Source organism: Hyalella azteca, unplaced genomic scaffold (genome assembly GCF_000764305.2).
Source record: "Hyalella azteca isolate HAZT.00-mixed unplaced genomic scaffold, Hazt_2.0.2 contig14865, whole genome shotgun sequence".
Taxonomy (NCBI): Eukaryota; Metazoa; Arthropoda; class Malacostraca; order Amphipoda; family Hyalellidae; genus Hyalella; species Hyalella azteca.
In genome coordinates this window covers 27,877-99,965 of record NW_025944736.1, presented here as the reverse complement: position 1 = coordinate 99,965, position 72,089 = coordinate 27,877, and the positions used below count along the sequence as shown (strand labels likewise).

The 72,089-nt window shown below is 36.4% G+C and overlaps 1 protein-coding gene across 1 annotated transcript; it reads right to left on the bottom strand.

The window, feature by feature from the left end:
* Positions 1 to 28,879: 28,879 nt before the first annotated feature.
* Positions 28,880 to 55,361, bottom strand: LOC108675526. Its single transcript, XM_047884206.1, has 14 exons — positions 55,102 to 55,361; positions 52,262 to 52,442; positions 50,404 to 50,477; positions 49,768 to 49,808; positions 49,140 to 49,284; positions 47,948 to 47,981; positions 47,345 to 47,474; positions 47,099 to 47,262; positions 46,135 to 46,259; positions 37,465 to 38,742; positions 36,902 to 37,015; positions 33,609 to 33,628; positions 33,253 to 33,451; positions 28,880 to 29,397 (listed from the first exon to the last, which is right to left on the bottom strand). The coding sequence occupies exons 1-14, from the start codon at positions 55,359 to 55,361 to the stop codon at positions 28,977 to 28,979; spliced, it is 3,186 nt and encodes a 1,061-aa protein (XP_047740162.1). The 3' UTR covers positions 28,880 to 28,976.
* Positions 55,362 to 72,089: the final 16,728 nt, after the last annotated feature.

Here is a 72,089-nt window from a genome sequence, read left to right as displayed (position 1 = left end):
ATTTAATCTCCAAAAAAAGTCTCGCGTGACATAAGATGGCCTGCTTGCCTTGACAGGCCAATCTGCGCTTTTTTAATTACATCTTGTCCAATCTTGCCTCTTGATTCTTAACAACATTCCTTAAGAAACTCTTGGCACTTCCATAGCTGCTACTCTAACTTATGTCTCGTGTCGCACGATAAAATTTTTAATTTCGCCATGATATGAAAAAGAAGAGCATAGTGATATTTATAAATTGAAAATGTATGAAGAATGTCTTTTGAGATTTCTATGAAGCCATTTTTTATTTTACCCACAGGGCTCGCTTCAAGTTTCAATCCCAGATAAGAATCACTCTCACAATAATTAATACCGTCTCGGTACTGGCTTGATGTCATCGTTTATACATTGAGTTGAGCCGTTGAATCTTTGTGCGACATCATTGAGTTATGCGAACTTTTTTCATAATAAACTTTAAAAATGTCCTTCCAGTTTCTCTTCCCCAAAATACTTTTCTATTCTTCATGCAATAGCAGCATCAAGACGCCATTATCGTTCCACGGGGATGTATTTACATAATTAATAAAACGTTATTTGGAATCACGATCTTGGAATAAATTGCACGACCAGGTCGCGAAAATAAAAACGTCTTTACATCTGTAAACTAGCTAGTTGAAAAGTTAATTTTTTCTAAAGTCACAATTTGTCATCTTGGACTTCATCTCTTATAAGATATCTTGTCCTCGCACATTCAACTGATAACTTCACATTGAAAGTACACTTTTTCCCCTTTTTACTTTTTGTACCATTCGTGCAATTCTACATGTATGAACTTCGGTCATTAGATTTTGTATTTTTTTTTGTTTAATTTTCATATGAACATAAATGTAGTTAATGCCAGGACTCTGCAGGGGAATTTCTAATGATTATTTTTCGGATTGCGATAAAATTGCCACAAAAAATTATTAGAATTTAAAAGTCATTATTTTCCATCGTCCTCATGTGCAAATGTTTAGGAGGAATATGATTTCGTTGATCGACTCGAGTGATAACTTATTCATACCCGTCACTTTTCAACTGAATGTATAAAGAAACGGCCACTATTTTGTGTTGAGCTAAAATGATCAAAATTCAAGTATGAACAAAAGAAATCTTTTATTTGCATCGATCGAATAGGTAAGAACAAGCTGACTTCTGATATCGCTGATTTTCCGAAGAGCCTTTGTGAAGAACCTCGTATCGAGAATCTCCTTAGGGTAGAATAATTTGACACGCGTAGTTTGCCGACGGTTTCTGGCGAAGTCGAAACATTTATTAAAACTAAATGAAATATAACACAATAATTGTACAAACAAGTCAGGTACAACAGCCTAGGGTATAGCGGCTACTTACCAAATTATTGAGGTAAGCTCGGTTGGTCAAACTGCTAAAAGCTTTCATCGTCTAATGATTGCCTACGCCAATCGCAACGCCCTAGTAAACTGGCGTGCTCGAGAATAGGACGAATCTAAAATTTTACAATAAGCGTACATGAGAAAACCCTTCAGAGCCTTGCTAAGAACTTCAGCTTGATCGAGATCGTAAGAGACTGCACGCTCAGGCCTGAAAATTTGGTTCATAGAAGCAGAGACCATGTTAATGTGAGCCTAATTCGAAATATCCTATCATCATTTGAAATCATCAAATGGCTGTTGTTAAATTAGAAATAGCTATGTTGTTTTTATTCAGTGACCGCATAATTATATACATATATACATAATTATCAGAACCTTGAGACTGTTTTCGGAGTAATTTTTGGTGCTTTGATTCTAAATTATTTTGTGATTTTGTAATTATTCCTAACAATTTTGATTTTTGAGTAGTATCCTATTAACTTGATTTTGTACTTATGTCGACGCTAATTTCATCACTCAATACGCCTTTTAACTTGATAATGAATGATAGAAACATTCGCAACGTCGTTAACGAAATAAAAATGTCCATCGGTAACCTGATTTTCGATTTACCAGTTCAAACTAAAAATATTGTTCGATATATTGAAAAAACTAATAAGAAAATTGCGAATAAAACAAATTCTCTGGTCTTCAATGAAACCTGCTTGAAAGAAGAAATTCTGCCAACCTATACTAATTATATATATATGCACAATTTAATGGAAAACTACTATTTTGTAGGAGAGTGATGCGAACTTCAAGTGCAGTTGCAACTGCTCAAAAAATATCAGTGCCATATATTGATTGGATAAATGACACATTATTAGCTTCTCTCAATTTCAAACCAAAACAATGTGGCAAAACACAATAATTCAAACTATAAAAAAGGAAATGAAAATGAAGTGTACTTTCGAGGGAACAAGCACATCCAACAAGTGCAAGTTTAGATTCGCAGGCCGAAGTCATTTCTCATGGTATGAATCAAATGATGGATTTGAACAAATTTAATTTCAAAACTACAACTGACAATTTAATATGATAAATTTGCGTAGGGTTTAATTTACATTGAAATATCCTCTGCGAATCAATATTACGACACCTGCATTGGGGCGATTTCCTTCTTTTTGCGTTCATTGGCATTAACAATGACGTAAAAGATTATTTCATTTGTTTGATCTGTTAGAGCGTATGAACTGTTCGTATGATCTGTTAGAATTTCAAATGATTCCCTAAATCGAGCATTGATACACCTGGCGCACAGGACGAATAAATTTCAAAGTCACACTTACGAGAATCCTAATTTTCAAATAGGTTTAATTCATGAGATACATTTCCTGAATGAATTTGTAACAAAGTTTGTTAAGAGCAAATCCACATTACAATTTAATTTCAAAAGTTCATTTAATCTCAGTATAAGGTAATACTACATATTTCAGGTCACACGCATTCTATGAGAATATTCCTGCATTCAACCTGAATTTATATTGAAACCAATAGAGGCATCTATATATGGTCAAGGCTGATTGATTTCTCAGATTCGACATTGGGCGCAATTTTCCCCGGCGTGCACAATTGCGACGGCAATGCATTCGTTGTTGTCAGAGCGAGCCCTTGTGTCCGAGTAACAAAAGGAAGGCTATTTCTTTTCAAGTGGACTTGCACTCCAGATTCCATGGAGGAGTCGGACATCTCGCTCTCTCGCTCGCGTAACCTGAAACTAGCGCATTTATTGCCTTCCTATAGACGACTGGGACTTCTAAACAAACAGCTCGTATCGACCCTTGCTTCAATTCCATTGCACCAGCTAGATTGGGGAATATTCTGCGTGCAATTGAACACGTGAATTGAGGGAGACGCGACGGGGCAGTGAGCATGCATTCGGTGGAGCTGTTTGAATTAACAGCATCTGAGTTTGTTATTTTTTATTTTAAAGTCGGTGACGGAATGACTGTTTCGAGGTCAACAATCATTGCATCCTCGAATTTTATTGTCGTTTACGTGATTACATGTAATAGGATAGTAAATTCATTGTAACCCGCATGATATATATCTAATGTCCCGAGTCGCTGCTTTCAAGTCCGATCTAGAAATGCGTTCAATTCGTTAAATTTCGGTACTTGTAGTGTTTCCAAATAGACCAACCATTGCAAGATTATTATTCATTAATTATACTGAAGTTGATTGAAATTTTGAAACGTTATTGAGCATAATTTAGAATTTACAATTACCACTCTATAGTGAGTCAACCAATACGGGATTCCTGCAACGAACCAGGCCATTTAGCGCCAGCCCTCGCCAGGTTGAATAGACCTGACCCTTACAAGAGCTTCGACCTCGGGCCGAATAAAATTAGGCCCAGTTCTAATAAAGTTAGGCCTAGGCTGAATAGTTATACCTAGTGCCAAATGAAACTTGGCTTATTCAGTTCTCGCTGGCATATCAGACGTGTGTACCGCGACAGACTAATATTCTCTCCTAGGTTGGCCTCACCATGCGTGATTAGGTGCCCTCAAGAGTGGTTGATGCCTACAAGCATGGTTAAATACGAGCTAGGTATGAGGGATAAGGTTAAATACGAGCTATAGGTAAGGGTATGGCTAATAACAATCTGGACAAGGAAGGTGTATGGCTAAATACGAGCTAGGTAAGGGAGGTGAATGGCTAAATGTCGCCGAATTCGGTTCGCTAGTTAGAATCCAACAGGCTGACCGTGCGTTAAATGTTAATATAGAATTTTCTGATTGGATTTTTCTATTTGCGTAATTCCTGCCCTCTGTTTCATTCGACAGTCAGCAATGAGATTTCCAAAAGACATTTTAAAAAAATTTTCACAAAATTTCGAGCAACCATTTTTTATTCTCAAGTGAATGGGATAGTTTTCAACGCCTTTAATTGAGATTTTATGATGACTAAAGTACTAATATTAAGCATTTAGGATACGATTTAAACTACAAATGTAAAATGCAAATAACTCCAGAAATTATTCATAAGGCTTAATGCTTTCGAAGGAGTGTACATATATAACTGGAATGCTTCATCTATCGCCCTTATGTAGTGTCGGGCACCGCTGGTGCAAGCTTTCTTCCATTGCAGAGCGAGTGATGGTCTCGGTGTGAGCCTCCCTCATGTGGTTCTTTGGACCTCCGGACTGGAGGTGGCATATGAGAGGACGGCTTAACATAGTGTTTGTCAGACCAATATATTTTTTGTCTTGAACACTCTTTTTTTCCGAACATTATTTATAAATAACATTTGCTTTTCCAAGAGTGCTAATTTTTATTCTGTCATTATTTTTCATGGTAAGGTTTTAGATTTTCCTGTTTTTTCAATGCATCAAAAGTTTTATTCAGTCAATTTCCGCTGTCTTTCTGATATTATTTAGCAAGATTGACCATAGAAATGTTCGTCTGTTTTGTAGCCGCAGTTCATCTGATTTTGATAATATAGGTGCGTTCTTGTCGCCTCGGGTTTGGCACAATAGATAATTTCAAATTTTGGAGTTATTTGTTTTCTTTTTGGTAGTTATAAAAAATAACATAAGGAAATTGTTTATATGAAGTACTCTCTACTCTTCAACAAAACTTGCGTCAATGAAACTATGCACGGCCGATTGTCATGATTCGATCTTTCAGATGGAGTTAGGTCACCCTTCGGGTATTAACTACGAAGCCATTTCGTTCAAGAAACTTTTAGGCACCTCGAAAGAAGGAAATACCCTAATTTTCCATATTAAAAAAGAAAATAACTGATCTCGCCAACCTCCATTCCAAAATAACAGAAAGGTCATACGCACTGGAGAAAATTCAGGAAAAAAAACGTAAGCAATTTACTGGGTTTGCGACTATGTTTCTTAGTGAAAAATTCGAAATTTTGCTGTGAAAATTTGAGTGTTTCTTACAAGGAACTATAAATAAAAACGAGGAAAATGAAAGACAATTCGTTTAATATAATTGAATAGTTTAACATAAAGAAAAAATTAGCAATAATTTTTCATTCATCATTTGTCATTAATCATTTGTCACCACAAGAAAAAATGTCTTTCGTTGAAACCGGTGAATTATTATTATATCCGGGTAACGTTTTAGAAATGCGCTTTACAAGCATCTCTGTCTTATAAACAACTTCTGTCACAATACTTGGGTAGGATAAGCATTTAGTTAGATTCATAGGCAAAAGCCTATGCAATTTATTGTTAATCTACAAAGCCTTTACATTTTATAATTAATTAATTATAATTAAAGCCTATACAATTTATAATGAAATCAGTGCTCATATCCTTGATTATAATTATTAAAATGAAAACTTTTGTTATAAATTTTATTTACATGGTTTTTCTGTGTAGATGCTTGTTTTGAAGAATACTTGAGGTCATTCTTTAATTCTAATCACCAATGATATTTGAAAATCAATAAATTAAATATGCCTTCAAATTATTACGTACATTAATTAAATAAATTAAGAATTACATTATTTTTTGCATAAAACTTTTTAAATGAATTAAGTATTTTTCCAAATCGCAAAATATCAGCGCCGAAATGATTTCTTGAACATCGATCTTTCTCTCGTAATTATTTCCAAGCTTTCATCTACTGAATTGCTATCCTTTGAATTTTGCCTTGGGAATGAACGGCTGCGTCTAAGCTAAATTTAATCAATAAGAAAATACTGTCCACTCCAAGTCTTCAAGCATATCAAATTTTTCCGATGAAGCTTCATGATGCCCAATAACTTTGATTCCTAAATTGATCAGACGGAATCGGCCAAATATGGCCTAGTCTCAAGAATTTAGCCAATCAGTAATGGCAGCAAATATTGAGAGATGAATGGTGGTTCAAGAGATGGCTTGATTATGCGCTTTTGTATCAGCAGTACGTATATAGTCTTTGCTTTTACCCATTTGCGATTAATTCTCGGTAGTGCCGATTGATTTCCGGGAAGAGTTTAGTTTGAGCTATTTTGAAATAATTCATTCGGGTATTTATTTTCATGAATGATATATGAAAAAATTGAAATTAAATCCATAAATGAAAAATTGCCATCGATGAAATATATTTTACTGAAAAGAAAGTCACTAATTTTCTGGTACATTTTGGCAGCCTAAATTTATCGAATTCAAAGTAATTAAAGCCAGACGATAATTATACATCAAGACGAATAACACTCGTATTTTTAACATTTCACGTAAAAAATAAAATAAAAACCAATTTCAGTAATTAAGATTGGCATGAAATTTAATGGGTAAACATAGATAAGGGTGCTTTAATCTCATTTCCATAATCATGGCACTACTGGCCGAGCTGTCACGCCAGTCTCTGCCACCAGCGCCATGTCAGCGCCTTTGCCCGAAGAACTTACTACCTTATTCCTCGTACACGCAGACAGACTTAGCATCCAGGGGCCATACTTTCAAAAAAGTGAAGAGATCCTAAGTTCATTAGCCAATCATTGACGGCCTTTCAAGCAAAATCTACCAACCATAGGAAAGATAATACAGCGTATGTACTTACGCTAACTTTGCGAGTTTTGAAAGTATGGCCCAAAAAGGCGTGCGCGGGGTCGTATTACTGCCAGGAGTACGGCACTGATGCTATGCGGCTCTCGGGACAAGCCTCTGGCGCTGGCAGTGCGTGGAGAGCGAGAGCAATGCATGGTGGGCCTGGGATGCTTAATTAACACGGGCTAGACTCTCGAGTCGAGAATTATTGACTTGGATACAATGCGAGTGCAGTTCGTTATAGCAGCGAAATGTATAGAACTGGTCATTTCACTTTTATAAATGAAAGAAAAAATAAGACACCAATTTTTAATTACCACACAGCTGGATGATTTTTGATGTGAGCTCAAAAGGTGAAACAACATATGTTTTAATTTACTAAATTGCTGAACAAGGTGAGAAAATAATAACGAATGGGTGCGAGTTTATTCTATCCCATCCATGCAATATGCCGAAGGTAATCTGTTAAGTTATTGACCCGTCTTGAAAATCCGATAAATTCTGTTAAAATCTGTGTTAAATACCAGTTTTAACAGTGACAAGGTGGAAAAATAATAGTGAACCCATACCAGCGATTTTTCGTTATTGGTTACATAAATTAACCTATGCAACTAATTATGAGGTACATAAAAGTACATCAGGCAAAAATGTTATGATACATTAAGCCATGAATATAGTTAAATATAATTCAATTTATTTGAATATAGTTGAATTTAGTTGAATATGGTTGAATTTAGTTGAATATAGTCGAGATATAATATATATGTAGTTGCTTATAAAACTGAGTACAAGCCACGCACATAAGCAAATTTTGAGTGAAAATAATCACTTGGCTTCCACTTCTGTCTGCTTGAACTGCATCAGGATGATGATATACGTTGCCACGAAACTGCATATCTGTCGGAAAAGAAAAGTGTTACTCCTACACGGTATTTGTCATACCAGCTAATCTAACTACAAGCAATGCAATGTTCTTTGTAAGTAACGCATTACCCAGCAAAGGATTTCGTACCTAATACATGACAATATATCAGAGATGAGTTAACCACGTAAAGCAGCTTCCTCAGAACTTCATGGTTGAGAAACGGTTACCAATAATCGTGACTCAACTTCCATGTTTCATTACACAGAATTAGACACAATTTTTACCTGTTTGTGTATGGGAATTCGATACCTTTGAGCATTTTACAACACTTCTCTTTAATTTTACTTCTTGTTGATTGTTTGTCTGCTACAAATCTTATAATCGATATTCAACACACTTCTACCTCTATCTAGTCGGTTTGAAATTTTACACACTTGCATAATGCCGGAGACAATGCTTGAATCAATTGACAGAATAAATAATTTAAGAAAGCGAAAAAAATAAATATTAGAAAAAAAATAAATTTCTTAATATAAAAAAAAAATAAAAAATTCATTGTACATGTGTAACATCGGAGACACTGCATATTATTCTTCATCTTTTATCAGAAACATGATAACGAATTACTTCTCATTACATGGTTACAAATGCAGGCGGTGACATGGCTTAATCACTATATAAATTGAGCCTTCTCAATTGCTCAGCTTTCAATTAAATTTTAATTCAAGGCGATGAATTATCTCAGTTTATAAAATTTAACATGGCGTTAGGCGCTGGTATGAATTACCGAATGATTTTAAATTTTTAACCTTTCGAAATGCCTTCTATTGTGAATAGCACTTCATCCGTGAGTAGAGTAGCGGTTTCAGAGTATGCAAGTCGTAATTCCCTGTTTACATTACCAATTATATAATTGCTTCAGTAAGCTTTTATTTGGAAACTGGTACAGTAAATATATATATATATAGAAGTCTGAATTCGAATCTTTAATGCATATTATTTCAGGATACTACGTGGATCATAAATTATATTTTCAGGGTGGTACCGTCCATGATTAATTAATAAAGAATATGCATAAAGTAACTCCAAGTTGGAAAATACTTGCATACATTTTACAAGTTTATGGATTCATTTCTCCGCATAATAATGAAATTTATAATTGAAATAAATCAAACCAAGTAAATAGATAACTAACTATCTTTAACGCTCTGCATTAATTTGGAATAAAGTTTTTTTCTTCTAACTGAGAGCATCAAGTTTATACAAAATGAAGTATTTTCAGTGATACTTCTGTTACAATCAAGTCTTTGCACGTGGTAAAGTACCAAATATTAAAAAGCAACATAAATAGGATGGGAGGATGCGAACTGGATCTTATCGCCTAAGAAATAAATGTTCAAAATCAAATTTCTGTACCGAATCCCATCCACAGCAACAAAGCTATCGTATGCTAATTTAAGAAATATTTGATTCCCGCTTCAAATGCTCGAACAGCCCCGATGAATCCAACACGACCGTTCACGATCAACCGGCAAACACTCTGACAAGTCAGTATCACACCAGCTCATACGGGGCAAATGGTGAGACGTTTATAATAAATATTACACGCGTTATTTAAAAATATAACTCAGTACTCACTGAAGTGAGTGACAGAGAGCGCATTTTCTCGTCGCCGAAAACTTGAGGTCACTGACAGACGGACAGACGGACGGACAGACAGACAGACGGACATGGCGAGCACAATAGTGCATTTTTTTCCATAAACGAGAAAATGCGCTAAAAATAGTACAATGTGTACGCATACTAAGCTGACAATGACCAAGACTTACGTCAACTATTCGTGCTCTCTTGAGGCTGAATAATCCACATGCCATAACCAGGAGCCTGTCGCAGCAACTGCTGCAGACGCTGAAGCTGCGCACAGATTAGACACAATAACTTAAGAAGAATGAATCAACATGCCATATCAAATCGATGTCATCAATAAATTTAGTGATGCAGCTTTGAATCTGATTTTGATTAGCGAGCAACATAAATGATCTTTTCTTAGAATTAATCTGTCTACGAGGATAAGTTGGTGAATTATTTGTAATAATGCGAAATTTACGCAAACTTTGAAGGTAAGTAAAAATTGCATGCATTCTACAAATTATACAATAAATTTTTATTCCCCGTGTCAGACTGGTGAAATTTCGTTTATTTTCGTCTTCTTATTTGTATTCCATTCTTTTTTATTCTATGTTATTTTCCTTTTACCAGTCTTGGCGACAATTGCGCAAAAGTTGATCCGTCTCCAAAATTAATGAAAAACCTCAAACAACTGGACCAAGCATTGAAAAATTACTCAGAACACTCATTTCTCAATTTAACCTTTAAAACTATGTTTTGAATTTAGAATATAGCTATTGATATATTGATAACCCAACATTATACATCCACACTAAAAGTTTGAAACTCGAAATTAAAGTAGGAACTTCCCCCATATGAAAATCAGAAAACGAAAAGAATTTGCTGCAACAAAAAAAAAAAAACGTGTCATGAATGGGGTAGAACAAAAGGATCTCACGAACACCCTTTGAGCTCACCCTGTCGCTGTGACGGCGCATTGTGCCGTTATGCGCAAGAAACGTCAATCGCCAGTCGATGTCTTCTACCTACCGAGAGGAGTCCAAAATAATTACAGTTACAAGTAACAATTAATTACAGTTACATTTGTTTAGAAAATTATACCAAATATATGCCAATTCAGTATCGAATTAAATTGAATTATCGATGAAAGTTGGGATTTCAAAAACATTATGTTTCGTACCTTAAAGAAAAACATAGATTTAAAAGTACCGTTACTTTATAATCTATGTTTTTCTTTAAGGTATGAAACATAATGTTCTTGAATTTCTAATTTTCATGTGTGATTCAATTTAATTCAATGCCGATGGAATGTATTGTCCAACTGAATGCTCTTTTGAATCACATCGAGGTTAGTAACTATTTTCAAAATTGGTAATTCTCCTAATCCATTTACTAGGGTCAAATTATAATAATTTTGTAACCATGATATTGAAAAATTGTATAGTAGCATTTTTAATTTCAATTACTTTGCTGGAGAGGTAATCAGTAGAGTTAGTGAAGTACATCACAGGAATGATGGTTGCCACGAAGTTCAGGGCGATGAAATACTTCTGTCCATGTGACAGTATCGGCCATAACAAGGCGTAGAATCCCGATGTGATGAGCCACGTCACAAGGCAGAACATGATGATCACCATGGGTAATTCTGTGTAATCGTTAATTTTGCGCTGGAATTCGAAGACAATCAGAACATTCTCCTCAATTTCATCGTATTGAACTTGTTCTTGAGGCAGGACAAGAGTTGGCAACCGTGCGCTGTAGGATATTCGGGATGAATTGAAAAAATGTGTGCATTTCCCTGGAGACAAATCTTTGTTGAATGAATTTGTGCATTTTTGTTCGATATCTTCAACATTGTGATGGGAAGTCTTGAGTTGTACCACGTGCGCAAGGGACTGGTCTGTTAGACCAATGCATGCGTCTCGGTTGCTCCGTTGTGATTCGTAGACTTGAAATATCGGCTCGAATATTTTATTAAGCTTTCTTGCCATCAGAGCCAGAATATCGCTGTACAGTATACCAATGTACACGAAAATGTAAATACTCGTGACAACTTTGAAGAACAGTGGAATGAGGGCGGTAAAACTGTAATATCGTCGCAAATGCATGTAATACATCGCACATTTCAATGGCGTGATGACCACAACAGAAACTACGATTAATTTGGACAACATTGGTGAGAAGTTCAGATCGTTAAGGTCACTGGCTTGGATGAAGATGGGACAGACGACGTCGCAGCGCCACCAAAGAATCAAGTGTAGCAGCATCACCGACACGGCAGTGACCACGTCGTATATTTTATGGATGACTACTACAGTTTCGAAGCCAATTTCTTGGCCTCTGGGCTGCGAGATTGCAAAGTAAATGTCAGCTCCCATCATGAATAAGGAAAGTAGAGTGAAGAACACACTCCATATACTCCAAAACAATGATTTTTCACCCAAAATGTTGCCTACTGACTTTTTTGCACTTGCATTGCATGGTTTTGTGGTAAAACTATACGGAAAGAATCCAAAAAACCGTGCAACGATGAAAAAAAGTTTGGTGCGTTTCGTAAGATCCATCGTCATAATTTGTGTTGAGCACAATGCTGTGAAATATCGATAATTTTACCCTGCACGACTCAAAACCATTGTCATCCAACACTCAAAAATCTGTAATTTTTTGCATTAAAATCAGTGATGAATGAGAGCCTGCAATCGTTGTGATGTATTCGTGTCAAGGCCCACACGGTCACTACTATAAGCTCTGCACTCTAACCCCACAAAGGCACAAGGACGCAATTGAAGTGATTAGTGATTTATCGCATGAGCTAGAATATTCTAGCATATTCTGTGAATCACAGCAGCGCTTTGTGATAAGTGAGGATATCACCACAAAGAATGTTTGCTTTCCCGTCACTCCAGGAACTTGGAAGAGTTGGTCTGTAATATGTATAGTATGATATTATCGGGAGAAAAAATCTATGTTATTGGTTCTTTCGCTTGAAGTTATCATAGAAATTGTGATGTACATCAAAAGCGAAGGTTGCATGTTATAAGCTTATTGCAAACATTAGCCATTCGCCAGCTGTGCTTGCCGTCTCACACCACATGCGCTTGTGAGATATGACCATTGTTATGCTGGAATGCCTGATGAGGCATTAACAACGTACTCTTTGTTTCTACTGGACAGAACATTTCAACATAAAGAAAAAAAATAAAATTTTGAGCAAAACAATTATTCAGTTTGCAATTTTTTTACTTTGTAATTTCTTTTTGCTGCTCCACACACGATTCCTGTCAAAGATTTTTTTGCTCAGAGATTAATTGTCCGATAATTTTAACTGTTATTATCAGAGCTGAATCGAATACCATTTTTTTAAAACCTTCATATAAAGTTTTCATATAAGAATAAAGACACGAAGAGAAGTTACCGCTGCAATGATCACAAGCAGTGAAGTTTGAAGCTGTGAGTGTTCTGCTTCAATTTTAATGCAGAGTTTCAAGCTGACTGGTCGCTTCATCCACTAGTAACCATTTTAATACATATTTAATTTCCATTGTTACTCAGAAAGTCTCATTTCTTATAAATATTCATCAAAAATTTAAGTAAATTCAATATTTGGCTGATGCAAATGTCTGCTTGACATGTTTAAGCATTATTATCCGTGACCATTTTTTAATTAATTGGAAGAGATAAAGATTATCTGAGAATATAAAATAATTTCAAATCGATATTTGCGGTCTGACACTCAGGAACACAGGCAATTTCGACAAAGAAAAGGAAATTGAAACTAAAAACTCGAAATCCCGTGAACATAACGGAACACGCATAATGTTATGGGTGCAGTTATCTTCATGTAACTACTTTAAAATTACTGTAATTATTATCATAATTTAGTATTTAGTTATAGTTGTATTTACATCATGATATACAATTATACATTATAATGTAAAACTGGTAATCGGAAACACCTCAGCAGAGTTTAATAAATTTTAACTTGTAGGCGTACCAACTTTGCAATGTTTTACGTATTGTATTCAGTCCAATGAGGAAAGAACGACGACGTTCTTGTCGGACTCTGAACTCTTTTGTATTCGGGAAGGTCGAAAGAAACGCTAAAAAATTCCTTTTGGCAACGAGCATTTATTCTGTAATTAGTTCATGTTGTTTTAAACAGGGCTAATCATTGCAGCAAGTAATGTTGAAACATATATTATACTTGTATTTATTATTGCTTGTATTACTCACATAACTTATATACTTATATATCCTTCATTTATTTTTATTGATTTATACATTACAGCTGGTAAACTTCTAATTAATAATACAAATTTAATTAGGAATTACTATTACATAATTACTTTAATTAATTAAGTAACAGTTATAACTACTTGGATTGAGCATAAGTTTACTACTACAATGCTAGCATGACCCGAAATACTTAAATAGATCGCGTATTAAATGGCGAGTGTAACTCTCTTTTAGTCTCGATCAAGCGAAAAACGGGAATGATCGCAGCGGGTGAGAGCGGGTCTTTTCTCAGCAAGACGCAGAAACTAGAACATGTAAATAAATAAGCCACCTACGCCGTATGATGATTTCGAAGGTAACAGTTTACCTATTGTAGCGACTCACTAACACACTTTATATAAGTGCTGGGAGCTCTAGTCTCGCGTACGCGAGTGATGTAGAAACGAGTCACACAGAAATGTAGGGAGTAAGTCAATTGCAGGAAGCTTTTGCAAAAAGGGAGATAAGTTCAAGAAAAACACGCGTACTTTCGTTTACATTCATCCTTGATTTTATTCCATTTTCTCGGACAAGAAAGTGATACTTCATGCCAGGCGGTGGTGTTGCAGATCAAACAACATGAGCCTCTCGATCTTGCAGCATATTAGCTGCATATTGCTCTCCCCAGCTACGTACCTCTTCCAATTTCCGCTGAAACATTATGAGCGAATAAGAGCGATATAGAAAAGTGTAACTCGCAATCGAGAGCATGTGAGGTTATGCGTTAATATAGAACTCATATATATATATATATATATTGCGATGTCCCGGTAATGCCGGCTTTCAAACAACATCAAAGCCTCCCAGGAATGGAGTCTTCGAGCCACGAGTGTTTGCAGAGCTTCCTCTCCAATATTTACTCCAGTCCCTACGGCATTAAGTTGTATTATATCCGAGTATGGAAATTCTGCATTAATTTTCGAAATCATATCATAGGATGCGTAAAAACTAGCATCAAAGCAAAAGACACTTGATTTTGGCTAAAAATCCAATATCATTGCCATTTTTATTGAGAAGTATTTCATTGAAATTATGAACCATAGGAGATAAAAAATTCCTCGAGCTCCATAATTAGTTCAAAACGTAGTTTTGCTTAAAAAACGTGCAGCCACTGCCATTAAGCTTCGCATCCCAAACTGTGCAAATAACAATGCAAATAAAAATCTGTTGAGCTTTTTACATATGGTTACAAGGAATCAGTATATAATGACGAATCTTTACAAATTAGAATTTTTGAAATAATCTATGTATTTCAGGCATGGAAAATGAATTTAAAAGGAGTAAAATAAACCCCGGATAATTTTTCTTGTACGATAACAAGCTGCCTTTGGAGCCATCAAACCTGGCGAAAGCAAGCTAGAAATTTTTGTCATACGTTGCATGAATTTAGCTGAACAGCTCAATTGAATTTCAAATCATACTATATGTAATGACGAAAAAAAATATAACTCAGTACTCACTGCAGTGAGTGACAGAGAACGCATTTTCTCGTCGACGAAAAAGTGAAGACACGGACGGACAGACGGACAGACAGATGGACGGACGGACGGACGGACATGGCGAGCACAATAGTGCATTTTTTCCATAAATGAGAAAATGCTCTAAAAAGACTGAACGGATTGTGACTTTCCCTTAACATTGGCGTAGTCAGAAAAATATTTGCACCTCGAGTTCTTGAAATTAAAGCAATCGTGATAATCTTGCGCTCATGGTAATTATTCATCGTAATCACGACCAACGAGAATCCAAGCCCGAATCCTCTGAAAAATTTTTTTCTCCAGAATTGTTGTCAACATTTGCTCCATGCTATTAATTTAAAACACTTAAAATTGTTATTTGTTTGGTTAAAAAATTAAAAAACGTAACAAACGTGAAAAAAACGATAAAACGTACAAAAATGTAACTCAGTTTTCACTGCAGTGAATGACAGAGAGCGCATTTTCTCGTCGACGAAAACGTGAAGTCACGGACATACGGACGGACGGACAGACATGACGAACACAATAGTGCCTTTTTTCCCATAAATGAGAAAATGCGCTAAAAGTAAATGAGTTGAAATATTGAATACATGGTAACTAGAGATATATTTTCAAATGTAGATGATCTTCAACTCTTACAATAATTATTTTATTAACATCGAAAAACCTAACGTCGCGTTTCAAGCGTTATTCTGAGATCGCTGGCTCATGACCCCACTAAATATACATATTTTTTCAACATAATTAATTAACATTGTGTGCATCTACCGTCCAAAATATCAAGAAAAGACAGGCTATCAAAGTTAATATAGTTGAAAAAGACTTACGGAATTTTACATAATTGTCAAGCTAATTCATAGAAAATTAGTCGAGGACAACTATATAAAATTCATCTGCATAAGCAACCATTTTCTCGGAGCTGAAATTACAATTTACCCCCAATTATCGTGTGCTTAACAAAATTTGTCTAAAAAATTCCTAGGATGATATTACTACATATTTGTATTGCGTCATATCGCATCATTATTTTGATGCTCATCATGCATTCGAAGAGAAATATGGCTGTGGTTTGTGTATTTCGTATTAGGGAGATTCTCGACGCTACCATATATGGTAGCGTCGCATGGACTAAAATGGGTTCAAGAGCGGAATTATCATCATTATACGGTATAAGAGATTATACCCTCGAATATTTAACTGTTCAATGTACTTGAGTTCATTGTCATTGTGTAGCCCACCCAAGTCACAATATCAGTGCAAGGAAAGAAATTTGTTTCTTCATCTTCTGAAGAAAAACTTATGCTCTGGTCATAGTCTCGCAGTAGCAGACTTAGAGTAATTCTAATCCCACACCTTGTGCCGGCTTACCTCTACCTGTAATAGGCGCTGTTGAGAGCCACGAGATGGTTTACTAGCTGGATGCGTTCCATTACATAAAAACTGAAGGCGTTGGTTTTGCTTCGTCAGACGGGAAAATGCAATGGCTCGATGTAAATGGGACTGTTCTTTTATTTGCTGACCTTCAGCCTATGATAATTTTTGTTGGAAATGCATGCTGTTAAATTTCGTGAATTACTTTTTGAAGTTATTACCTTAATCTCATTTCCAATCGTCTGCTGTCAGATACTTCCAACCGGTCGTATATGTATAACCTCACATGATTACGCACGTTGTGTGTAATTCATCGGAGCACGGTGGTTTATAGTAGCTGATTCCTTGCTTAAAAAGTTTTCTGACCAAAGTAAACCTCATTCATTATAATGAGCTCCATTCCTGTTTACCTCTTTTTTATTCAAATTCAAGACAACGCTAATTAGGGCCTAAGGACGACTTTTGAGGAAATCCTTCATGCTACTTTATTACTTTGCTAGATTTTAGTGTACGTGCATACTGCCGCTATATGTTGCATTGAAATCAACAACTCCGTTTAACAATAATATCGAGGATTTTGATGTAATGACAATGCGAAAAGAATCCAATTCAAAACTCACGAATTTAAAACTTTGTCGCCGGAGCTGACTGCAACCCACATTTCATCGATCAGCGCTCGTTCGCTCGGTTGAGTTTACTGCTACAGAGACCGCGGTATTGACGTTCGCGATGCTATTGCTCCAGGACGACCGTTTGAGCGTCCTCTAACTCCATAAAATGCCAGAAATACTGCCAAGACATTACCAAAGTTAGAAGTGGAGCCTCCATTCCAATGCGCCTGCCAAAAACTTTTGCTGAAGCGTATTTTAAAATCGTACTTCGGGAACGGAATTCATTGCAGAGTTTCATGCCGTTGTTTCAGGAACGTTTTTTCCTGTGGATGAACTAGGCTGGAGAGGCTGGCTTTGTTCGAATATCAGATCCATATTCCTTTCCTTGGCAAAGATTGAAGAATGAATCCCGAAAAACCTACAGTGAAATAAAAATCTTTTGAGCAAAATTACAAGCTGTGGTCCATTTCATTTCGAATTCAGCAGACAGTTAAATTAGAAATCATCCTATTAGTCATACATGATGCCCTCTGAGAAAAATATTTGGCTACGATTTGTACGACGGAGAATGATCCGGAAGGTCATCGATGATTTCTACGAGGAAAGATTCATTGACGACGCAGTTCAGTCTTAGTTGTGCCTCGGATCTTTACCTTGTAGATATGTGCATGAACGCTTCTGTCGCTTGAACATTACTGTTTGTCATCTTGGGCCTGCGCTGGTGCATCCGTTGGGGAAGGCCTGTTCACCTGTGGATGAGGCTTCGGCTACGGCGATTACTAAATGCAATGCGCAGTATCATCAACCATTAGAATGAGGGTTACAAATAATGTTAGTATAAGCTTCGACGAAGCGTAGAGTTCATCAACACAAAAATGTCTATTGCTTATGTAATCATTTAGAACTGATGTTGGGATCCATCTATCGAGTTTTTGATTTACTAACAACACCATGTTCCATCTTGCAAAATTTACAAACTTTGCATATAATGAAACAAAGTAAAGCCATTTGTATCGCGTGAGCGGCTTTTTTTCTTATTGTCGCATTTAACCATAACGAGGTTGATTTTCCTTACATTTTCGTCAAACGATGTAAAATTTACCATCAAAAAACAAATCTCTGAATAAAAAACACAATTTTACAGACTGCAAATAATTTTATGTTTTTATGAAATCAATTTAATATTTGGCGCCCATTTGATTCCTCCACTTCAACTCCTGCATGAGATTGTCGTGGCGTGCTCGCAGATGCAATTTCCGTGTTGCTACCTACCACTACTTAGCCTTTTGTGATCGCCAGTCTTTCGTAATACTTGTAGGATAAATGAGAACACTGCATGGTAACTAATGTTCGCAAACTGTTAAACTTGTACATGTGTCGACTTACGTTCGTCTTCTAGAAATATCTGAAGTCCTACCTGACGATAAGGATTTCAGAACTAATTTATACTTAGTTCACTAGAAGCCCGAGAAAAAATATATTTAAGAGAAAATAAACATAAATATGTCAAGAAAAACACAGATAAGCTCACAAAAATACACATCTAATTAACGATTTAATACTAGCATAGTGAGGCAATCACAATCATAATTTCTATGGAAAAATACCCTTCAGGTGCCTTGAACTTGTTCCGGTGAATTTGCCGAAAATGTGCTGTAATCTTTCAAAAGTGAAAACAAATTCATCGCGAAGAAAAGCTAGCATCATTGCTACCGCTCCTCCGTGTAGTGAGTGCGAGTAAAAAATACAATCTAAAATAAGTTTGTTAGCATTAAATAGTCTAAGGATATGGCTTCTAGATTTTTTATGAATAAAGCGGTAAAAAGTATCCCACATGAAAAAGAAAATAGCGGGCCATGTAAAAAGCAGGACGTACAGTTCTACATCCCAGATATGCAGGAGTTTTTTCTCTTCATGTACGTGAAAAAATACATTTGAATTCAATGAAGATGAAAAAAATATAACTCAGTACTCACTGCAGTGAGTGACAGAGTGCGCATTTTCTCGTCGACGAAAATTTGAGGTCACGGACGGACGGACAGACTGACAGACAGACAGACAGAAGGACATTGCGAGCACAATAGTGCATTTTTTCCATAAATGAGAAAATGCGCTAAAAAGACAAATTAATCATTTCCAGAAGCTGTCTAGCAAGAGGCTAAGGAAAACTACCAGCACAAGCTGAGATCGAGGGTTGAGCTGGGATTATGCAGAGAGAGAAGCATAACGGGAGCTCTAAATGGGGGGGATTACTTGCATGCATAACACGACGTGACGCTCTGCAATAACAGCGTGATGCAGTACAGCCTCCTCACGCTACACTATAGTGAATATTATTCCTATTGATCGACTAACTAACAATATCACCTGTTTGGTTTTTAATAACAACAAATTATTGTGAAGAGCCAGATGGCAAGATTTTTATTACATGTAAATAACACGTTTTATTCCAATTATGGATTGATGTTAAGACATTGATATACCAATACCATGCCACAGAGATGCTAAGTTTGAGTTTACTCTGGCATGGACAAACCTCCATCTTTTTCACATCAACATGCTACACACCTCGTCTAAGAAATTCATCATAATATTAGATTTCCTATGTCGAAGTTAGGATTTTAGAGATAATAAGACCAAGAAGAAATTGTCCTCCCATAACTCTATAGTGAATCATATTATTTCCTGGTCGAATGAGCGAAAATGATGCAATATTTTTCTCATAATGCAAATAAATTTTCACAACGCAATTTTCCATCATTTTTTCACAATGCAAAAAAATTATTTCTGAATAATCAGATATGAATAATTTCTTGCGAAACGCCCCATACCGGGTTGAAAGCTGCAATTTAAACTACTTGATCAGCCAAGGCTTAAAAATTTTTTTCGTTGATTCTTCTATGTTCTTGATCACATTAGATGGATTCAAACTTGCTCCACTCATCCAACAAATATCGTTAAAAAATCTCGGTGTGAAATGTAAAACTTCGATAATTGGTTTGGCCTTCAACTTTCAAATTACAATATTTCCTGACAATTTTTGTTTGAAGATCACAGTTGTGTTGATGTAAACGGAAAAATTTATTCATTATAAATAATTTTTTTATTCATCATCAATAAATTTTTTATTCATCATAAATAATTTTATTTGTGATTAATATATTATTTTTGTATTTTATTCATTATAAATAAATGGAAGTTCGGACACAATTTTAATCACTACATCCCAATTCGTCGTTATATAACAGCGCCAACATTACTAAGTTACTAGTAATTTGTGAGTGTCGTTAAATGGGCTCAGCGCAGAAGCAATTGAGGTTAGCCAGGAAAGTCATTATTTAATATAAATATTATAATTGATGTCTGGTTACATCAAGCAGGTTAGTTCAGTATCATAATTTCTTTCAATTGTTGTTATCGCGTTTATTTTCTGTTTTTTATGTTCTCTTACTTTCGGTGTCTCCCTGTTGATGATAAATTTAACGCCGACATTAGTTCTCGTCCAAAATGAGTGTAAGGAAGAATTTCCCATTGGACTAAATTACCTGATATGAAGACCTATTTCATTTAACTTCAATCCTATTAACGGCTACCACTAAACTCAAAATTAATCAAATGAATCCAACCGATTTAAAATTTTTAATTAATAAACTTCAACCTTGACCATTGAATGGTTAATATTATCTAAAAATGTCATTATTATTATTATTATTATTATTTATTTTCGAAGCTGAATTGTAGAAATGATTAAGCATCAAATTCTGGGAGGTTTGCAAAGTCAAATACTCAAGTCGTTACGTACCTGTTACGAATTGATTGAAATGAGAAATATAATCTGTTATTAATTAGCCAATTGCCAAATAAATTTCAAAGCCAAATTTTCATCAAAATAAAATTTAATCCCAAAAAAACGCATATTGCCTACTTAAGATTCTAAAGTGGCATCCCTTCAACGTGAATGACTACAAAATAAAACGAGAAAGTAGCTGGACGTCGAGTAGAAGAAAACTATATTTTTTCTCTTGTGTACAAGTAAATATGTATATATGTTTCCGATATAGCCATTACATATTGAGATCATTCAGCATAATAAATTTACGTCATCGAGAGAACAGTTCGATTAGAAAAACTATTGCTGGAACACCGATGATTTTTTGATAGACGTTAGCGAAAATCATAGGTGGAGCACCGTTAGTGCATCGATGACGTACCCGGCCTTTGTTCCACCTACAAACGGCCGATGGCCACCCTACCGATAAACGCTTCTGATTATAACAGCTCCATACCCGTACCTCACAATAAATTGACTCCAGGGAAAGCCCCTGCCTGCTGCTATCAACCCAGGTTTCCCGCACGTGAAGCGATGTATCTACCGTTAAATCATGGGAGCTGTCTTAGCAAGATGGTCTTTCAGAAATGACTAATTGAAGTATTGAAATTGTTCATTTAATCAAGTGATATAAATAAATGTAACTGTTATGTTCAAGTAAACGGCAACTGAAATAAATTTTGCTTAACACAACGAAGTTTGGATTAACTCATAAATTAATGGTTGATGGAACATGCGTGAAAAATATCGATGTTTCTTAATCATAACATTATATTCGTTTTGAGGGAGAAACGCTTCGTAAGATTTTCTCCAGAAACATTCTTGCGCAAAATATGTAATGTTTAGAGCATGGAATTGTTAACAGTCAAAAATTTTGAACTTTTGGGTTGGAAACACTTTCCCCCCACTACTTCAATCTACATTTTTCGCGTAAGAAGGATACCGGGCCACATTTTTAGATATATAAACATTGCAGGCTATAAATCGGGTGAACAGGAAAAATCGGGTGAATAGGGAAAATCGTATTCACCATCACCCTCTGAAAAATGTTTTAATTGCAAAAAAATGAATTATTGCTCCTCTAGTCTGTTTAAATCAGGGGAAATGTGATATACGCACAGAGGCTTCACTTTAGCTGAAAATATTTGTGAACATCAGGCTTCCTACTCTGTCACTTTTGCTCGTACCTGCCTAAGATACGAAAATTTTCGAGTAATTTACTTGAATCGAAATTTCAATAAGCCATGCAAACACTTTGCACAACTTCTTGATAGCCATACAAAGAATATTGTTTCATTTCGACCCACAACCTTTCTCGACCTTTCTTTTTTTCTTTGTTGGACAAATCACAGTGGCATATTCCTTCGTGTACCTGGCAGTATCAGGACGAAAGGTTATCGGTGGCTTATAATCAGGAATAAATAGATTTGCCTGCATTGCTTCATCGATGCTTCGGCAACTATAAATCATCTATGACTCATCGATGGACATTAGGTGCACTCGCCACCCGATTTATTAATGTTTTACTTTCTACTCGTGACAGACTTGGCCACTCATTGTCACGCCATCTATAATTGACCAATCACATCTATCGCCATCGTTGCACCACATATAATTTGTATTTGGGATAACTTTAAATATAAATTAGAAAATCCATAGAACAATAATTCCAATTAAAATAAACATATTGCAGGATCGTTTTATAGTGGGGAAAAGAAAAGGCTAAATAAATTTTTCACGTATTAATTAGCAACTCTAAAGTGGACTTCCGAAATTTATCTCATCTGCCCTTGAATAATTTCGAAGCATTTTTCTCTTTATTTTTAACTTTTAAATGACAAAAACGCAAACTGAATTTAAATATAACTCCATATTTACGCTTTTAATGCGTAGTTCATTAGGTACGTTTTTTCAGGATAAAATTTTCGTACAATCCTTTCCCCATTGTATTTAACTTTGCTTCTTACCTGGTGCTTTGAAAAGTTCATCTTGCCTCAATATATTCCATACATTTTTCGTTAGGCATGTGTAACTGCATTGTTCATGCAAGTTCATAGCGTGAATTATCCAGGAAATTGCACTGAATTGAATAACTTTATTCATGACATATATTACTAAAGTAATTCATTCCCTTGATGCTCATGCTTGGCACAGGATGAGGAAAGTCTTAAAAAAATTCATCTGTATTAAAACTTTCTTTGAAACTCCCTCTAGTGGAACACTGCAGCTCAGAAGCGACGTCATGCTGGGAAAACTATTGCACGGGAATTACGCTCCTGCAAAGTAATTACAGCTACAGACTGCCGAGATCCAGATAACCAGACGCACAGACGGTCAGCTTATTTTATGAAGTTCTGATGAAGAACCTCCGTGTATCTAGCCGGTATAAGGTGCATGATCTGGCAGAAGCGAGAACATTCATTGAAGCAATACATCCTTTTTGATGCTAGTGAAATAGTTGTAGAATTCCTTCCGTGTTGTAACTATAAATTGAACTCCGTGCAACTATGAATTAAAAGCAACATTATAATTTCGAAAAATTTTTGTGATCCTTGTCGCTGATGCTCAAAAACCGTCTTCAGAACTCAGCGAGCCATCCGTAATATCTTAAACTATCTGATTTTTCATGCGTTGCAATGGCTTGATAATTCCTGCAATATACACCAATCTCGTCATTACTGTAATTCCTAACCAAACAAACATTTTACTTACAAGATAAAACTCCCATTTTGCTTTCGTTTCAAACTATGAAAAAACTATTTCGACTTTTTTTATTTAAATTTATATTCATCAAAAGCAAGATCGAATTTGTTTCTTTTATACAATCCTTTCCTAACTTTCCTCCAATTTTTTCTTATTTTCTCCCTAAGCGTGAAATTTTCGGTACTGGTACTATCCTGATACAATAAATATCCTGAACTACCTTCGAAGAGCCCTGTTATTTAATAAGCCCAGCTTTAAACCCACAACCATATACAGCAATATAATTTAGAGAAATATATGTTTATAAGATAATGACAAATAAATTAGAACGGAAGCACGATTTTTATGAAAATATGAATGATGGTTTGGCCCCAATATAATGTTTGAAATCAACTAAATAATTATTAGAAATTACTCTGAAACGTAAAATGATTTGTTAAGATTTTTACTGAACCAGAAAGCCTTCTTGTGCATACGGTTTCTCAACATACCGAGATAAGATCTTAACAATTAAATTATTCCTCACAGTCAACATTTTTAATCAACAATATCAAAAGGTAACGAATTAAGTGTTGAATAGTAGAGTGAAACTCGTTATTTAAATAACTTTTTCATGGCGGAAGTGATTAGCGATCGGGTTTAAGTATAACTAATTGTTCCCTCGTTTCTAAAGCATTGGTTATTTGTTTTTTTACGCGGGTTCAAGGCGTTAGCAAGCCACAGAAGGCGTTAGCAAACCAAAACCAAGGCTAACGCCTTGGGTTCAACAAACCACAAAAGCGTTCAGCTTCCCACACTCACATAAATAAATAATTATGTTTCGAAAACTCAATATATTATATTCCTTGTTTTATGCATGAAACCATGCAACACATTGACACGATACATAATGACGTATTTAACGTTTTGATGTCGTAAGTGATGACGCATTAACGTATGGAAGTTACAAGTAATGACGTAACAACGCAAGGATGTGATAAGTGATGACGCATCAACTGATGCATTTGTGATAAGTTGTGACGTATTAACGTATTGAGGGAATGAATGATGACGTATTAACGTATTGGGGGCATGGATGCTGACGTACGTATCAACGCGGGTATGTTAGAGCGATGGCATATGATAGAAAACGTTATGCTTTGTAATTCGACTAGAAGCGTCGTACACGCAGTTTTACATGCTTGAACTATTACTGTCAGCTCAGCCATGCATTTTGTTTATGAACAACCTTGCGCGGAATTAAAACCGGTGCTACCTAAAAGTCAGCTAAAAATTTAGACTTGCATAATTCGGATCGTAAAATTTGTTATTTTTGCAACCTTCATGAGTTAATTTAAGTCAACATATCTCTAGAAAACAAGTGATGGATGGGGGTAGATAAGGCAGTCAAAGGAAGCTATATCGGCTATCGATACGTGCAAAAATAACTAGAATTAACGAGTAAATAAGAAGCTTGTATAAGTGACAGAAAGATACCGAAACTACCCCAATTATTGCAGTGCCAAAATGAAAGACAGATCATTTAAAACCATTTTTAGTAATAACATGATAGAATCTTGAGCTTCTTCACTAGGAAATAAAACATTCGGATAGTTGTTTGAAAGTTTTATTATCGGATCATTTTTTCAATCAAATAAAAATTCTGTAACAATTTGGATTTACAGACAAATAAAATAATGCTTTAGTAAATAGTATGCCAGATGTATGCATGTTCAGCCTTCGCTCAGTCTACTGTCGACTAAAATAATTTTGAAAGATCCTTCGTATATTGGCCGTGCAAGCGATAGAAATTTATTTGTAAATTTGAATATTTTCTCCTTTAACGAATTAGCAATACATTTATATCGACTTTTTATAAAGAAGTAGTTTCTTATCTTTGATCGTAGAATAACTGAAATGATATTATTGAGACGTCTTTCAGATGTCGATGCGCAATAGTAGAAGATGTGAACACACAATTCAGGGGTCAGACTCATCTCAAAATAGATCTAGTATTACGGAGCACACAATTTTCTCCTAATAAACTATATACATACTGACAACGCTCAAACAATTGGTCAGTATTTCAGGAATATTTTGTGTTGAGGTTTAGCAGTTAAGTGAAAAGTAAAATACAAGTACGGTTTAATTAAGTAAAAGTATTGTTTTATTAATGAAAATTATTTAAATTTACCAGTTTACTTTGATTTACAAGCATTGTTTTTAATCAGATTAAAAATAGTCGAAAATGCAGCTGTTGAGTGCCAACCGCCATCGCCATATATGAAAATGAAATCCGAAATTTCAGAATAAAGCTGGGAGATATTGATGAATGAAAATATTAATACTTTGACGTCTGGCATGGAAAGTATAAATATATTATTTATGATTAAATTGAAAAAATACGCCATCATTCATTTGAACTGTTAACATTCTGAAGTACTTTGTTTGGTCATAATCAATCTAACACGGTATATGAAGAAGAAATTTTAATTCAGTAAAATTATTCTTTGTTGACTGAAATTTGTCTCGCGTTATTAGAAACATAGAAAAATTAATAAAGTATTTCATTTACCCTAACAAAATTCAAGGACTGCCTAGTCTCGTCTCCGACCGAACAGACACAAAACTCGGGGGAAAAGTTATTCTGGGTCTGCTTGGCCACCCGATCGAAATCAGTTTATGGTCAGAATATCCTTTCCGACATTATAGTCGTCTGAGAGTATGACAAGGGTTGCCGAGACGAGTCATACCGAGTTAGCAAGCTCGAACCCTGAGCCGAAGCGGACATGGAGAAGCTGATTTACGTGCTCCCAGAGTCCTAGGCAGCCCTAATGCAGGGTCGCTATCGCCTCTCTATTTTGATAGGGTAATAACGTACGTGTTTAAAATATAGCAACATAAATGAGTTTCGTTCAAGACATTCAAACACTGTAGTGTACAAGCTTTATTTATTGCAAATGCGTCAGATATGTGGCAACATCCGCAAATAATGGGTAAAACACATATGTTATTCACTGTTCAAGTCAGTGAAACATGGACCTGTGAAGCAAGAGGCATACGTCCGAGGCCACAAGAATTTCATTCCATCTTAACTGGAAGTTTACGGATAAATTTTTGGCGATTCATCCTTGATACTATCCGATCTTCATTAAATTGATCGTTTTAATTTGCACTGCCGCGCGGAATGCTTGCCAAGAATCGTTTGAATGTTTAAGCATTCGCAGCTTTACACATTTTCTTGTTGTCATCAAGATTATTTATTCGTTTAACGGCGTGAATGAAAAATAATTCTGCCAATGTTCCCTCCTATAACACACATCAATATGTGCGAGAAGGTGCTAGACTTAATTTATTTCCCGAGAAGATAATAACTTTCTACAAACCTCACAAACGGGCGTTACACCGGTACCTTATATAGCAATGATTAAATAAGGTAAATAGGCCATCAGATATAATACGATCCTGCGGCCAGGATTTCTGAGGGTAGGCTGTGATTTCGTTTATAATTTTATATAGGATTAAAGGTGGTGATCACGTTCTGGTAGGGCTAAGGGTGATGATATTGTTTAGCTAGGAGTAAAGTTGGTGATCGCGTTCAGTTAAGAGTAAGGTAATGATCACGTTCAGGTAAGAAGTAAGGCAGGTGATCATGTCTAGGTAGGATTAAAGGTGTTGATTACTTTAGGAAGGATTAAGGTGATGATCGAGTTCTGGAAGAGCCAGGCATGGTGGTAAAGTTGATAATGATAACGTGTGAGAATCAAATCATAATTAATCCTGCATAAGATACACAACTTAATTTAATTGCATTTTTCGCTCTATGGATTAGCTTATACTCATATAAAATAACATGTTCTATTATTGGAAATAATTAGCTACATGCTAGCTTCTTGCCCTCCTCCAAAGAAGTTAAAAAGATTTTATGCTTGAAATCTAAAAAGTAAGCATTTAATTTTAAGTAATTTCTCTTGATGAATGATGTTCAACGAAGAACACATTCACGGCTTGCAGGCTTCAACTATCCTAACAATTTTGATTGTAGAAAAAAACAATTCTGTGATTTTAAAATTATCATCCCTAGTGGACAGAATGAACCTTAAGAAAACTCGGGGACCACTAGGCTTTGGCCGAATAGTCACTATACACTCGACACAAAGTTATTCTGGGTCTTCTTGGCCACCCGATCGAAATCAGTTTCAGGCCAGAATCTCCTATCCGACTTTATAGTCGCCTAAGAGTGTGACAAGGGATGGCTGAGCCGAGTCATACCGAGCTAGCCAGCTGCCCAGAGGCTGCCCTTCGAACCTTGAGCCGAAGCGGACAAGGAGAAGCTAATTTATGTGCTCCCAGAGTCCTAGACGGCCCTGATGCAGGGTCACACATGCCTCTAAATTTTATTAGGGAAGAAGACGAGGACGAGGTAGTCGAACCCTATAAAAATTTTTAGTTTGTGGCGACCCTGAATTATGAACCGCCTAGGACTCGGACCGAACGTAAATCAGCTTCTCTATGTCCGCTTTTTAGCGCATTTTCTCATTTATGGAAAAAATGCACTATTGTGCTTTCCATGTCCGTCTGTCTGTCTGTCTGTCCGTCCGTCTGTCCGTCCGTCCGTGACCTCAAGTTTTCGTCGACGAGAAAATGCGCTCTCTGTCACTCACTGCTGTGATTCGAGTACTGAGTTATATTTTTGGTCTGCATTCCGGTCCCCGAATCAGACAGCTACCAGAGCCTGGTGAGGGGACTGAGGAGATTCTGCCAACTCTTGCCCTACTCTCAGGAGACCATAAAGTCGGCCAGGAGGTTCTGACTAGTCGCTGATTGCGATCAGTTGGCCCACTGACCCAGAATAACTCTAACGCGAACATAGCAACTCTGGGGCAGAGGCTGAAGCATACCCCGAATTTTGTTAGGGAATAAGCTCGCAAATTTTCGATATAAATGAGAATTTAGACTTTAAACTTCGACTTAGAAAACTTTTCACACGAAATATGTGAATTGTCGAATTGAAACACATAAGTAGCAATTTTCATTTGAGTGACATTTTTCGCTTGGGCAAGGTAGCCCAGTGGTTACAGTTTCGAGTACCAGTATTAGAGCAGAGAGACGCGGGTTCGATCGCAGGCCTATGCGCCAGTTTCTGGTCAGAATCGGTGAGTAGGCCGATTCTGACCGGGAGGTTAAACACAAAGCAAAATTGAAGCAGTGTGTTACGAGTTGGGGACCGCAACAAACTGTGAATGTTCTGTGATTAAAGAATCGGTGGCAGGCCTACGGCCTTATAAACGCTGAAACCGCTATTTTTATTATTAAATTATTATTATTGATCATTGGGAGCCCCATCGTAAATGAGATGAACGTTGAAAAAGAAGAACTGGAGCTTTAATAGCTGAAGCCATTTTTTCTTTTGTGCCAGATACTCTAAACAATGTTGGGCTATTTCTGTCACAGCTGTGAGAATTCTCAAAGTTAATTGAAGACTCAAACACTAAATCGCAAGTCCCTAACACGGAAGTTTTCGTATATACATAATATTTTTCGAGGCCCTTCTCAGAATTTTTGGTATTGAGTTCCATGTTTCTAGTACTGGTAGTTCGATGCTCGTCAAGTTGTATCTTCTGGTCGTGTTGCTGAAGACTGCTAAGCAAATGCTCCATCTGCTCACTGATGGACGGGTCTCTGAAGACTGCGTCCACGCGGAAGGCGTTCTCCAGGACTCGCCGGGCTGCCTCGTACCACTGCTTCCTCCTGCAACGAAAAATTCAAACATTTTTTTTATAGATAAGTCCAAATTGATTTCGAAATAAGAATTTTTCACATTTTTACCGGCATCAGTATGCAAGCAAAGCATGATATATTATTTTAAATCAAATCAAGGCAAAGATTTTCAACGAGAGATTCCTTACAACTCACGATTTGCAAAACAAAAAAATGCTTACTTCTCAGCCTAAAAACTTTCTCACCAGTTTTTTATTATACATTTATTTAGTTTTACGAGGAGTTTTTCTAAATTAAAAATCAATTAGACCTTAAAAACAAAGAGCAAATTTTCAAAATATGATTTTTTCACTTGGAAAGCCATACTATACTCCACTGTTTTACATAATTCAGTTTAAAGTTGAGGCAATTGTTGTATCGTAAGGCCAGATTTGTGAGCCATCGTCAAAGAAGAAGATTAGGTAACCTGAGGAGACCTAACCTTTCCTAAAGAACACTTCTTGAGACAGCAGGAAACTTTCCAGCAAGTACGAAATCATCGCTTCTCTATCACTTAACAGTCCCCTTTTTAGCGCATTTTCTCATTTATGGAAAAAATGCACTATGGTGCTCGCCATGTCCGTCTGTCCGTCTGTCTGTCCGTCCGTGACCTCAAGTTTTCGTCGACGAGGAAATGCGCTCTCTGTCACTCACTGCAGTGAGTACTGAGTTATATTTTTCAATCAGATCATCGGTAATGACTGAAGCTCCATCGTTCCTCATCATGAATGTTTGTGCGGCCATCGTTACAGGCCCTAAAACATTTCCGCATATTCCACGTGGTCATGTTTTCACTATCTTACACTCAACTGATTTGACAATGAATGTTAACCAATTCGAAACACTGAGCACAGAGAAACGCTCGCAATACGCAGTAAGCGGGATTCTCAATATGTCGGAGCATTTTAAAATCATGTAAAAAATAATGACTCGATCGGTAGGTTCCGTAATGGCGTCAGTGGCTTCCCCACAGATGTAGCCAAGCTACACGGCACGCATGTGCGAAACGGTGGCGGGAAACTTTAGAGTTTAGAACATAGAAAACTTTTTTAGAAAACTTTAAAAATAATGTAAAAACACGCATCGTATATTAGCGAATTTTACTGCATGGGCATCAAACTTTCTTCTGGCTGACAAAACCGGTTGATTAATTTGTGGCAGCAACATGTAACACGGGATACTACTTACCAGTTAGTAACAGGTTTGTCAGCCATGAATTGAAATCCTTTTATAACCGATTTGGTTTTCATCTGGCGAAAAACAAATTTTTCTCTCGCTTACATGATATGCTTAAACCAAGTCATGAGAATTAGAGGAATAATCGTCCACGCCTTCATTTAGAAAAGATCGCTCATTTAATCAACTATATCGAATTCCAAGTTATCAACACGAATTATGTAAATGAAATAAAAGTTTATCAATAACCAAGTTCTTCATAATTTGAGTGTGTCTTATCATAAATTTATTCTCCTATATTCATCGAGCAAGGTTTTTCCAGGCTTTAAGGTCGCGAAACCTAATATCATATTTCAGGTCATGATGAAATTCCGATACCGACAGTGTTATGGATCCGCGCCTCATTATCACCTGCATATTTTTTAGCAGACTTAAAGCGAAAAACCACATGTTTGGAAATAGTGAAAAAAATAAAACTCAGCACCCACTGCAGTGAGTGACGGAGAGCGCATTTTCTCATCGACGAAAACGTGAAGTCACGGACGGACAGACAGACGGACATACAGAGGGACGGTCGGATATGACGTGCACAATAGCGCCTTTTTTCATACATGAGAAACTGCGCCTAAAAATTATGATGTCTTCAAACGTGATCCCTATGTAAACAGAAAAAAATATAAACCATTTAAATTGTACAAAACTGCAGCTGCCGCTTATGTCGCAGCTACTGTAAACGGTATCTACGGCAGCTCATACATTTTCACATTGGGATTGATAAAAAATTCGTTTTTTGTCACGAATAATTATTACAAAAGCAACTGCCAAAGAACATTATATTTCATATTTCAAATAAATTTTTGAGAATTATCACGGCTGCACAACAGCACCCAATGCCAGCCAACGTCAGAGGGGTTTTTACTATCGCTTCCTTTTGTAACCGTGAGAATCTAGGAATTTTTACTGAATAAATTATTTCAATTGGTGTTTCGTCCAGCCCGATGAATTTGAAAAGGATATTTATTACAGACTCGCATCTGAACCTCGTCTTTTAATTGATATTTCAGATCGGGATAAAGGCCTTGAGCTCATCTCTTCGCCGACATAACATAACATAATATAACATAACATAACATAACATAACATAACTTAACATAACATAACATAACATAACATAATATAACATAACATAACATAACATAACATAACATAACATAACATAACATAACATAACATAACATAACATAACATAACATAACATAACATAACATTACATAACATGACATAACATAACATTACATAACATAACATAACATAACATTACATAACATAACATAACATAACATAACATAACATAACATAACATAACATAACATAACATTACATAACATAACATAACATAACATTACATAACATAACATAACATAACATAACATAACATAACATAGTGATCTCGGCGCTGAAGTGTGGCCTGATGTGGCCTGTCGCCGATTCTTGTACTCTTCGTGCCTTGTTCACAGAAGATCTAAAATCGTGTCATTTGACCGGATCTTTTTATGACTGACGATAGTTTAAAATAGCTACTCGACTTCCACTGGGTTCGATATGGTGCTACTCGGCATTCCAAATCTGAAAATATATTTTTCCATAGCTTTATCTAGTCTGTTCTTGAAAGCGTTCATACTTGGAGCGCCAACGATGTAGAAAGCCATGCCTGCTGCCACCGACACGGCTTCGAAGAAAGTGCAGTACATTTGATAGCCTAATAACAGGTATACTTGACTGACAGATGGTTTCAAACGTTTCGAAAGTGTGCTAATGCCGGAACTATTATTATTATGCTTACCCAGAGACTTGACTATATAACTATTAAATTCAATCAGCTCAAGATGCAGGAACATAATCTATAGTGGCATAAAATTAGCCAGAGACGACTTGAAATACTGAAAGTAGTTAAATGTTTAGTATTTTCAGTTTCTTTTTACCATTACTTCGATCAAGTTTTTTTCTATTTTATTTTAATTTAATATTGTTATTTATTGTTTTATTTACTACTTAATTGTCTTAGCAGGAGTCGAACCAGATAGTGGAATTACAAAAAGGACATTGTAAAGAATTTTACTAGGCATACTTCTCTCGTATACATAAGGTTGGGACGTTTTAGGCAGGACCAGAGTTAATGAGCTCAGACAAAATTCATTTTGAACCAAACTTGACCGAGATTGTTCAGCAATTCGGTATGTTATCATTTACTTATGTTATGATCCTTTTTATTACTTGTTAACTTGGCTATTTTCTCTATATTGTTTATAATCTCGAATAACCTCGATTTGTGTTCAAATTGTTCATTCTTTGTTTTCAGAAACCGTTACAATCTACAACGCGTTTTCATTCTCAACAATCCCCCGAACAAAGAGCCATATTCTTTACAGACATGATATCTAATACATTACCCAATTAACCAGCATTACCTAAAACTAGAATGACATTTAAATGGAGTTTGACGACAAAGGTTTGAAAGTGCAATGTCCTTAAATTGATTTTAACCACGACATTTTGTTGAAATTAAATCAATTTTCATTTCTTAGTAATTCATCGCATAATACTTCAGGCATCTTAAAAGTTCTTCATTAAAAATGATATTACAAAACATTCCAATTAAATTATACTCACGCATATAATTTTGCGAGGTTGAGAGCGGCATTCTGATGGACAGGGAACTGCTGGACCACCATTTGCAGCTGCTGCTCGGCCTGTGGCAACTTGCCTTGCAGTACAAGAACCGCAGCAAGGTTGTTGCGGGCACTGGGGTACTGCGGCCACAGCCTGGCACAACAGAGTGTATTAGGTACTGGGGTACTGTGGCCACAGCCTGGCACGACAGAGTGTATTAGGTACTGGGGNGGCTTGAGTGTAGTGATGCACCGCTTGGTCGCTGTCTCTTATACACATCTAGATGTGTATAAGAGACAGGTATTAGATACTGGGGTACTGCGGCCACAGCCTGGCACAACGCGTGTATTAGATACTGGGGTACTGCGGCCACAGCCTGGCACAACGCGTGTATTAGATACTGGGGTACTGCGACCACAGCCTGGCACAACGCGTGTATTAGGTACTGGGTACTGTGTGTATTGGGTACGTTTGATCAAAAGTGTTACTCGAAGTTATGGTTTGCAGTTTTGGATAATTATTGATTGGATTATTATTTATAAAAGATGAACAACAGTCAAATGTTTCCCTCATGATTGTTTTTTTCGGCGGATATACCTGCAAAATTTTTACAAAATGATTCTATTCTTAACATTCAATATTCAAATAACACTGGAGAACTTTTATTGACTTTAAAGGTTTACAAAATTACCTAATTGTATGCTGGTTCGATAACCGAAGATCGAACCTCGCCATATTCAACACGTTGAAATTATTCCAATGGTTTAATTAAAAAAATATAACTCAGTACTCACTGCAGTGAGTGACAGAGAGCGCATTTTCTCGTCGACGAAAACTTGAGGTCACGGACAGACGGACGGACAGACAGTCAGACAGACGGACGGACGGACATGGCGAGCACAATAGTGCATTTTTTCCATAAATGAGAAAATGCGCTAAAAAACCAGCCGAGTTCTACTGTGGAGGCATCATGTCCGATGAGCCCAGCCATTGATTAATCTTTTAAGTCAAAATATTAAACCACTCCTCATAATAAAAAAATACGCAGCTTTCCTATTATTCAATATCTGAATGTGAAAATTATTGATTTCTCACAAAAAGTCTCTTACAAGTGATACGCGCTTCAATGTGAGCTTCACGTTAGACAATGTTGTTTCTACTTGATACTTACAGGAAACGCGATTAGAATAAATATTGTCAGTAATACTTTTAATTTCTCTCATTAATTTTTCATGATTTAGATATTTTTTTCATGTTTCACATTCGATATTCTTTCAATTTCTCCTACAAAAAAACATTGTGGATGTCATTACTCATTGTTCTAAATTTCTGTTTTTGAGAAGTCCTGCTGTCCTGCATTTGTGGCGTTAACCCGTTTAATGAGAAGATCTGTTATAATGTTAGAAAAATGACCGTTAACGGTATTACCGGCATTTCAGTTGCCGGTCGGCACGTAAAAAGAAACACCGTTTCACCGTTTTTATTCCAATTTAACACCAGAAATCCGTAAAACATCTGATTAAAACGGCGAAACAGTTTATTTTCACGGGGCGACCGGCCACTAGGATGCCGGTGGGACCGTTTTTTCACCGTTTTTTTAACAATGATAATGCGTTTATTGACGGCACAATCAAGAATGAGAATGTACTTCTGCAAGCTGACGGTCATTAATTCTCCACTGAACGAATGTTCATTGACGGACCTGAACAGAGCAGTTCAATTTATCGCAGCGCTGGTGAATGCCTAATAATGGCTGCACTTGACTGATGTTTATTAAAGACGCATTGATGCGAGACGAAGTAGCAGTTTCGGCACTAAAAATGCGAGACGCACAATACATATTGTTGTGCATGATAGTGACTGATTGAAGTTAGCTGTTACTGAGCAATGAGAAGAAATATTGGTCATTAAAAACATCTACCTGCAATGCCGAACAATAAGCAAACAACAAACGATCTTTCCGTTCAATTTACTAATTAAATTCAAGATGTTTGGTCGAGTAATTTAATTTATCAAAGAGGCGAGTTGAAAGAAATACGAATGAATAATTATTTCTAATAATGATAACAATAATTAAAGACTTTTGATGTAATATCGAGATTCATAATTTGTCTGCTGCTATACATTAACTAATGTTAATGAATACAATGGATTTTAATTGATCTCATGTATGCAGACAGTTAGCCCCATGACAATTTTTACGGAGGAAGAGCTCATCATAATTTATTCTGAGAATAATCTTTAATTTGGAGACTAGATATTAAATCGACAAAAAAGTTTACAAAATTTCAGTATCTCACTGAATGAAACAATTTATTCCAAAATGATTCTCCATCTTAAATATTCTGAAAGAATATTAATATATTGATTATTATTATTCGAAATGCGGGCCTAACCTGTACCACTGAATTTTAGTAGTTAAAAAACTGTTCAGAAACAAAATAGGAAATTAATTTCGAATATTTCAGATATTGATGCAGAATATTTATAAATATTCAATAGTTACTAGGGCCAACGTTGTGGAAAATATAACATGAGGTATTCAAAAAATTATTGAAGAGCACATGAATTGCTCTGTATATCGGACATCTAAAGTAATAACGTAGCATTTTACCGAGCTCTGATCAACAGTTTGAAGATTTTATCTGTGATAATTATTGTTATGTGCATGCATGATGGAGTCCGCGACCTGGTAAATTTCAACACTACCAATGTCATACTCTCGATTCGGATTAAAACGCGAACTGGGTCATTTAATTTAAATTTTATCGCACATTATAATAAAATTTTAACATTCTGAGACAAAAATTTTGAGAAGGGTTTTTATTTGTACGTCGATTTTGTTAAAGGAAAAGTACAATTTTTTATTCAATATATTGACATGAGTAAGGTCCTTCAATTTCATCACTTCCATCCCCGGAAGAAAGTTACACATTTTCACATCCCTCTACTTAACGGTCTTGTTAGGAATTTTGCGTAATTTTTCTCATGCGTAAATTTTCTCACATATATGTATTAGGTATAACTAATAAGGTCTAAGATGCTTTAATTTTTGTTGTTGAGTCTATTGAATTTAAATTTGAATTTTATTGAATAACTCTATTGAATTTTTGTTATTGAGTTATTGAATTTTAATTTAAATGAGATTAAGGTATCTATCTATATTTTGAAGAAGATTAATTTAAATATTTTTGTTCATCATTGCTAAGCATCACACAACTGAGCTATCATTGTTATTCAATTCATTTTTTATGTCATTCAGCTTCCTTAGAATTGGCTCCAAATTCTTTAATGCTGATAATATGCAGATATGTGGGTTCTATTTTCAGTAATAATAGTTGAAGTAATGATGCATTGGAATCAGAGCCGATAAATTCACTTGATTTATTTAGAAATTTTGCCACTGCAGACATTGCTTGATGAGCTATACGTGCCGAAAAGTCCTAAATATGGCAGCGATTCATCTGCCATTTAAATTAAATTCACATTCAGATATTAGTGGTCAAGCGGAGTCCTTCAACAAGTTTTTTATGTTGAAGCGTTTGAAGAAAATAAATTCGAATATTTTATTCTACAATTTTTGCACTACATTTACAGCATTGTATTCAACTAGCATTGAAAATTCTATTGAATAATAAAAAGTCTTCACCTGATGGCTTGAGTGTAGTGATGCACCGCTTGGTCGTAGTCGTGTCGCTCTCTCATCAGGTTGCCGTAGTTGTAGTGAAACTTAGCGTTGTGCGGCAACACAGCTAAACCGGAGCTGGCACAGCAAACTTTGTTCAGAAAACTTTTTCCTAATTGCGATTATTGAATTAGAAATAATATGGATAGCACAGAATAGATATGATATTCATTAACTTGTTTTTCGATTGGATTTAAAAATTGTTTACCACCTGTTTGATATTTTATGATTACTTCAATGATAATTAGAATTCTCTTTCATCGGTTCTGTAGAAAAATAGATTCAGGGTGCAAGAAAAGATTATTCACTACTACAAATATTTCAACAAAATAGATCATTATACAAGATAAAGTTCATTCAATGCTCAGAAAACGTAAATTACAGTCATATATATGATAAAAATTTCTACCATTGACCTTCAATCTTTGTTTGTAGATGCCTCTTTATTACCATTTTTAATAGATCCCCGAAGGAAGTTTCGAATTAAATATGTTATCATGTATGATTAGAACTTATGAAAATCTCACCGAAGAAGAGTTTCTCTCGAAGTCCAGTCGAAGTTTCTCAGGACGCATTTGTGAACGAAGAAAAAGAAAGTGGCAACGAGACATAACTGCCCGAGTCTTCTTGCGAAATTATGTGTGAATGTGAATGAAAAGTAGTTTTTTAAATTCAATTGTAAATATGATGAATTCTTTTCCTTCGACAATTCGAATTTCCTTCGTTTAATCCTAGAGGCACTTGAGGTGATGCTGCAGATGTGCTTCGTATGATTCAAGGCCTCATTTCTACACGAAAACTCTTTGTATACTACATTCCCTAAACGTTGCTTCTTTGTTTTGCTACAAAGCTGCTTGCATTGTCGTTCTCTAAAATTTGTATCGTATGCTAAACATTGATGGCTTCTTTTCGATGAAAGATTCGAATCGCCGTCGTGCGATGACACTGCGAAGCTCTTCTTGGTAGACGAATCCATTCGCAGCTGGTAGCTGGCTCTATCAGACATTGACGTTAGTGCGTAGTAAGTGCTAGTTTCTCCAAAATTTTTGTTAGGTTCTTCATGATATTTAGTTTTATTTCCAATGTCAGATAAATTTTTCCAATTACGAACCCCATTAACTGATGAACCAAATTTTCCGTCGTTCTTCCTCAAAGCTTCCTTCAAGTAGGCTGACAAAGACTGGGAGATGTTGGAGGCCGCGACTTGTGAAGCGGAAAAATTATTGCTTAGATGAGAAGTTTCAAGATTTGCAATGCGCGAGTGAGTACCATCAAGTAATGTCTTTGTTATTTGATGACACACGACAGCAGGCGGTCTTGTAGAGGCTTCTAAAGGGGACGAATAAGGCGAAGATATTGGTGAATGATTGTTAGTACTTCCGCAGGATGAATGAGCCGATGAATATCCGGACGAATCTCTGAATGCGTATTTTTCTAACAATGAAAGCCTCGATAATGGTTTTTCGGTGGTTTTGTCCAGAGTTTCTTCGCAAACTCTTATCGTTGTGTTTGAGTTCTGCTTGAGACCACATAAGCATATTTTCTTCTCTGTGCAATGCCTTATACTTAAGGGCCGCCATAGACCGTTGTTTAAACAGCTCCGTGACTTGCCATTGTTTCCACTGCCCTCTTCTGTTGCCAGATCTTTTGCACCGCCACTGGAGGTACACAAACGGCTCGCTGGTAATTTTCCTCCGGTCCTTTTGTGCACCTCAAATGTTTGGCCATTTTTCTTTCCGTCCGAAGGCCGCCCGTAGAATAGCAGGCGGGTCATACCCATGCCGACAATCGTACAATAACCCAAGCTGAAACGAAAGAAATAAGTTTTTAGTCATTGGGGATACTTCATGTCTATCTGAAATATATTCAAAACATTCAAATGTGAATAATAATCTTTATATAAACATGTTTCCTAATAAGTTATTAAAATAACTGGACAAATATTTATTCACCTAAAAAGTTTACATAATTAAACGAGAATATACGAGGCAGTAAAAATACACCAACGTCAATTTCAAAGGTGTTCTTAAATGTAATACTAAAAAGGTTTCAAAATCAGGCGATTCAGAAAATTTTTCAATAAAGTCACTTGCCAGTTATTTCAAATGAACTGGTAGCCTATTATATATGAGTCTATAGCTCTCAGTGTAGTCTTGCGCCACACTGAAATTTTGGTGGGAAAATAATTTTTTGCGGATAGAATACAAAACTCACGGAAAAATATGAAGCGTTCTATAAAATAATTTCTGTGCTTCCAAAAAACTAAAATAATTTTTAGGTCAGAGCCGAAAGATGAGATGCAATTGAACTTGCCGCTTCAAACAATACTTTCTTAAATCAGCTTTCGAGTTATGAATATATTAACTACAATATATTATATTATATGAGTTTTATTCGTTCGTAAAGAAAGCGCACACATTACGTGCAAAAATGTCGAATAGTATAAGGTGATTATGAGAGGAAAATGAAATGTTTTAAATCATTTAAATTAATTTTAACTGTCGTATTCAGTGAAACATCATCGGCCATTCATCAACCTTAAATCAACGCATCAGTTAGAAATGGGCTTTGCGAGAAATCTTCATCCGGAACACTTCAGCTATAATTTTAATGAAGTAGTCCATTTTTCAAAGGACTCAAATTCCACTCAAACTCTGAGAATTTCCACTAAACTTCATTCATTAAGTACCTTATTTTTAGGAAAGCGTATATAATAGAAATACCCTTTTTCCCTGTACTTCAATTTATAAATATTTAGATAATTTATAAGTGCATTTTGTCTTCACCGGCGGTATGTTAGTCCTATCAGTGAACCTTGGGAGATAAATAATGGTCTAAAAATCCGTCAATAAATTCTCCACCTGATTTCACAATTGTCTTATTTTGAATGTTTGAAGTACTGTTTGCTTCCCAAAGTAGGTCTGGACTTATGTTATAGCATTCAATCAAAAACTGCCTCAAGCCCTATACTATATGCGAGAGAAGCCATGCTGACTATCACTTGTGCTACGCCTGTCCGGTGTCAGCCCAAGCAAGATTTATTGCCACAAAATAATATATGTGCCCGATTTTTCGCTGACTACGTAGTATTGTTCGGAAAATCTCAGTGTAGAATCGTGTCTACGAAGCTTCGATCCGTCATATATCTTTTCAACAATTCTTTTCGGTGACCGTCGAATTAAGGAGATTTAATTCTGGTGTTTTCTCCCCACTGATGAATAATTGAACATTCTGCCACGTACAACAAAAAATTTTTGACAATTCGCAACGAAAATAAAAATTCCGGTTCAGGTGAAGTCATCCTATTGTTTTTCACTCAACACCTAACATTATAAAATTTCCTCAAATTGCTTAAAAATTTTAAAATAGCTATAATTGTTCGCATGCCCCTAATTCGGTCTTGTCGATGATTCATTTCCTATGGGCAATGGATAGGATGCAGCGTATTAATATATGGATGCACAGAAAATAATTTTTTTTTTTGAACAAGAGGTCAGTCATACGGAAACGAAAGATATTAAATTGAATTTAGAAGTGAAATGGTTCGGAAACTATAATAGGATTTGTTATTCTGTCTCGCAAATGAGATTAGCGTTCTTTTGGCAAAATAGTACGTTTTATGGCGTATTTTATTAATGTTAATGTTTCATTTCTTGTAGTTCCATGAGATATCTCGAAGTAAGCTCAATACGAATGGAGCTAAATTCATGTACGCTACACTCTTTCACCGTGAATAATTAAATCAAACAGTAAAAAATTTTGATCAAGTAAATTATTATTTCAATATAATTCAACTATTTTGAATATTTTTGATCGTCATTTAAAGATCTAAATTGTTTTAAAAGTTAAACTAGCTCAGACGTTGACAGAATTTGACTTCAAGTCAGTATTTCCATGTCCACTTAATTAATATTCAGCGCAACGTTCACCAACTCTTTCAAATGCCCCTGAAGAAGTGCTTGAAAGAAATAACTTGGACAAACAGCATTCTAAATTTTACTTCCTCGTGTGCAAATTCCAACTGCATAGGAATTCCAAGCCATATCAGAATAGATCTGGTTATATTTATAGTGAATTAACTGAGAAATTCCACTACAATCTTATTACATGAGATTTATTATACACTCCTCTTTAAGTTAATTTAGATTTCATAAGGGACTATTTTCAAACCAACAAACCGTATTAATAACATATGTTTAAAAATTAATTTTTTAAGACAACACTTCTAAAGAATCCAGTGTCTCCAATGTTACAGATGTACAATGAATTTCTCATTTTATTTTTGAATATAAAAAAAAAATTCTCAAATTTTTTTAATGTATAAATTTTTTCAAAATTATTTATTCTGTTAATTGATTCATGCATTGCTTCCGACTTCATACAAGTGTGCAAATTTTCAGATAAATTGGACAAATAAAAGTGTGTCAAATATCAGTTATAAGATTTGTAGCTGACAAAATTATTTTTTCAATTATGTTAATATTGAAAAAATTAATTCTTAAAATAATTTATTTCATCATTTGATTCATGCATTGTCTCCAACTTTACGCATGTATACAAAATTTCAGATCGATAGGATAAATAAAAGTGTGTTAAATTTTGATTATAAGATTTGTAGCAGACAGACAGACAAACAAGAAGTGAAGTTAAAGAGAAGTGTTGTAATAAAAAGTATGCATCACTCAAATCAAGGAATTTTTAGAAACCTAGACAAACTCACCTTTCGGTCATATAGATAAACTTGTTTCAAATTCATTCTGGATACAAATAGTGATTCGAGCAATATAGAAGTACTTCCCTGTCAAAATTTAGCCGCGGCAGACGGTCTGGTTTCGGTTGTCAGTCTCGGATTAGAGATGATTCAGATGTGAAATGGCCGCATCTCATAATTAGCCGCCCAGTAGGAGCTATTTTGGGTAGTTTCATGGGAAAAAATATAAGGGTCAAATGACACACGAAATTAGCGGCTGGCCAGGCCACCATTGGCTTACCCTGCTCAGTAGCTGGCCTGAGTTCTTATAGCGCGAGCGTTACTAGCCCCCTGCCATTAGTTGTGCATGGCGCTGCATGTGCATTGTGCATGGGTACGAACTTATCAACACGCTAGCGTTTCAACACTCTTGCATTGCGTGTACGTAGACATGCTTGCGTTGCGTTATCTACAACACGTGCGCCCCACGATCGCCCCAAGCTCGACGGGTATTTCAAAAGATTCTCTTTCGGCGCTTATTTCGCTCCGGCAACCGGAACCTAAAGCGGACATAGAGCTTCTAATTTACACCGTAAAATGAATTTGGGGCGACCCTGAGCCAGCGGCTGACAGGCATCCAAATTTTGATAGGGTTAGTAATTCAACTCCCTCTAAAAATACCACAATATTATACGAGTAGATATGCAATTTCCATCTCATATTATACAATATGAGATGGAAATTGTTGTACAATTTTCAAATCCTTTTAGTTTATACACAAAATTTGGAATCAATGAATCAAAGACCAACATGAATCAGCCGTTTAAAGATTGATCACGTTGTGCAAGTGTTCATGCTCAGTCGTGGTCCATGTCGATGGGCGTTGCTCGCGTGTATCATTAACGCTTCAGGTGCGTAATTCCAACTCGATCTGAGCATTCCACGTACTCACGCTGCTGGTTCTTGCACGCAGGTCTCACCGATCCGTGAACGCTTATGAAACGCGTTTCACAAGCTAAGTGAAAATGCGACAGCATCATCTGCTCTGCTCTCCGATACTGGAAATGTAGTGTATCTATTATCCATCCATATGATTGAACATACTTCATATTCTTTTCGACGGTCTAAACAATAACCACCCTATTATTGAGTAGACAATATTTACGTACATAACTCTGTTTGTCTACAGTCTTACAGAAAATTATTGTCGTACAATGTGTGTGTTCACTCGTGTGCAGCACTAAGCGTGACAACAACGATCCGTGTAAGCACTCGTGTTCAACACAAAGCGTAATTTATTACATGATGCTTCATGCAGCTTCTTCTTAGCACAATGTGAGTACAGTGCCATTTTTAATTTTTAATAATAGAACATACGAGATAACTCTGCAATTAGAGCACAACAGTCACAAAAACTTGACCATTTCTTAACTACACTTTCATTACTTAGCGTCGTTTGTTCTGTTGCTAGCGCTCTATGTCGACTATATGGGGTGCGTGCTGGAAGCCAGCAGGTCTCAACTTCACACTATAGTTCATATCCCTATTCATAACCAAGTACTCTAGAAAGCAAAGTGGTCTATGAAGTTAACAGCTTTGAGTCATAGTCCACAGCCACATCTCAAGTCAGTCTCGTCTTCATGGATGAGCAAGCCCAGCGTAGCCTTACCTCCGCACTCACCCCAACATTCAACTCATGCAATCCTAATCGGGACAAATATAACCTATTAGGCTGCAGTAAGGTGGGGAGGTGAGGCAAGTGAGGAGGTTGAGCCGGTCATTAGCTTCAGCAAGGTAGGCAAGTGCGGTCGAGGTCGAGGCAAGTGCGGATTTAGGGCCATGATCGGCTGGTTTCGAGTAGTGGCTGTGGAATTTCGACGCTATGATGCACGTGGATGCAAGCAGTACGAGACTGAAGTAGCTTACGGTATTTCTGCGTGGCCTACGGCCCCGAGTAGCTCAGTGGTAAAGTGTAGCTGTGCATGTTTAGGCTAACTTTGGCTCTATAGGACCAGTTTAAAAGTTAAATTTGTAGTCAACGGTTGTGCCTCAGATTACGCTAGACGCAGTAGTGCTTGCCGCCCAACTTCAATAGCTAGCGCCAGCGCCGCTTGCATGTGCCACTGTCCAATGCCAGTGCTACTGTCATTCAGCCATGCTGGTGTAATGAGCACAACACAAGTCCAAAACTATTGACCCCATTTCACAACTAGAGATACACGGACGGCTTTTTGATAAAATTTTAAACAGATTATTCGAACACCTCTCACCACTCAGAGCATACACATCGTTAGAAAACACGGTTTTAGGAAACGAAGAGGAAAACACAGCATTAGCCACATTCTACGAAATACTCGTCATACATCTTACATAACGACACCCTACAGACATAGTACTACACGATGTGACAAAGACCAACAGTTTGGTTTGTAATACCGAACCAAAAAACAAAGTCAGTCTACTCAACCTCCACCCATCATTTACATAAATACTAGCTGATTACCTTACATGCATAAAGCATCCAACAAAAAAAGTAATAACATAGGTCCTCTACCAACACACCACACAGGTGTCAAACCGGTTCTACATCCAATCCACGACTATAATCTAAAAGAGATTAGATAGCATTTGCAGCTCACATAACCGCAGGTTACTGCATTATAACAACCACCCAAAAACCCTGCGTTATCCTGGTAGTTTTGGTATGTGTTTCAAATGTGGGACATACGGACTGAAAATTGTAAGATTTAAGGCAAAATTAAACTTCATAGTACGAGCAGTATTGAATAAAATGTATTCGAGTATTGAACGCAACGGCGGAGGTACAAATGGAATATGATGGTATCCACGATACGAGCAGGCAAGGTCTAAAATTCAATTACGGAGCGAATCATTCGATGGTATATTTTAGATACCCATAGGACGCTGTGAGCGCAGAAACTGAGAGCGTCACACACACAAGTACACAATATATGGAAAATATTAATTTAGGAACATAGAGAAGCCTTATTTTGAAGGACATTAAAACTTACCATGTCTGCATCATTAGGTGTATTTCAATTCGTCATTTGTTCACTCGGATTAACGTCGGAAAACTATGGAGCTTCTATAAATTTACCCGAACTTACTAGCTTTAATAAAGCTATTTAAACATTTGAATAATTGCTTGTCGGTTCTATGCAACTTCTAATTGTGAGATGCCTCTAAAATTTAACATTAAATGTGGCTATGCAGAGACCTAACGGTTCAGTGCATTCCATATTAATTGGAGCTTAGCTTGCGCATATGAGATACTTTGGCTATTGTTTTGTCGGGCTGCAATTCTGCAGAATTATTAATTTTGTGAGCAACCCTCATTCTTCGAACAGAGGACGAAAAACACCGCCTTGAACATTAGGAAAGAGCAAAGAGGACCCTAAGAAAAAGCTTCAGGGTCTCATTGGTGGCCAGAGATTTACTCGCGAATGCACACTCACGATTTCCCTAGAGGAAATTGTTTGCTTGTCCACTTGGTCCGTTCAATCTGCATGTGGAGCTCGAGATAAACGGTAACCTGTGGTTGCGACGACGTCCAGAGTAACGGCCCCGCAGAGTGCAAGCTTACATTCGTGGATATTAATTCGCGGGAGCGATCCACGCTAAATCCCTTACCTGCGCCGTCCAAACATCGAGCCAGAATCGTGGCTCACGATGTTATCGTCTAGCGGTTCTGAATGTTCGAAGAGAGCTTCACGTTCTTTAATTTTCACAAATGCCGCCAAATTTTCATCAATGGATTTCACAGTCGCTGATAGTTTACATTATAAAGTATATATTTTTCGTTCGATTGTTTTATTTCTCTTCATGAGTACACTGTACACATGCGTCAATATTTGGTTGTTGATGGACGAGTAATGATTTTTATACGATTAATATATTTTTTTACATTGAAGAGTGTCCGAAAATTCACCAGTTTATTTACCATGTTGCTGCTCGTAAAAATAGACAATGGATATTCTAATAATTTCGCGAGGAATGAATTGACATTACCATTCTTCACCCAATTGATAAGTTGCTATGCCTTATTGTTTCGTGTGTTAACTAACAGTTACCCGGAATGCTTCTACTCTTGCCTCATCTTATTCGTGAGTAATGGACGAAAATCCGCAAAATTCGAGTGCACAGTTAACTGATCTCATTAATTTTATTTTATCAATGCACAAGTCATGTGTTGCGCTATTGTTGTATAATATGAAATGACTTCTCGTTCAATATCAACAAAACGTCAATGGACGTTAGGCTGCCAGTTACTGCTAAAAAGTTCACGTGCAACTTTTGTATTGTAATGAAAATTGCAAACAACGCAAATGTTTTATAATATGAAAAGACTTCTCGTTCAATATCAACAAAAAGTCAACAGACGTTAGGCTGCCAGTTACTGCTAAAAAGTTTACATGCAACTTTTGTATTGTAATGAAAACTACAAACAATCATAATATCTCTTTACGTGGCACCAGCCAAAACTCACCTCGGAATATAAAGAAGGCGCTCCGCTAGCACGAAGCCTACGGGGAAGAATAGATTTGAGGCTGGCAGAAAACTACACAGCATCACAGCCAGCGACCACAGTAGAGCTCGACCTTCCTCTGTACACTGCGAACAAAATGTTGCACCGGCGTTAAAAATTATTCATAGGTTCAGTACACTATACGGATTGCAAATGCGTAGAACCCTCTCCGTAATGCGTTAAAAAATATAACTCAGTACTCACTGTAGTGAGTGACAGAGAGCGCATTTTCTCGTCGACGAAAACGTGAAGTCACGGACGGACAGACAGACGGACATGGCGAGCACAATAGTGTATTTTTTCCATAAATGAGAAAATGCGCTAAAAATGCGTAGCAACCTATCGTTTTTGGGGCAATGGCTCGTTAGATCGCTGCAAATCGGCCCACCAACTTGTAATTCACTGGAGGAATGCTTGGAAGAACCAGTGATAACGAGCAACGAAACAAATTGTCATCTAGGATTAAAATGAAGGAGCTTAACAAACGATAATTGTTATGAAATTAGAAATTCTTTGCCTAATTTACATCACAATTTCGATGATGCAATCTTTGACGCTAAATAATCTACACGCTTAGGAGAAAACTATTTTATAAAAAGATTTAACGAAACTGTAGGACAACTTGAATAATTTATGTGTATTTAAATATTTTTAATATAGAAAGGCATTAATTTCGCTTACTTTTTAATTCATCATCTGTATATTGACCGGCATTTCCTATAACTAAAATCCATCTTAAGAAACGAATTTATCTCTGGAATGCGTTGAGGAAATTGCAGTGACTTTTTGGAACAAAAATACACTGAATCTATTGCAAAGAATTGTAATAAATTTTTAGCTAAAAGTCTAATTAAAAAAATGTGTTCATAGAGATAATAACAACATAAATGAAAGCCATTGTTAATATTATCAAGATAATTCTCACGAGATCTTGTATGGCTCGCTTGAGCAGCAGCAGCAGCACGACTCCGAGTGCCAGCGAGGCCAGCACTCGGGCATCACTCCACGGGTGTCGCAGGAGCGGCACGGAGCCGAGCTGCCAGTCACACGACAGCGATGACGGGCACAGCAACAGCCAGCAGTTCTGGGCTACCAGGAACAGGTACGTCCATGTGAGCAGTACCTGGAGTGAGGAGTACCTGGAGTGAGCAGTACCTGGAGTGAGGAGTACCTGGAGTGAGCAGTACCTGGAGTGAGCAGTACCTGGTGGTGGCGCTGGTGCTGAAGGAGGCAGGGTTGTCCTGCTCTGAGAAGAGGGGGCGGGAGCCCATCATCGTCACTCGTATCACCACCACGCCGGTACCCCGTTGGGGGGAACAAAATAATCATATATTATTTGTCGTTCGTGAAATGATTCTGAAACAAAAGTTCCCTCATCGTCATCATTTGTTCGTTCAGCAATTGTTTTCGATTTATTTTTTAATATACAAATCTCGATGACAAAGAACCATTCGCGACTTAGCATAGAACTGGTATTTAATGTGGATAATACTTTCATGACAGCTATCTCTGAGCTGGCAATTATAAAATATTTTTATGTAACCGCAGGCAGAGGAATAGTGAGAATAATATATATTAACATTATAGAGGAATATTAGAATATTATTCACTTAGGAATTTGTGAATTTGCTTTCCTTTCATTACTTTATTCATAGTTAAAAATGCATGCATTCAACTCAGCAATATTGATAACATATAATGTTTCCTGAAACGCTACTGTTAAATTTAAACACTATTTTATAGTTACCAATAGAAAAGTCTGGGTTGTTCTCACTAGCAATGCTCGAATCTCGTCCAAAACTCTCCCTCTGTTGGAGTAAGCGCATCGACTATTAGATTCAAACTCAAATCTCTACAACATCCGGCAAAATTTGTCCCAGCTGATCGGGAAGGAAGTGGGATCGGGAAGGATTTCATCGATTAGCTGGGGATCGATGAAGTCCTGAATCGGGATCAGGAAGGATTTCATCGATTAGCTTGAGATCGATGAAATCCTGAATCGGGATCGGGAAGGATTTAATCGATTAGCTGGGGATCTATGAAATCCTGAATCGGGATCGGGAAGGATTTAATCGATTAGCTGGGGATCGATGAAATCCTGAATCGGGATCAGGAAGGATTTCATCGCCCGCACTGTGATCACACGACAGAAAATGAAGTGAAAACTTGATTAATCAATAAATATTATTGTGATTGTTTAAAGAAATGTCATAGTTCAGAACAGAATTAGTTAAATTTGAGTACGATGCATTACGCTCTGAAATTTTGGCTGACAGTATTCGATAAATTGACAGCCACTGGAAAAGTAACAGTTATGTACTGTTGGTTAAACGAACACAAAGTAATATTATCTGACAATATTGAAACATAAACTGTGAGACAGATCTGCTTCTTATAGTTAACATTCAAATCTTTTCAAAAAAGTTGCTTATAAAATAAATCAAACTTAAGTGAGACTAACAGCTTTACCAGAATTCATCTCGCTTTAAAAAATTTCTCGAATCATCAGTATTTTTTTAAATTGTTGAAAAAATAAAAAATTTTCCCTAAACGAAATATGCGAATTCGAACAAAGTTGTTCCTGGCAAGTATTCAATTTAATACAAAAAGTATACCTGAATGCTTGCAAACGTAGATAATATCATACCCAAGCGATCGTCTGTAGGCTGTAGTTTTAAAAATTGTTGAAAAATTATAACATTTCCCTACACGAAATAGGCGAACGCGAACAAAGTTGTTCCTGGCAAGTATTCAATTATATACAAAAAATATGCTTGAATGCTTGCAAACGTAGATATTATCATACCCAAGTAATCGTCTGTAGGCTATATTTTTAAAAATTGTTGAAAAATTTAAAAATTTCCCTACACGAAATAGGCGAACGTGAACAAAGTTGTTCCTGGCAAGTATTCAATTTAAAACAAAAAAATATACCTGAATGCTTGCAAACGTAGATGATATCATACCCAAGTAATCGTCTGTAGGTGAGGCAAACATCCCAGACAATGCAGACAGCGAGCGCCGTGATGGCCTGCTCTTTACACAGCACGCCGAGGACGGCCCAGAAGTAGCTCCACATGAGAGAGGCTTGTCTAGGCTGACGATCAGAGGCTGAAGAGGGTGGATGTCGACACAGTTGGCAACTCAGTGAACGACAACGATAAGGCAGACGTGATTTCAATTTATTTGCGAAGCACTTAGGTCCAGAATTAATATGGCTTATTTCATTGATGGGATCAGAGTTAATTTTTAACGATGGCAAAGCGCGTGTTTTATTCCAGCGTGTTCCATGGGAATACGCAAGAACACTCCAGAGCATGCCTGAAATATTTTTAAGGCCCCAAATTGACTGGAATCTCATTTTATGCTCGACAATCTTTCTCTCGGCATTATTTTCTGATCCTTTGAGAACGCAAGCCGTGCTTCCCTGTTTCCTCGTCATTTTAAATTTTGTATTGTTCTTGATAGGCTTCTTGATGCTAGCATAGTTTACGGATGCGCTGTAATTTCCTGCCTCTCTTCTCTGAAGCAGGTCATCTAAATATTTCGATTCCCGTAGACTCGACGGCGGAGTGATGCGGTTTTCCGCTTCACCTGCAGCGCGATCGCAGAAGCGCTTGTGTCTCTCGATAGCCCTGTTCAACCAACACGGAAATTTGCAATTTATCGCTGAACATGCATCACCATTCATCGTGTGAATTTTACAGCATCAACTTCAAATTTGAATCCTGAAACTACGATCAGACGCTAACGTTTAATCCTTTTTAGCGCATTTTCTCATTTATGGAAAAAATTCACTATTGTGCTCGCCATGTCCGTCTGTCTGTCCGTCTGTCCGTCCATCCGTGACCTCAAGTTTTCGTCGACGATAAAATGCGCTCTCTGTCATTCACTGCTGTGAGTACTGAGTTATATTTTTTTGTCTCTATAGTTTCTATACATTGATAAGTCTATTAGTTTCTATAAATACTATCAGTTTCTGTAAATTGAAATACGTAATATATCTAATATGTAATTTTAATTATGATGCCAAAATGGAAGGTTCAATTCGGAATCTCAAATAAGTAACACAACTCTCCTCAATAAAAAATGAACGATTTAAGTGAATACAATTGAAATCATTTCGAGCACTGATATAAACAAGACGTAATTAATAGAGTGCTTAGAGCATTAAATAATAATAAAGATCTTGACTGCTGAAATAGAATAATTTCAAAAGTGAACACGTACTTGTGATAGGCCAAGAAGCAGGCGAGGAACGCGAAGGCTGCAGCGACGTCTGCCCGACCTACCACGCCGGTCACCTGAACCCAATGTTACAATGAAAATATTAATAATATGCGGTTTAAAAATTACTTTTTAAAGACAAAACTTCTAGTTCTAAAGAGGCCAGCGTCTCCGATGTTACACATATACAATTACTTTTTTCATATTATTTTTAAATACCTAAAATAATTATTTTATTTATTCAAAATAAATTAAATTCTCGAAATTATTTATTCTGTCAATTGATTTAAGTATTGTCTGTGACTTTCCGCAAGGGTGCAAAATTTCCGATTGATTAGATAGGTATAAATAAGTGTGTTAAATATCGATTATAAGATTTGTAGCAGGCAAACAAACAAACAGCAAGAAGTGAAATTAAAGGGAAGTATTGAAAAAAGTAACGTATTCAAATGGTTGGAGAACTATTATTTTTCTTCAGTTAATTGGTAAGTGGGATACACTCAGCATATTTTGGCTACGGACATTTTTCAATTAATTTGTGAATGGTGGTATCCAGCAAGCGAATAAAGCTCATTAAGCTGTCGACGGTTTCATATAACTGCAAAAACTATCAACAAAAAAGTTCCAGTCAATAAAATTAAAGTTTTTGCACGGTTAATTAGGCGTCGTACGTAGCCATAAATCTGAAACTGGCTGCAGTATAAATATGCAGTGTTTTTAGGCCATAGTTCTGCAGGAGAAAAGCAATTTTCCAAAAGATATGCACAAGTATTGAATCATCAGGAGAGTTTTTAAGCAAGAGAATATCTGATAGCCTCCGGATATCGGAGACTCGCCACCCTTATTGAAGTCAGGAGTAAATAATCAATTCAGAATATAAATCATTTGGGTGTTTCGTTTTTCAGAGCATCGAGTTGCAAATGAGCGCCGAGGCGCTAAATTTTGTTCCATGGCTCTTAGGATCATAGTTGCTTGGCCATGTAGACACTGTGAGTGTGTTAAATTAACGCGGATGCGGTGTCTAAGTGCATGTAATGCACAGCATAAGTTGGAATCAATGCATGAGCACCAGTTCACAACCGCCCTTTCGCTGAGAGAGGTTTTTGCTTTAAGAATCTTCAAAAGTCTCGCAATAAAGCCTGCATCCAAAATAAAGTTTGACGTTAATTATATCTTGGCAGCAACGGGTAATTACATTGTGCTATGGGATGTTATTAATAAGCTAAATTATTTTAATGGAAGTCTTTATCTTTAGCTTGTTTTTATGATGCAAACTTTTGTCGTGCTTTCAAACCTGTCGAAGCAACAAATTTGAAAAACATTCCTCACAATCGCGAAGAATTATTATGCACTGACTTTCAAAAGTAAAAGATGCAAATTTTGTTTAGAAAAATCAAATTATTTTAGAGAACATTACAATGAGAATCATGGATTTAATATCAATGCATTAATGTAAAAAGCAAAAATCTTCAATATAATATAAATCGGGATAGTCTTACGGGTAATTTTTTACAAATGCTTAATTAATCGATAATGATCATCAAAGTGAATGAATTCACATTGATGATCGTATTCGTGAATGATTAATATCATTATCATATCAACTGGCGAATATTAATATTTTTCGTCGAGAGCAACAACAAAATTTAAAATTTTCTGAAATTTTGTCTATGCGACGAATTCGTTGCAGGGCAATCAGTTGATATTCAATACAAAAACTTTCTATTCAAATTGAGAATGTAAAGAAATATGTATTGAGAATGTAAAGAAATATGAATTGATAATGTAAAGAAATATGTATTGAGAATGTAAAGGAATATAATTAAGTTCTATCGCAAACATAAATTAGTGCTTGACTCACGGCCTCGGTGTGCACGGGATGCACAGAAAACAGCAGCGCACTGAGCAGCACGGCAGTAGAGGGCAGCATCAGCACCCTGAGCAGCACGTGGGTGTAAAGACAGACCACCGCGCAGTGCAGCAGCAAGTTGACAGCGTGGGACAGTCTAGGCTCACTCCGTCCCAACAGCCATCGCTCCAGCCTGAGTAGCAATTAATGCTAGATTTCATTTACTGTATTGGTATGACAATCTAAATAGTTAAAATGCTACATTGCTCTTATTTACCCTGACCTCGACAGCATTTTTATAGCTATTATTCTGCTTTCGAGTTAAAAAAGCTTCGATCTAATCGAATGTTACTTATTTCCCCAGACTTCGACAGCATTTTTACAGCTAAAACTTCCTTTTTGGGTCAACGAATCTTCGATCTGATGGCACAGAGATGTCCAAATAGCGGTGCTCAAAGGTTATGTGAATCAGCAATTCTGTATGTCTATTGATGATTGGTGAATATTTAAGATAAGAAGAATTTATGTATGTTTATCTATAAAACGCTGAAATTAATGATGTCTATGTGTGGTAAAAAGTTGAATCGTTTATGCTTTTTTAAGAAAGTGATGAAATGATCCATGCCCTTTCAAGAAGATATGATTGATGTATATTCGAGAAGAAGATTTATGTTTATTGAAGAAAACGATGAAGTTATCAATGTCTACTAGAAAAGTGAATAATATAAGTCGAAAAATAATACAATAAAGTTTATACTCTTTAATAGTTTAATCTTTTCGTGAATGAATGAAGCAACAAATGATACGTGCATGAGACAGGCATCTAATTTCGTCCTAACTAGGAAAGGATGATATGGGAAGCAATAAATTTAGTAGGGTTAGTTTCGTTCAATTCATATAGATTACATCACTTTCAACAAAAGGAATTTATTTACATCATTTTTATTTAATTTTACATCATTTTCATTCCTTCATTTACGAACGTATGGAGCATTTATACGATTTGATTGCATTGCATGTCTAGTGGAAATTATAACCCACATATCTCTGTCAAACTATTGTCCCAAAACTCAAAACAAACTCCTTGCAAAAGTTTTATTTCAAAAGCTACGCCTGCAGCGGCTGACAGTAACTCTGACATTCTCCTGCATTGCCATGTTTTCGAAAATTTATCGAGGGAAACCGACTCGTACGAGTCGAAATATTGTACATTTTGTATAGTTTGGAGCGTAGGGTTCGACAGCGGAATATTTTTTGATATCCATTTCATATGTCGATCGGAACTCCGCAGAGTTCAATGAATAAGCAATTTGTTAAGAGAGCCGCTCGCAATTTTTCACTGCATAAATTTTGAACTTTTTAAAATCAAGGTTTAAACCGAGAATTACAATTCAAAGTAAACATTGAAATGTTGGAAATTTCCAGAAATATTCATGTCTCGTGATAACAACTATTTAATATTCATTCGTTTACAGGGTAAAATTCAAGTCAGCGCTGAAAAGTATTAATGGAAAGAAATAAAGAAATGAATTTAGGATCTATGAGTTATTGAGCAAAAAATAGTGCAGTTATATTGAAGTACTTGTTGTTCTCCTCGATCTCGAAAATGTACCTGTACCTCGATCACTCATTGTTTACAAAGTCTAATGTAATGCTAAATTTTCTTAGCAAATATAAATCATTCCCTAGAACCTCTAATTGCAGCAACTGAGGATGACATGAAATATTCATTACATATGCTGTACTTCAGGACAAAGAGTATTAAATTCGGCAAGATTTCAAAGTTAATAGCATAACTTCTAGTGTTTTATTTCAAGAATTATTATTGTGCACAAACGTACTTAATAGTTTACGCATTCTGCATTTTATTTTCATGTGTTTTTAATTTACTATGTAATAGCTGATGCCACTTGAGTGAACAATTTGAGCCTCACGATTAAACCAGAGGTCATGTTCTGTTTCATTACTTTTTATTGCCTGATTTGTGATTTTTTTTAATTATATAATTTCGTTGATAATTTGATGCAAGGTTCTCAAAAGGGGGAACAAACATGGGGACAAAACAGTTCTCATCAGGATCCAGAATGATTATAGAGCGATTTACAAGCACCCTGGTGGATTCGTACGCTTCCATGGTAAACTTGAGATAAAGCTGCTGGTCGAAGCTCGAAACTTTTAAACTGCTGAGTCAGGCGGACAAGCTATGAGGCGATATACCCAGTGAGCGCTTGGCATCCCAATGAACAAGCTAGCATACCATAAATACTCATGCCATATTTGAGTTATACTTAGTTATCTTACTCTATATTTTCAGAATTCTGAGCCTAAAACGTTAGAATTTATCACCTCATACAATGAAGGATGGTATGCAATCAATAACAGTTAAACTTCTACCTGATTGAGATTTTTCCTATTTTAGATTTTGGGCCAAAAAGAGCGATGAGTAGAGGATGTAACGAAGCTGGTGATCGGAGATACCTGATGGCGTTGTCAACCATTTTCCGTTCACATCAACTGATAAATGCACATAGCATTTACCAATTGACAACAGGAAACTAGCAAACTATGAAAACAACGACGGCCTTTTTTCTGTATAAAGTGAAGCGGTTTTCGTCGTGACATTCAAGCAGCATGTTCAATCCAATTCAAAAGCGGATCAATCAAAAGCTTTCAAGAAAGCCTTACCGAAAGCTTTGAGTTATACAAGAAGAAACTGTCCAGCCAAATTTGCTATAATTTACTTATACCATCCTTAGCAGTGGCTGAATGCAGCGTACTTCGTCAACCTAGGCAAAACACAATTGAATTCTTGCCGACACGCGTATAAAACTTAGGAAGATTACGGGACCCACCTGAAACTAAGGATGACGAGGGGACGATAGCTTTTGTGCGACAGCGGATGATCGAGCCTCCGTCCCCAGTAGTCGTTGACAAAGACGTGCATAAGTGGCGTTGTCCCTTGCACGTCCCTGTTCTGGACGATAACACTGATGTCGTCGTGAACGTAGTCGCCGAAGAGGCCGTTCAGGTACACCGCGACAGAAGACAGCAGCACAACGCAGTGAAGCTTCAGGCACTTAGTCCGTTCGTTTGTAAAGCGACTTGAAGCCATGCTTCAACTGAATTAATTTAGTTGAATTAAATAAGGTCAACTGATTTAAGCAAACTTGCAGCAGGGTTCATTGCGTGAATCATATTGAAAATATTTTTATTTTCGTAGCATTTTTTTCCATTATAATTCTAGTGGGCAAATTAATCAATTTTTTCCTTTTTTAACTTGTGTTTATTTAAATTTATTTATTTATTGTTGTTTATTTAACTTCCTTATTACTTGTGCATAACTATATATCCAACATCAAATATCACAGATGTATTCAAAGTCTTTCCGGCGTTCACTATAACAGATTACATTAAGTCACTGAACAAAAATATCTGAAATTCAGATTGATATCTGAAATTGCAATTGAAAAATTATTCGGCATATTATAACTGCCTTATTTTAAAGAAAGAGCTCGCACTTACACCTAACCTTTCATAATAAGTCTAGCTTTTTAAACCAAATTACAACCATCGCATCTATGCAAATGCTTTTCTAAGCGAGGAAGTTAGCCGATTGTTATAGCCCGGCTAATATTTTTAACACAAGTAGAATGTTCTTAACATTGGTGATTGAATGCTTTAAAGTTCATTTCCAACCTTTCTTTTTTAAGTCCTTTGACGATCAGAAATTCCGATTAAACGTTTTCTACAACTATACGTGATTGCTTCTCCTGTGTGCCGTGAACCTTGTATAGTGCGTTGTGCACAGACCATTTCAAACTCTCATTTACAAAACAACAAAGACGGTACATATTCTAACTTCAGAATGTAGTGTGTGAACTTAGTACGAGGTCTGTGGCACCAGCCTTACGTTGTTAAACTTTCTTCACGGATCGTGGGCTGCGGGAAATGATGAGTCAGCGTGACGACGGATTGCTCAGTTTGAGGCTCAATGGCGCTACTTTAACGAAGTGAACATCCACAAAACTTCCTGAATAAGATCTACCCTTTATTTAGACGCTGACTGCAACGTTCTCCTCTTGAGAACATTCGTGAGACAGCTTTTCTTAGAAAGGCTTGGGAAATTGCTAATATACGCCAACCTTTGCTAAAAACGTTGAATTTCTTTTAGGTAGCAAATATTCCAGTGTACAAACCCCGAGTTGAAATTGTCAAATGTAGCAGAAAATTATGAGTAGAAATCTAGTCTAAATATTATTATTTTTAAGCTGAAAGCCTTGCTGTAGATGAATACAAATAATGTTAAAAAATTTAATATCATATCACAGGTATTAATAAATAGAGGAATATCCCGGGCTCATTAAAAGTGATATTTTTTTGTTCAAAAACATTTTGATTCTTTTTCAAATTTATCTTGCATATTTTTTATCTCGCGGCTGCGATATTCTTTTCATTCGTAAAAAATATATTCTTGTATGCAATCAAAACTCAATCGTTTCATTTTTTGAAAGACTCAGCGAAGAGTAGATTGCAATTCTCTGTGCTCAATCCCATTATATGTAAAAATTAATTAAGATTTTTCGTAGAAGACATTCAATCAAAATTCAATTGTATTGATGTCAAGTAAGTACGATTGGACCACTTAACATTATATATGGATTTTAGCGCCCCTACATTCATTGAACGCAGCACAACAAACTCGCTCACTGTACAATAAAATTAACATTTGAACGGTGTCCTTGAACACCCAGCTAGCCTTAATGGGACTTTTAAACTCATGCGCGTACGTCATAGAGGCCGAAAACGCTCACATTTCTTCCGTTCTGTAAAACATAGTCTAACTTGTCTTTATCTTTATCTAATCTATCCTTATAAAGTCTAATGCTAATGCAAAGTCTAAAATATGAAGTTTAATGAAATGTAAAGTCTAATGCTAATGCATTAGACATAAAGTTCATGAACTACGACAGCTTCAAACCGTATGAACTGGGGCGAATACTTATAAAAATGAACGAATACTTATAAAACTTTATCAGAAATGGCGTAAATAAAGCGCATGCTACGATATATCGCCATGGCTTCAGAACGCACCTCGGTAGAACGTTACCAAGGTCTCCTATTTAAATGGAACTTATTGATAAAGGTTTCGATAGAACTATAACAATGTTGATCAAGTCATAATATACAGTCTTTTTACTATTTTTGGTCATCGTGCTGGTAATTTATTCATTTCAACGCTGCTAATACAGAATGACAGTGATAAAATATTCAGATTTCGCCACTTACATATTTTTCAGCCGCAACAGATCGATCATATGGCGGCAAATGTGGCAATCAAATCTCAAACCTTGTTCACATGTAGACAATAAGCTAATCATTCAAGCTGCAACATTTCCTTTAAAGTCTTAGCGTATTCATGGAATAATTAAGAAGGCATAACAAATATTGAGCTCCATTCCCACCACGAATCTGAATTATTGATGTGTTATGATATCGCTCTTGGCTTCCTTGTTCTCAAGCGGTCTCGTTTTCCATGAGCGCGTCAGCAAGGACTCGAAAACGTTCAAATTCACGCGCCGCTTCGAATATTATTCCATCCTATATGGAAAGGTATTAATAAACACATTTATTTTAGGCTTGCTCATTGCTTTCAAACCGTGATACAACTTTCATTATAAGTTGTTTTAATTGTTAAATCCTCCCTACTTAACTTACGAGGTACGTATATTGACACTGTGGTGCTGATATAAAAAATTTCATTTTCCGTGTGAAAGTAGAACGTGGTAATCTCAAAACATATATTCTGAATATTTTCTCATTATTTTTTTTTTGTGATAAAAACTTCTAATGCAACGCGAAAAAGGTGACACCCATGACACAGCCTGGTGGCACTATATGAATAAAAGTCTGAAATGATAGCCAATTCTGGTTAGAATAAACGGAAAGATTAGACGAATTCCTAATGGATGTTTCATGTTCTGCGCGTTTCCACCGTTCCAATTCGCTTGAAATTTTTACTGCGCGCTGCGTAGAGCCTAGAGTTTCCATATCAGTTATTCCCCCAGAGTAAAATTGTTAAAAAATTGCATATCGAAATTATTTTTGTTCGGTTGAATCGAATCTTTCCCCGTCCCGATTCGTAGGATCAGCTAAGAGGCTTTTCTTTTATTCTGCCACTTAAGCTCGCATCTTATAAATTAATTGATTCATCAAAAATTTGCTTAAAATTGGTTCAGGTTTTTTTTCTTTATATTTTTTGGGGAGTATTTACTCTAAAGAAATTTCAGGCTATTGAGATGAATTCTAATTGGAAGAATTTATTTCCTAAATTAAAGAATTTCTTTCAAATTTCACGCCTAAATTCAGTTGAGCAAAATAAAATAAGTGGAGTACAGTGACATACGTGAATTACACATTAATTTCGAATCAAATGCCATGTACTGGATCAACGATTGCCCTAAATTTCTTGAAGCTGCGGAAAACTATGAATGGTACGAGAATAAACTTTAATTAATTAATTCTCAATTCCACAAAACCGCGCATTCTTCCCGTTTTTTTCCCAAGCCAACATTTTGGCGCTGCCGTCATCTGCTCTTCGCAAAATGCTTTCAAAAAGCTCCTAAGATACCTGCTGTTTGTTCAGTATATCATCGAATAACTTCTAGGACTGTTAATTTACTAAATCTCAAGAACCAGTTCCAATTTCTCGTCGTGCGCAAGCCTCATTTATAGCATTGACCTTCTCAACGGACACTAAACTGACGCGAGGGGATTTTGAAGTAGCGTTCTCGTGTCATATGTACTTGATATTCATAATAATCTGTCAATTATTCAACTAGGAAAGTTTTTGAAGAATAAGGCTATGCATATTAAATGCTTGTTTATAAAGTTTTCTACACTCATTAAATAGAGTGACAACAAAAGGCTGTATTGTTGAAAATGCGTTAATAATTTCAGCTTGAATAAGAGAATTAATTGACCTGAGCTAGTTAGTGTTGATTGATTCTAAAAAATTATGGAAAACCGCAAAATCAGCAGAAAATCCATCTATACTGAATTGTTAGACATCAAGTATTAGGATCATTTGACTGCTTAAATTAAAAATAGAAAATCATTGGCAAATAAGACCAAAAACATTTGACATAGTTTTATTGGAAGCGTCTCGTACGAAATGAAAATATTGTAAAGCAAAATCTTGTCATTGTCAGGTGATTGGCGTGAAACTCAGTCTGAGGTGGGTTCGCCTCTGAACCTGAGACCCAAGTCCCATCAGACCCTATGAGACCAACCTTTTATAAATGAACAAATAAAAATTCGTGATGAGGTAAATTCTTTTAATTATATTAATTTTTATCACAAGCGAGAAATCTTCGCTAATGACTCGGCTTCTTCCAAAGTCAATTTATCACCTTTACTTCTTAGTCATCATCTTAGTCATCATCTTAGTCATCATCAACATCTTCTGTGCATTAAGCGACCCATATTCCTTGCATCTCCGATCAATTACAATGGTATTTATTTTTTATTTCACAGGAACATTTTGCTGTCTCTGAAACTAATTGGATTACAATTAATTAAAAATATTTACGTTTACTGGCTGAGATTTTCAATGATTCTCGAGTTAAAACATATCATGATCGTAACCGATGTAGGGATGACAATGATTGGTCCAGTTTTCAGCAAATACAAAGGATAAACAAGTACCGCTATTTTAACTGATGGTTCCAAGTTTCATTCTGAACCATAACGTGAAAGTGCTCGCTAATATCAAAAATCTGAAGTTGTTTGATCTCATTCCAGTTCGTCTCAATTTATTTGTACTTACAATAGAATTTTGTTTCACTATATTTCAATCCATTCAAGCAATACTTTGAAATTTTTTCAATTATCTTCAATGAATATTTTTAGCGCATTTTCTCAGTTATGGAAAAAAATGCACTATTGTGCCCGCCATTTCCGTCTGTCTGTCTGTCCGTCCGTCTGTCCGTCCGTGACCTCAAATTTTCGTCGACGAGAAAATGCACTCTCTGTCACTCACTGCAGTGAGTACTGAGTTATATTTTTTAATTACTAGTAGTTCAACGTTTTACATTAGACTCCTGGTAATAAACATTCGGCGATTCACAGCTCTACCCAACAGCAGCTTAGAGGAACAACCCTTCCCGCACACAAGGTCGAGCTGAAATTTTCGGCATTAATTCGACGGGTGCCATAATATATGACTTACGTGACTGGGAGCACGTTGGCAGTTTTGGCCCGAATTATTCCTATTGAAATAATTTATAACCAAACTTGACCGCTTGGGCGTTCCAGACGGTGATTTCATTTCTCAACGGCGCTTTGTGAGGCGCGGCTTGGAATGTTCTCCTCGGCACTGCCAACTGCTCCTTGCACTGCCAACTGCTCCCTGCACTGCCAACTGCTCCCTGCACTGCCAACTGGTCACTGCACTGCCAACTGCTCACTGCACTACCAACTGGTCACTGCACTACCAACTGGTCACTGAACTGCCAACTGGTCACTGCACTGCCAACTGCTCCCTGCACTGCCAACTGCTCCCTGCAGTGCCAACTGCTCCCTGCACTGCCAACTGTTCCCTGCACTGCCAACTGCTCCTTGCTCCCTGCACTGCCAACGGCTCCCTGCACTGCCAACGGCTCCCTGCACTGTCAACTGCTCCCTGCACTGTCAACTGCTCCCTGCACTGCCAACATGTACAAAACCCGGTCCAGATGTGGGCATTTTAGGACCGATTAACTCAAAAAGAAGCAACGGATTTTCGTAACAATGAAGTCTGTACAGCTATGCAGCAATTTACGCAGCTTAAAAAAATACGATTTTTTTAGATTGAAATTATGAACAAGATGTGAATCCGCACTCTACTTCTGACAACTTAAATCGTATTCACTGGTAACTTACCCAGTAATTTTCCTCGACTCGGTGTGTACTGAAAAACTACTATTACTACCTACGACCAATTTAGTCCTGTCATGATACCTGTCATGAATATTGAATAACTTCAGCGCGAACTCTGAAGAAATTTTTTCCTTGAAACATTATTATTTCCTTGAAATGTCAGTTTAATCTATACACGTTCAATATATCGGTATGAAACATTGGTACAATAAGTGACCAAATAATAAGTGACCATGCTGAACTAAAATGACCATGTAAAACTGCTCTCAAGCAATCCTAAGAGTCTCTTTCTCTTAATTCGATTAGTATATTTAATACTAAACAAGTGGGTAGACCAAGCATCGTCCCACGTGCTTCTTGAGGGATGTTTCCGAGGGACCGCCCCAGTAGCGCCCTATCATCTAACGGACAGCCAAGGTTTCTGAGGCGTGAAAAAACGAAAAACTTTTCACTAACAATTCAGCATCAAATAAACATTCACTGTCTACTCTATATGATTATTCAATAATTATGCTAATATAGAAACAATTAACTGTCGCATTGATAAGCTGCATGGTCTATGCTGCAAAAGAAGACGAACTTAATAACGAAATGACAACAGAACGAATGTGAAAACAAACATTCTCTGTTTTGCGTGAAATTTATGCACTCATGTTTTTTTATATTTTGTCATATTTTACAAATATATAGTTGAGTTATTTTAGCAGAGTTAAGGAGATAGACCGGAGTTTTCTTTTTTTATTCCATGTGTACAGTGAATCAATAGAGGAGTTGTGAAAATGACCTTTGCTTGAATTATTATTGACTCCATTATTGACTCCATTATGACTATATTATTGCGACTTCATGTATCGGCGTTTTTCATATATAACTCCATTATTGCGATTATTATTATTACGATTATTATAATTATTATTAATTAATTATATTATTATAAAACTCCATTATTGCGATCCATTATTATTATTTCCTTCATATAAAACTCCATTAATGCGACTTCATGACATATTGCATTCACCCAGAAACTTGTTTAACGTCCACAATTCCACCAACACAGTTGTGTCCCGATTAAGGGTTACTATGTTTTATTCTAACATAATTGATATAATAATAATTAAAAAAAAATTCTGACCTTGCTACCCAACTTTGCGCAATTATTTGTTAGAGTACAGGACTCTACGGATGTAGCTCCCAGTATTTCACTATCTCTTCGGTAATCCAGGAAAGGTGTTTGCCTGGAACAATAGTTCAACGAACGTTATTATACCTATGATTATTATTCACCAATGGCTCATATACGTGCTAGTCTAGAATTAATCAATATCTATTTTGGGGGCGCTGCCAATTTAAATTTAAAATTAAACCATTATTCGATTAAACGATCGGGTAAATTTTGAGGAAGGTGCAAACATTCTACTGCGCGTGATGCTTGAGAATTACTCACGCTCCGAACGCCTCGAGTCCTAACTCATGAATCAAATAACAACTCAAAACACAAATTTTCAACTCCCAATCCCGGTTCAACTTGAACTCTACAGGAGAAACTAAAACCATCTCGATGTATTAAAATGAATCTATTTTAGATTTTATCTAACAAACTATTGGAATCTTCTTTGCAAAACGTACGCAAGAACGGGTCTGCAGCTCAGGGGGAAGCGTGACACTAACCCACTTCCAGCAGCCGAGGCGAGACGTCCCGGCACACTGAAGGACTCTGTCGGATGCTGCGGCTTTTATAGAGAGCATCGTTGGAGTTCTGCACGTCGCCGCAGCGGATATGGAAGAACATCGCTGCTTTCATCTAACGACAATTTATGAAAGTGTTTTTTCGAGCATTCTCCTCAACTTGAATCAATGATTTATTTGCAAATTGTTTTTTCAAAATTTAATTGGAGAAATGTATTTTACAATTAAATTTTATGAATTAATTTCTGAAACGTATATCTGCTTATTAAAAAGGCGTAAATTTAGATGCCCTAAAATTTTCCAATGACAGATCGAATCAAGGCAATATATCTTTTGGAACAGTCAGTAATGAATGTTTTTAGTAAATTATTGCTTTGAAAGAAATGATAATTATCAATATATACCAATCAGCACAATAACTGTAACAACGGTGGTATATGAAGCAAACGTTAGCCAAGAAATTTTCAAATTGCTGCTCTAGTTTTATCTTGTTATCAGATTAAATATCTGAAATAGAATTAGCAAAAATTATGCTTGTGAAATCAAGATGAAATTAAATATCATTCCCACAATCGACGAATGAGTTTCCTATCTAATAGTTTTTTTTGGCATTGAATATCAATTTTGTAAAAATTCCGATCTAGAATTTGGTAGAAGGAGGTAGAAACGAAACAAGTGGGATGAGAAGTGATCTAAACTGAGATATTTGTTAACTCCACTTGTTTATGCCGACATAGGAATATTCAAGTATGAAGTAGTAGCTTAAAATAATATGATATCATAATTTTTAATGATAATCAGAGCATCGTTATTTGAAATTAAAAGAGTTTTGCTACTAGACGCGAAAACTTACTCCATTTCCTCAAGCTTCATAAAACAATTTAAATTTACTGAATAATGAATTGAAACAGATTACCGTAACAACTATCAAATACTTTTTAAAATTGTTGTGTACTGCTCTACGAAAGACTCACTGGTCATTTCCATAGGTCAATCATATTCTCGTTGAAATTTTCTATTAGGTTTTGCTTGAAAACTCAATATATTATAGCATAAGACGAAGCATCCAGTTAACGTAATGCGAAGTGAAAAATTCTATGTAGTGAAAATTAGGAAGAGAGTAGAGACCGCTAATATTAAATGAATAAAATATAGAAGCAGAAATATAAATCAAAAAGAATATTGAAGCATAGAAATAGAAGTTTAAATAAAAAATATTATATAAGCAGAAATGTAAGAGTTCTTTCAGTGGCTGGAGCCAAGAAGCGTCTCGGTCGTCCCCTCGCTAGGGCCACTTGAGTTAGCGATGGGCTATTGGAAGGCGTCGTGAGAGGGCAACCAGTCCCCTTCACACGAGGGTAGCCAGTCCCCTTCACACGAGGGCAGCCAGTCCCCTTCATACGAGTGCAGCCAGTGCCCTTCACACGAGGGCAGCCAGTCCCCTTTACACGAGGGTAGCCAGTCCCCTTCACACGAGGGCAGCCAGTCCCCTTCACACGAGGGTAGCCAGTCCCCTTCACACGAGGGTAGCCAGCCCCTTCACACGAGGGTAGCCAGTCCCCTTCACACGAGGGTAGTCAGTCCCCTTCACACGCAGGGACGTCGTGTCGAGGTAATCAATCGACGAAGTGTACGCGAGTCGCCGCTATCAAGCTCATAGAAGAAAAGTATTTTTAACGCATTTTCTCATTTATATAAAAAAGGCGCTATTGTGCTTGTCATGTCCGTCCGTCTGTCTTTCCGTCCGTGACTTCACGTTTTCGTCGACGAGAAAATGCCCTCTCTGTCACTCACTGCAGTGAGTACTGAGTTGTATTTTTTAAGTATCACTTTGATTAACTTCTCCTACCTTTCCCATGCAATGAAACTGTACAGTATTATATTTTACTTCCAGTTATTAAATACAATTTATAGGGAATTTTCCTTGTCACACATTCGTCATGGTGACATTCTATTGTATGTCACCTCGTTTTGGTAACGCTTATGTTGATGCGAAGTTTTAACTTTCTATGTAATTTATTTTATGAATTTGCGATCAGTTTTATAGGGCAATTTTGATAGCACAGTTTATGTGGCATTGTCATCGCACATCTCATGTAGGAAGCATGCGGATCATCCAGTTTGCGGATATGGTTTCCTCCGGCGGATCAAGGCCAACATGGTCCGTTGCAACTCCATAATATCGAGATAACACTGGCTGCTTGACTGTAACTTTATTCACATGAAATAGTTCTTATATAGTCGCGTTATTTTTGCTTAATACTCAGAGAGGTCTTGTTCTCAGGACACTTCATGTGTCAAATCCTCAAAATCTACTCAATACCCTGTGTCATTAAGCACCCTGTGTTAATTGGTGCCTAATGACGCGCTTATATACCATTTCTCCACATTTTTCCTATAATGAATACGGAAATAAACACCTTTTACTGTATTGCATTCGAGAATCAGAGCTATGTAAATAATAATGTTGTCACCGGTGAGCCTATGGAAAGATCATATCAGAACGCTGAAAATGTGAGCGATGAATAACGCGCAATATATAGTGACCGGTAGGATAACCTCTCAATAACTCCCATAAACACAAAAGTAGTGCGTCTAATTGTTACACGTGCTCAACAATTTGATTAAAGATCCTTCTGAGTGCATCTGACAATTGAAACTTTATTCCTCTTGCGTAGAGTACAGCTCGTAAACTTTACAGCTTACTCACATTTGACTGTAGGGTGAATGAAGAAGATGTAGTTTTGTAATTTTAATTCGAAGAACACAGAACTACGGTTCAAAATTAAACAAAACTTCAGCATTTCCTTCAAGGTGCTACTCTCTGAATTGCGCTGCGAAGTGAACATAAAAATTTGACATTAATTGTGAATAATATCAAAGGGAAATTGCGAATTATTTTAAATTGAAAAGCGCTCAATTTTACGAGAACTAAGTCTTAAAAAATCGCCAACCATAGACCACCAGGCACACAAGATTGACAAGAAGTTACGTGGGAACCAATTTCCTCCGGGGCCATCACGTCAATTTTCCAACACGCCGTGACCCAGTAAATAGCTGAAGGAGGATAGGGTAACTATAATGATTAGTTTTTTTGTGTAAAAATAATACGGGGCTATACTTCACAAAAAGACAGATTTGAATTCCAATCATTCAAGATACGTGGCACTAAGTAAGTGAATAATATTCGGTTTGAAATTAAATGGACTAATATTTCTTTACCATTTACGTTTCTTTATCCATTAAGTGACTTATTTCCACTGCGATGCTTCTGCGTTGTTACAGATCAAAAGATTTTATGTCAAGGCAGTGAATTTTTACGGTATATTTACTGCCGCAACAACCACTCACATCATTTGACAGGCTATAGGATTGAACTGTACAGGAATACGTACCGAGCACAGCTCTAATAACCGCATCGTACCATCTCAGTGTCCGACGATCAAGATGAAGTTGGCAGAAATTGAGTGAAGACAAATTTGAAATTCTCCTATTTTCTTGGCCTCAAAAGCCAACTTAATAAAATTGATAGTAGTATATAACGATAAAAGGCTGCATTTACCTAAAATTGATGTCATGTTATGTGCCTATAAAGCATGCGAATGGACACGATGAAAGCTGCCTCTCAGATGAGAAAGCGGTCCCTGCAAGCCGAGAAAAGGATTTCAATCCACGGCCTAGGATTTTTAATTTATGTAGTCTCAATGTTTCCATATCAGCTGATAATTGAAAACAGGGCATTAGTGGAAAATATTTTGATCTTGTGTTGTTTGTTCAAGCGTGTTTCAGTGTGAAAAATTATTAATGTTCCACGTAGGTTTATGGAATGTCTTCTTGTAGGATCAAATCAGAATATTTTGTTCGGTGTTCTTAAAAGCAGCATAGAGACTAAGAGCAAACCGTATTGTTCGACCTGACGCGATTAGAGCAGTTTGATGATCCCGTAGCAGATAGCGAACTTGGTGCCAACTTACCTTGGGGTTACGGAGAGATGTGCCCGTAGTTCAGCATCTGCAGAGGTATGTTCTAGTGGCGTGTACTTAAATTTACTGCGTTCCCAAGTGTTGAATAATCTGTTAGTAAATCCCAAGAATTCAATCTATTTTGAGATAAGGTGCAATTATTTAAGTTATTAGACTTAAGCTAGACTTTGTTTCTTGTAGGGAATCGACCTTAGAAAAGGCCAGTCCCAATCATTGCCGCTCCTGAGCTCTTAGTCTAAATTTCATACGTTATGTATTAGTTCACTTTCAAGTTAATAATAAAATGTTCATGTGGGTAAAGTTTTTTAATTAAACCTCGGCACGAAAGATTATCGCACTTTTCATGATTCAATCATTTAATAATTTGAAAATACCTCCAGCGCAACCGTTGAAGATGTACTACGACATGGTACTGTCCTTCAGGCAGCGGAGAGGTCTTAACCAAGCCCCTTATGTGCATAATTCCTTATGGAGATTACCTTAGCATTATTGGCTGGGTATTAGCACTGGGAACCTCGGGACCTTTGGTCGGAATTAAGGGCGAGATATGATGTGGGAATGAAGGATGCGGTTGGCTTGGGATAATTACGAGATGCCATGCAAATTAGCGGTCGTACGGGGCATTAGGATTTACAAGGATCACATGAGACATCCTGCAGTTCCCTAACTACAAATGAGTTGTCATACAAGGAGACTGCAAATTAGTCCCCTAGAAAAATAAAGCAAAAAAATAGCTGGGAAAAAGTGGAGGTAGTGAATGGAATTTTTGCTTATCATAAAGAAAAAAATGGGATTTTCAGAAATTCCATGTATGTAATATTTTTCCTCTAAGTTCATTGATCAAAGATGAATTTAGAGTCAAATTTTTAACGGCTAAATGTAGAAAGTTAGTAATCAAAAAAAGAACGCAGAAACGCAATAATTATAACCAAGTTGCGGTCGAACAGATGTGAGCAATATTCACGAGTGTTTTCTCTATCATATTATTTCATGTAAATGCATTAAATTTTTCTCAATTGCGTGAATTATGTTGTAATTCCGAAAACTAAGTTTATCAATTCTTAGAATCAATTCTTTTTGAATGATCTCAATACAATACTAGTTTTTAAGGACACAACTCTATTGGTAATTTAACAACGATTTTATTAGCTCAACTCCCATTTGGTGTTATTTACTGAAAGGGCAAAGGCCTGTTTGTGGCAGATGGCTGGTGTTTTAATATTTATTTTCATCGTGAAAAGGCTGAAGAATTCCTTGGCGGAAAGAAGATTTGCGAATTTATTTATTTTAAAGTAACAATTTATTAGTCTTCATTTTGACAATTCAGAGGACTGAATTATATGTAGTAATTTACTGTTTTTCACACAGAATTTTAATGGCCCAAGGTGGGTTATTCTTGCTCATTCATCCCACTGAGTTTTATATAGGCAGAATGAAAGCAAAAATTAAATAAAAATCTAGTAATACAACGAAGCATATTCCGGAGTTTGAGGCGTCACACGCAGCTGGTGTCGAGGTACATCCTTTGCAGAAAAGGTGACCCATCATGCGCAGAGAAGGTGGTGAATCAGGTCCAGTGCTAAATATGCACGAATAAAATAAAAGGCACAACATGGATGATATAAAACTTCCAGCATAGATGAGAATGTCAATCGATCTCATCCACCTGATCCATCTCATCCACCTCGTCCATCTCATCCACCTCGTCCATCTCATCCACCTCATCCAAAACGATAATTAATGATATCCTGCCCGGAAAATAGAGCCACAGAAGTGCAAGCATGTCAGGCATGAGTGAAAATTTAAAACATTAACATGCCAGCGAATCCAATGTAGAGGAAGGGCATAGATAGGAATTTAAGTATTTTAATGTTAAGGATAAAGAGTGTATTGACATTTCCAACACGCAGTGTCTGTCTATATCAAACATAGAAAACAGTACCGAGAAGCAAGCACCTTCAGTTTTGGGATCTAAAACACGAAGTACGGAACAGGTGGCAATTCCTGCCAGGAAAATCCAGCGTAGCCTAAATGGAAGGACGAGCGTATCCAGCATTCAGAAGGCTTTGCTGCACTCAGGAGCTCGCGATGCAGGCTTTCACATGTAGATTGTGTCTCAAAATGCGACGAAGGTGCGAGCCTTCGTCACGCAGCCTTCCTAGGCAATTCCAGTACATCAGACTATTAAGCTACAGCACACGTATTTTGAACTGCACTTCAGATCATCCGGCACAAAAATTTGATCCCCTTTATAATAGTTATGTCATTTAACGTATATAAAACAGTGGTCTTGTAAAATTCCACACAGAAACATTCACTCACTCACTGCAGTGGTGATTTTAACCAATAACTTATATATGTGAATAAGGTGAGCGATCATTTATTTGCCCGAACCCAATTGTTATATTTAATTACATTTTGTCGTTCAAGCTCTCTTATTTTGAAGCAGTGTAGATTGAGATATTGTATGGTAGCTTTCATATCACACAACTAGGCATCTAATAGACTTCATTGTGATGCCTCTCAAGTTCTGCGGCCCAAACTCATTTTCCAACATGGCGGCAACGTTTTCAAAAACCTCGCGAATTTCACAGCAGTATTTGCCCAACCAAAAAGATGCTAAACAACAGTTCTACTTTAACATGGATGATGAAGGATAAGTTTTCGTATCCTTGCATGAGCTTCATTTGGGTTCTAGTTTGTTCACTCTGGGTACGAAATGAAAATCTTTTAAGAAAAATTAAAGCAACAAGCTTTATAAGCTTTATACACAGTAAATAGCATTGTTCCATGAGTGTTAAAAAAATTGGTGAGTAACATTAAACGAAATAAAAGTAAATTAATCCACATATTCTTTCGAAACATTTCATAAAACTATAATTTAGCATTGATACATTTGGATACCGTTTTGTGATTATGGATCTTCATCTATTATAGAATATAAAATTTTCATTAATAGTAAATAAAGTCATCTCAGCACTATAAGACTTGTAGTAACCTTATGGCTCATTTGAGTTTCTTCATAATGCCGTATCAGATTATAATGATATTTATTTTCGAGTATTGCAGATACTTTCATTTTTTCAAAGTTATTCCTAATAGAAGAGTTGCTGTTATATCACTTTATTTATTACTTTAACAATTTTATCAAAAATAACTGGTAGCGTATGGCCAGTCTCGCGAGATGACAAATAAGCTGTCATACTAATCGTCAACTATTAATCATTATTATCTCTTGAATGAATTTAAAACTTTTAATTTTGGTTTAATGTAAGTCCATTTAAATAATATAGATCTCAAGAAGGAAGCTCCCAGCGCCTCAACGTGGATTTTATGTTACATTCTCATAGTTGAAAAGCGGCAGTAAATTCAGTAATACTTTTCTTTCATTTCCCATGCATCACAAGCACAATTTATTATTCCTGAACATGGAAGGAACTTTTATTACCAACTCAAGCAAAATTTTTCCAAAGAGGTCCAAATCGAAGCCTCGTCTTTTATGAGAGGCCCGAATGTCTACGGTTGACTTAATTCAACTTTTATTAATAATAAAATATAAATTAATATATATAAATCCGTAAATAACGTGATGTTTGCTAAACACAGTTTACTGTTTTTTTTTTATTTTTTTAGACCAAATTTTATTCTTGTTAGAAATAAATATAATGAAGGTTAACAACCACTTAATTTATATCAAGTCTCCCTTATAAAAACAAACGTTAAAAAGTACCAAACTCGTACCAATTGGGACCATGCATATTCTATTTAACTAAGTTTTATTTTTAACCCTAATCACACCAAGGGTATTATTTGTCCTGAAGACATAAAAATTATATGTAAAGCGTCTCTAATCATAGTTAGAAATGAAAAATTCATATGCCAATAATATTGATAAGTTTCCTGTAACGTCACCCACTCAAATTTCGATTATAAATATTTTGAAAATATAATGGAGTTTTTTGCAACTGCGGCAAGGTATTCAAAGTAAAACTTCAAACGCTTGACTGGAAGTAACTAGCAACTAAGTAGAGTTAGCCTCATGTACTGTAGGCATTTTCCTGCCTGCAAATGCCGTGGGCAGTGTAAACGAAAAACAGTTGAGAATTTTCTGCATCACCATGCGTCATTTTTCGTTAACTTTTGATTGCTGGTATTTTGCAACGGAACCATTTTTTAAAGCAAAACGACTGAGGAAAAAAGTGTTACTGTCAAAAGAGTTGAGCATCAACAACCACGTAGATTGGGTCCCTATGTTCTAGCTGTAAATTTATTTATGTTTTCTGGAAACAAATATCTGAAATGAAAATGCACAACATCTACCAATAATGTCATTACGAAATCAAAATATCATAGAAAGTGTCAATATGCGAAAGAGAAGAAATATTTTAACCAATATTTCAATCTTTATTGCAATGAAAAAGGTTTGAACTGGCGTAGTAGCCTCGATACAGCGCGTAAGAAGGAAAATAGCAAAGATCAACAACTTTAAAAATCTCACCATTAAAAAATCTCGGGAGAAAAACATTCTTCATTAATATCAGCACTGAGAACACCATACACATGAATGTGAAATTGAATAAAGTATTGACAGATGTATTTGATGCACTTAATTTTACTCAAAGATTAACTGATGGCAGAGAGAAGGTTGCGATTCCCTCAAGTTCTCGTTGGCAGTCTAAATGCTCCACATTTTTATTCTCGACAACCCTTTTTAGCGCATTTTCTCATTTATGGAAAAATGCACTACTGTGCTCGCCATGTCCGTCTGTCCGTCCGTCTGTCCGTGACCTCAAGTTTTCGTCGACGAAAAAATGCGCTCTCGGTCACTCACTGCAGGGAGTACTGAGTTATATTTTTTTTATTTTGAGAAAGCAAGTAACATGTGACAAAAATTTCGTCTAAAATTTGGGATTTGAATACAGAGAGACACATCATAGTCATGGAATTTGGAAGGTAGTTAATTTTAAATTCCCATGGAAATCCAGTGAATAATTTGCAAATGAATGAAATATTTTTGCAAACGATCGGGGAATTCATGTAGACTCAAGACTTTTCTTGGAAATTTCAATCGATGAACGGAAGTTCCATTCAATGAAATCTCGCTCGCAATCAACGGGCAGCAACCGAAGTCAATTTGAATAATTGATTTCTTGATTTGAACTCAGATTTTTTGGGTCTCCAGTACACATATAGTCCGCCAGCAGGAAATCCCTGCACCGCTCACTTTTCATGCTACTCTTTCATTATATTGCTGG

Bases quoted from the DNA above. Each gene is read 5' to 3' on its own strand.
- LOC108675526 (XM_047884206.1), bottom strand. From the start codon at position 55,361: ATGGCTTCAAGTCGCTTTACAAACGAACGGACTAAGTGCCTGAAGCTT. The intron at 47,475-47,947 runs GTGAGAACAACC...CCCCAACGGGGT, and splicing joins ACGAGATTCGAGCATTGCTA to ACCGGCGTGGTGGTGATACG. The intron at 37,016-37,464 runs GTGAGATTTTCA...TTGCTGTGCCAG, and splicing joins TCGAGAGAAACTCTTCTTCG to CTCCGGTTTAGCTGTGTTGC.